Source organism: Eupeodes corollae, chromosome 2 (assembly GCF_945859685.1).
Source record: "Eupeodes corollae chromosome 2, idEupCoro1.1, whole genome shotgun sequence".
In the NCBI taxonomy this organism is placed as follows: Eukaryota; Metazoa; Arthropoda; class Insecta; order Diptera; family Syrphidae; genus Eupeodes; species Eupeodes corollae.
In genome coordinates, this window is record NC_079148.1 from 99,671,064 (window position 1) to 99,741,487 (window position 70,424).

General features: G+C 35.0%; 4 protein-coding genes and 1 long non-coding RNA gene across 10 annotated transcripts; 1 reads left to right on the forward strand and 4 right to left on the reverse strand.

Moving 5' to 3' along the window:
* Nucleotides 1-265: 265 nt before the first annotated feature.
* Nucleotides 266-51,224, reverse strand: LOC129948605 (alpha-tubulin N-acetyltransferase 1). 6 transcript variants are annotated; one of them, XM_056059755.1, is made up of 7 exons: nucleotides 50,670-51,219; nucleotides 18,906-19,059; nucleotides 18,668-18,823; nucleotides 14,306-14,671; nucleotides 13,821-13,974; nucleotides 3,109-3,152; nucleotides 266-433 (listed from the first exon to the last, which is right to left on the reverse strand). In XM_056059755.1, exons 2-7 carry the CDS (start codon nucleotides 19,010-19,012, stop codon nucleotides 394-396), a joined length of 867 nt encoding a protein of 288 aa, XP_055915730.1. In that variant the 5' UTR covers nucleotides 19,013-19,059; nucleotides 50,670-51,219; the 3' UTR covers nucleotides 266-393. The 6 variants fall into 6 exon arrangements, with proteins under 6 accessions (XP_055915730.1, XP_055915726.1, XP_055915727.1 ...); XM_056059751.1 differs by lacking the exon at nucleotides 266-433 and adding an exon at nucleotides 440-1,308 and having other exon boundaries at nucleotides 50,670-51,224; XM_056059752.1 differs by lacking the exons at nucleotides 266-433; nucleotides 50,670-51,219 and adding exons at nucleotides 440-1,308; nucleotides 29,977-30,121.
* LOC129948608 (uncharacterized) lies at nucleotides 1,382-2,079 on the reverse strand. The gene is made up of 2 exons (XR_008781903.1): nucleotides 1,524-2,079; nucleotides 1,382-1,460 (listed from the first exon to the last, which is right to left on the reverse strand). It is a non-coding gene; the product is annotated as an uncharacterized LOC129948608 (long non-coding RNA).
* LOC129948607 (phosphoserine phosphatase) lies at nucleotides 40,929-42,357 on the forward strand. Its single transcript, XM_056059757.1, has one exon. The coding sequence runs from the start codon at nucleotides 41,305-41,307 to the stop codon at nucleotides 42,139-42,141; it is 837 nt and encodes a 278-aa protein (XP_055915732.1). The 5' UTR covers nucleotides 40,929-41,304; the 3' UTR covers nucleotides 42,142-42,357.
* Nucleotides 51,225-61,313: 10,089 nt separating the features above from the next.
* On the reverse strand, nucleotides 61,314-62,491 carry LOC129946751 (uncharacterized). The gene is made up of 4 exons (XM_056057067.1): nucleotides 62,232-62,491; nucleotides 62,108-62,176; nucleotides 61,965-62,027; nucleotides 61,314-61,900 (listed from the first exon to the last, which is right to left on the reverse strand). The coding sequence occupies exons 1-4, from the start codon at nucleotides 62,308-62,310 to the stop codon at nucleotides 61,503-61,505; spliced, it is 609 nt and encodes a 202-aa protein (XP_055913042.1). The 5' UTR covers nucleotides 62,311-62,491; the 3' UTR covers nucleotides 61,314-61,502.
* Nucleotides 62,492-63,832: 1,341 nt separating this feature from the next.
* Nucleotides 63,833-64,659, reverse strand: LOC129945755 (40S ribosomal protein S17). Its single transcript, XM_056055658.1, has 3 exons — nucleotides 64,538-64,659; nucleotides 64,217-64,368; nucleotides 63,833-64,137 (listed from the first exon to the last, which is right to left on the reverse strand). The coding sequence occupies exons 1-3, from the start codon at nucleotides 64,538-64,540 to the stop codon at nucleotides 63,897-63,899; spliced, it is 396 nt and encodes a 131-aa protein (XP_055911633.1). The 5' UTR covers nucleotides 64,541-64,659; the 3' UTR covers nucleotides 63,833-63,896.
* Nucleotides 64,660-70,424: the final 5,765 nt, after the last annotated feature.

A 70,424-nucleotide genomic window follows, 5' to 3' on the forward strand; every position in this document is an offset into this window, starting at 1 on the left:
GTAAGATTGACATTTAAAAAAAAGTGTTTTAAAATTTTAATTTTATTACGTAATTGCTATTAACAGAGGTATGAAAATTCAATGCATGATAATTTTGTCGTTTTAATGATAAAAAAGGATTTATTAAAAATAAATCTTTTTTTTTTTAATTGGAAGTTATTAATTTAAGGGAAGTGAAATGTTACGTCACAAATAAGATATTTCAATTGTGTTTTTTTGGTTTGTTTTGGTCTCAAAAATTATGATTTTTCTTAATAAATATTTGTTTTCCAAAATACATGTAATTTGCATATGAAAGTGTTTTTATACTAAATGAAGCTTCCTTTCCGCTAAGACGTCTTCTTCGTTTTTGTATGATTATGTAAATATAATATTGAATTATGGTTAAATGTTCTATAGCATTAAGTTTTGGTAATATTTATTAACCGAAGAGCTGTAAAATAACAAGTGTAGGTACTTTAGAAATTAGTATTTATAACTATAACTCAAATAACTAAATGAGTGCGTTTGTGCAGTCTGTAACAAATTGCAAATAAAACAATTAAATTATAAACAAACAAATTAATTAATAAAATTTATCTAAATACATACATACATAATACTGTGTATGTACATAGCTATACATACATATGTATTGAATTTTAATAAGTTGCCAGTACATTACTTTAGGGCTAAATGCATTTCTTATAACAGTTAATGACTAAATTGTTTTGAACGGCTGGCACGGAGCGCCGCGCCGGCTCGACCATGGCGATTACAACGACGACGAACGGTGACAGCATTTACCAAAGCTTGTTGTGGTAAAATTTCAAGTCATAATAGCCCTGATCGGTAAAGCCTTCTCCTGATGAAACTGTTGACATGGCATCAGTGTTGTCTGGTGGCGGTGGAGAGACCAATTTACCAGGAGGACGATTGATTTTGACGATACCGAACTCATCGGTTTGTTCCTGATCGAATTCCATTTTTTTTGTGGGTGTTACTGCCATACCAACATTGAATGAAATATTTTTGAGGCCAGTGTGTTGCTTGCTCAACTGAAATGAACTAGGCTTTTGGGGTTGAGACAAATTCTCAGCTACCCCATCCGGTTCAACTCGCTCTTCATCGTTGGATACAGAAATATCATTAATGTGTTCTTCTTTAAGTTCCAATTTCAAGTGTTCAGTTGCTAATCCTGGACTTTTCTCTTGAATTACAACAACACTCTCGGATTCCGATTGAGCAGTTTGTAAGTTTTGAAAATCTTCACAAACTGAATTTATTATATTATTCTCTCTTAGAGTGTCTTCAGCTTCGCGTATTGTGCTGTAAAAATATTTGTGTTGGGATATTTATGTTGTAAAAAAACTGTATTCTATTTATCAATAATTATATTTAATTTTTGTTTTTTTTTTTTTTAGGCGCAATGGTATTAACAAAACAAAATTAAATCATAATGTACTGACAGATGTGGACACCTAAGGGATAAAATAGATTTACAAAATAATACAAATAAAAAACTATTAAAATTGAGACATTACCATGAAAATGAAGAATTGAATGAAATTATATAAGTCACTGTAGGCGATTTGGCAGCTCATTTCAAATCATTCTTCAAAAACGAAGTCTTAACACCTGTTTCTGCATTTTTTCTGCATACAAAAATGCACAAAGCTTAAGTAAGCTCAATATAAAACCTATAAAGTGACCAATTACCTTCATTGATTCTCAGGCCAGTATTTGCATTTTTTGTAATATTCGATGAACGCACATTTAATGAAACCCCATATTATTTAAGGTTGAACATAATTGTACTTTCTTCTTCATTTAGAGGATATTTGATATTCGAGATTCATAGTTCGGGACCAGATTCTATAGAAAACCGAACGGAAACGGCCGCTAGTTGTTTTCCTGCAGAATATCACCGCATGTAATGTTTTACAGACTAAACCGGCCGACTTTTAGTAAGGAAAGAGCAAACGAACTTTTCCGGTCGTTTAAACGATGTAATTAAAAAAACGAAGAAATTCGATTGCTCACTTCATACAACAAAAATGTTTTCCTGTTTTAGAAACCGTTTTTTTTCAATTTTTATAATTAAACAATTTACTTTAATTATTGGTGTTTTGAAAAAAATCTTTCGTTGTAGCCTAAATTTCATACTTAAAGTTGCAAATGTTTACATTCCGACGAAAAAGTTACCTTCGAATCGCCCAAAAATTGAGAAAATTGAATATTTTTATCTTAACTCAAAATTTAGTATCTCAAAATCCGTGCAACCAAACCGTATTTGAAATTAATTCCTTCATAGAGGTACAGGTCAGAAACCTTTAGAATCTATAATACGAAGATGTAAATGGCAATGGATTGGACATACGCTTCGAAAAGGTAACGACTGCATTTTAGGCCAAGCAATGCAGTGGTATCCGCTCACACAAGAAGGAAGAAGAGCTGGACGACTGAGAAGCAAATGGCGCAGGACAGTCGAGACGGAATCAAGCACTAAGCAAGAATTGGAGGGAGCTGGAACACATCTCCGTAAACCGTACACGATGGCGCGTACGCGTAATAGAAGCCATATGCCCCTTAAAGGGTTCCCAACGGACTTAACAGGTCTGAGGACCTAAGTAAGTAATTCTTCCAAAGGATTCAATTTCCGTTTAATGATATGTTCATGCTTTCAAAAAAAAAAAAAATCAAACAAAAATGAAATTAATAAAAAGAACAATAAAAAATGTCTTTAATGTTTCTAAAATATATATAAAAAAAAATATTAAAATGTGGACGTAACAAATAATTTAACTAGACAAACAATTTCGTTTTATGTGAGAATTTAACAATTAGCAGCACAATGTTCATTATATAAACAAGAGAAATTCTTAAATATTCGTAATGTAGTAGTGATGAAAAAATAATAAAGGTACAATATTATGAAACTAATGATCCAACCACAAAATCATGTACATGTTGATTGTTACGATATTCTGAAATAAATAAAATAAAAAATATAAACAAAAAAAAAACATTGAAAAAAAGCAAAAGTAAAAATGGAATAATCAAAAAATAATTATGTGACTCATAATTCATGTGTTTTTTGCCAAATAGTTTTAATTTATTTTATTTTACCTGCCAGCTTCCCCTGTGCTTGGTTTTTTACTGCTATGAATTATCTGTAAAAATTATTAAAAAAATATAATACTTTAAAATAGAATTTGTATTAATTTAAACGATAAACCATAACCAAATTGCTTGTATTGTTATTGGATTGAAGTGGTGAGAAAAAAAATATTAGCAACGACGAAAACTCTTTAATTTTAAGTGGAAGTAAAGAGCCTTGCTCCTATGGCAAATTTGTTGTGAAGAATTATACAGGACAATAGTTGAAACTATTTATGGAATAAGTTTCAATGCCGAGGGAAACACATATTTTCCCGGTCAAAGACATTCATATGAACATTTTTTGTTTATAATTTACAGGCACTCAAGGGGTTATTAGTACCCTTTATATGTTTATATTTAAACACAGTGCGAGCATTAGGAAAATAGGGAAGGATTTAAAAGGAGATGCCGGTGCACATTGGTCTTAAAGTTCTGAACATCAAAATGGGAGGGAAAAACAGAGTTGGCTAAAGCATTCCACATTCTCGATGTGCAATTTAAGAAAGAATCTCTATACTTGACAGTACGCCCGAAATTGAGCTCAAGGGTAAACTGATGAGCATTCCTGGAAGTGCGAGTATTACGGCTGAATCGTTTAAGGGGTGGAATGCAACTGGCTAGTTCAACAGAACATTGTTTGTAAAAATATCGATAAAACAACGAAAGGCATGAAACATTGCGGCGTGTTCTAGCGATGTAAATATTTCGATTATAGTTCTATCGCCTATCATTTTTAAAGCCCTTTTTTTATTCTATCCAAGAGATTTAAACTTGTTTTAGGGGCACCTGCCCAGATATGCGAATTATATTCAAGCTTTGGACGGATGAAGGCTTTGTAAATTACAGCCAGATCAGAAGGGGTGAAAAATTTCTTGAACCGTCGGTCGGAGAAATCCTAAGCACCTGTCAGCATTTTTGGCAATATCAAATATATGATCGTTTCATAAAAGGTGATCTGTGATACATATACCAAGTACTGACAGTTGATTAGTTTCTTGGATGCAAGTGCCACTCATAGCTAGTGGCATCGGGGGTGTGTTACGCTTTAACTACAGAAGACAGCATTGAGTTTTCGAAGCATTAAATTCTACACGGTTTTTGATTCCCCATTGTACAATGCTGTGAAGATCAGAATTTAATGAGCTTATCATACGCTGCCGTTGAAGTTCCACATCCGAAGGACAAGGATGTGAATCTATAAACGAGTATGATCTGAGGGTACTGTCGTCGGCGAAACAGGTTAATGGATTAGAAGTGGCAGGCATAAGATCATTTATGAATATAAGAAAAAGAGTCGGAGACAAAACGGAGCCCTGAAGAACACCAGCATTTATTTTATGAATTTCAGACTTGTAACCATTCAATACAACTTGTATTGAACGGTTAGAAAGGTAATTTCTAATCCAACGAAGAAGAGATTCATCAATACCAAAAGCACGCATTTTCGATAAGAGAGCTTGGTCCTAAACTCTTTCAAATGCTTTTGAAATATCAAATTCAATAATCTTACTTTCACCAAAACGATGTAAAGATTTGTTCCACTGTTCGGTGAGATAAACTATGAGATTACCAGTGGACCTATTGCTACGAAAACCATACTGTCGGTCATTAAGAAGCTTCCGTTCTTCGAGATATTTCTTGAGCTGATAATTAATCAGCGTTTCCATGACCTTGGAAAGAATGGACGTGAGTGCTATTGGACGATAGTTAGGGGGAGAGGAGGATTCGCCTTTTTTAGGGACAGGCTGGACAAATGCTATTTTCCATCCGCTTGGAAAGAGACCTGTAGAGTAGGAAAGATGGAAAAGTTTGCCAGCGATGAAGAACACCTCTTCAAAACAATTGGGGGGATACTATCCGGGCCAGCGGATTTGTGTATGTCAAGGTCTTTCAGTACTCTTGCAACTGCACGAGTGCGAAAGAAGATTAGTCCCATAGAATCATTTACGCTCTCAAGAACAAGAGGACTCATGACACTTTCCGGTAGCTTCGAATTAACAGCAAACTGTGCTGCAAGCAAATTGCCTTTTTCAATCGAGCTTACATACTGCATTTGATTTTAAAAGTCAGTAAATTGTGAAACCCTATTATAAATGTGGAATCCCTTACTAAATAAAAATTGTACACATATGGTATAAGAGGTCGGCCAGCCCCAAGTCCCTAAGTTTCAAAGTGGGGCGTACCATCACTTGATCAAAGTAAATTTGGAAGGAAGTATTATCCTCCAACAAATTGAAGATAAGTTCATTGCATAAATAATGTTGTCCTTAACTTTTTTTTTATAATAAGCGCACACTCAAGGGATATATTACCCTTATTATGTACACACAGTGTGAGCACTAGGAAAGGGAGAGAGGGGTTGAAAGGATATGTCGGTGCACATTGGTTTTGAATTCCTGAATATTGCAATAGCTGGGAAAGACAGAGTGTGGCAAGGCATTCCACATTCGCATAGTACGGCTTAAGAACGAATCTCTGTACTTGACAGTACGACCGAAGATGGGCTCGAGGGTATATTGATGAGCATTCCTAGAAGCGCGAGTATTACGGTTGAACTGTTTAAGGGGAGGAATGCAGCTGGCTATTTCTCTAGAGCATAAACCATTAAAATAACGGTAAAAAAGCGTGAGACAAGAAACATTTAGACGATGTTCAAGTGACGTAAATGATCTTATGATGGTAATATCACCAATCAATCTAAATGCTCTACCTTCAATACTATCCAAGAGGCTTAAGTAAGTTGCAGGAGCACCAGCCCAGATATGGGAGTTATACTCAAGATTTGGACGTATATAAGTCTTGTAAATAACAGCCAGATCAGAGGGGGGGAAAAACTTCTTGCATCGCCTTAGAAAACCCAAACATCTTACGGCATTTTTGGCGACATTGCGTATGTGATCGTTCCACAAAAGGTGGTTGGTGATACACATACCAAGAATATCGAGATGTTCAGTGTCCTCGATGCATGTGCCATTTATGGATAATGGCAGTGGGGGTATATTTCGCTTTAACGATACAAGACAGCATTGCGTTTTCGAAGCATTAAATTCCACGCGGTTTCTTATTCCCCATTGTACAATGCTGTTTAGGTCGGAATTTAATGAGCTTATCATATTTTGTCGTTGCAGTTCCACATCCGAAGAAGAGGGGTGTGAATCTGAAAACGAATATGAAAAGCTAAGAGTACTATCGTCAGCGAAACAATATACTGGATTAGAAGTTGCAGACAGGAGATCATTAATAAAAATGAGAAAGAGTGTTGGAGATAAAAGAGAGCCCTGGGGCACACCAGCATTTATTTTGTGGTTTCCATCCAATACAACTTGAATTGAACGAACCGAGAGGTAATTACTAATCCAATGAAAGAGGGATTCATGAAAACCGAAAGCAGGCATTTTCAATAAGAGATCCTGATGCCAAATCCTATCAAATGCTTTTGAAATATCAAGTACAATAATCTTACTTTCTCCAAAGCGATGTAAGGATTTGCTCCACTGTTCGGTGAGATGAACCATGAGATCACTAGTGGACCTATTGCTTCGAAAGCCCTACTGTCGGTCATTAAGAAGCTTCCGTTCTTCAAGATATTTCTTGAGCTGATAATTAATCAGCGTTTCCATGACCTTGGAAAGAAGGGACGTAAGTGCAATCGGTTCCGCTCGGAACGAGACCTGAGGAGTAGGTCAGATTAAAAAGCTTACGCAGTGGTTTTGCCAGCGATGAAGAACACCTCTTCAGAACAATAGCGGGGATACCATCCGGACCAGCAGATTTGTGTATGTTAAGATCTTTTAGGACTCTCGCTACAGTACGAGTGCGAAAATAGATTTGCCCCATAGAATCATTAGCTCGCTCAAGTACAAGCGGAGTCATAACACTCACTGGCAGATTTGAATTGGCGGCGAAATGCCTAGCAAAGAGATTTGCTTTCTCGAAAGAGCTAACAAATGGAGTGTCATTCACAACGAGCGTAGGAACCGAGGAAGAGGAAGAATTACTCATATTTTTTACAAATGACCAAAAATTTGTACTGCCTTTGGGACATTGCAGTATTTTTTGCCATAATTTTTGGTCATGTAAAAATTTGGTCCGTCGAATATGGGCGTTGCAGGCCTTCCTGGCTTGCTTGAACTTATTCCGGTTTTCCTCAGTAGGATTGGCTTTAAAACAACGGAAACTTACCTTTTTAACCCTAATAACCTCTTTACAGCTCGCATCGAACCATTCGTTTTCCTTAGGTCTGATGCTTTTAACCCTATTCGGGATAAAAGTTCTCATTCCCAGGAGAATCAAACTTGTGATCATATCAGCGCTGGCGTCAACGTCACTATCGAGGAAGCATAGTGATCAGTTAAAGATCCTGAAGTAATTATTGAGACCGTCCCAGTTGGCTTTCTCGTATTGTCAAACGGTTCTCTTAGGAGCTCTTTCTTTAACTGGAGAGTTTTTCCACGAGAAATTTGCTGATATGACACAATGGTCAGATGTGCCTAGAGGAGATAGAACACTAACAGTGTACTTATCAGGGTCAGAGGTAAGAAACAAGTCAAGAGTGTTTTCTGCTCGACTTACGACGTCCGATATTCGAGTGGGCTCGTTGACCAGCTGAGTTAGGTGGTTTAACTCAGCGAAGATCTCAGCAGACACTCCTTCTGGTGTTGACTGGCCCGAATGTTGAAGCCATGAAGAATTGTGTACATTGAAATCGCCCGTAACAACGATTTCAGTGCGAGGATAGGACGAAACAATTCTTTGGATGGAATCAGACAAACCATCAAATTCACGAGAAGTTGATACTCTGTCTAGATTTGGGCTTCGATAAAGGAAGCAATAGTGAATGATTTGCTTGTTCACGGAAAATTTAAACCACATAAAATTGAAAAAAGAATTGGTGCAGAGACCATATTGTGGCAAAAACTGATAAGCAACATCATTCCTAATGTATATGGCGAGACCATGGTGGGAAAAGAATAATGGCACCAAGTTATACACTTGAATAAAGAATTCAGTGGGATCGGAATCCTCACCCACTTGGGTTTCACTTAGTGCCAATACAGCTGGCCTGTTTAAAGCAGTATGGGAGTACACAGAAAGAAAATTCGATCTTAGCCCACGAATATTACAATAATCTACCCTTGGAGACTTATTAATATTCTTGCTTTACTATGGTACAAATATTACTTAGTAAATTATTTTTTTATTTTTTGTTCTAGCTTGGCCGATGATGGCCAATTTAACTCAAACAACATTTATATCAATTTTTGTTAATATTTTAAAAGTTCTTTCTATACACACAGCCGAAATTTTTTTTTAATTTCCTCGAAATTCAAATAGCTCGGCTGAACCATTTTATGATTTAATCGGTGGATTTTCAAAAGCTTGAAATAGACTAATCACTCACCAGTAGTGATTTGGCTCGTCGAGCCATTTTAATTATTTAATTATATAGGGAATGAGGTACTTTAGAAAGTAAATGAAATGCATGATAATGAATCATCAAACATAAATCGATAAATCTTTTTTGTATGCCAGACCCTAAATATGCGTCAATACTTCATAGAGTGATAGTACATAAGACATTATACAAGCAATGGATTAAAAAAAAAAAACTCTTACACTATCAAATATCCTGCAAAGGATATTAAATAACGACTTAACTACCGGAAACGACCTGCTACTGACCCCAAAAAATACAACAACAAAAACACAAATTTATCACCTAAACAATTTCCCGACAATTCTTTGTTTTTGTTTTACTTTGTTCTTGTCTATAGTTTTTAATATTTTTTTTATAACCAATGTACATATTCTAGGAATTTCACTTTCTTCGAAACGAAACACTATTATGCGGAAACGACAGGGAAAGTTTATTGGCACTATGCCAATTTAATGGCAATACACTGCATTGTCATTATAATCGTCGTCCTGGTTTTATTTTTTTTGAAAGCGTAGTTTGTGTTCAAATGGCGTGATAAGAATAAAAACAAAAATGTATGTCGTTGAGGAAGTTTATACTAGTCCTTGTTCTTTGCCAGAAAGAGGCAGTAGGGTCCTTTTTTTGGCGTTTCTTTGGAATAGACAAATAACATTATGTCGTCACATTGAAATTTGTATTCATTTAGATAAGGCGATGCATGCTGCAAGTGGGACACGTAGAATATAAATTGAAGCGATTGCGACAACAAAAATTCTAGCCCTGGCGGACGACGAGTATCAATTTTTCTGCCAAAAAAAAATGATGGAATGCATTTGCCTTGTTCGGTTATAAAAACGTTTTTGGGAACGCTGAACTAGATTATTACTAGCTTTAAGAAAACATTAGTTTTTTAGTGTGTTACTGATTGTCACATCAATAAGTCTAAATCGAGAAAATTTGTATGTAGTAGCCAAAAGAAAAAATGTACGATCAAAGAATCTATAATTCTTTTGACCACTACAACTATTATTCAAAACAAAATAAGAAGGATGCAAACATGACTAATTCTAAAAAGACTAAAGTCATTTTACTTTTTGTCCTTCAGTTTAAGTTAAGAAAATATCTACTATATAAAATACCTCTTTAAATTTGTACTTTTCTTTGACATATTTACAATGTTTACGATGATGGGGAATTTTCTTCGGCTTTATTGCTAGTTTCAGGCATTAAAATAATTCTTGCAGCACAATTGGGACATGTTGTACAAAATCCTTTTTCAGGTTCATTTGATGCCTATCATTAGAATTTGTTTTACTTATATATAACAACAGAACAATAAGAGTTAAGAATTACATTGGTAGCGTTTGAGTTTTCAGTATGAATTGGTTCCGAGGGAGGAAGATTCTATACAAAAAAATGACTTGTATGTTTTAAGAAATTAAATATAAATCATTTAATTTCACCTTAGCATCAATGTTTGCTTGTTGCTTTGAAAAAGCGCCAGCGGCTGGTGTGTTGTTATCTTGTTGGTTACTTGAACCTAAGTTATTATTGGCATTGCTAGAAGGCTGTTCTCCTCTGGCCGAAAAATCCTTTTGAATAAAATTTGTACAGGGAAATTTTAAATATAATATAATTAAAAAAAAAATACCGATTTTCTTTGAAAAAACGTTGAAGATTGCTGTAAGTGTTCTTCAGTGACATTTTGTAAGCCCTTTATTACAGAATACATACATTTTAATTTACTTTTTGAAAAAAAAAAAAATTAGAATAGAAAATTCTTGTAAATTACCGATCTCTTTTCATAAAATTCATTTGTTTTAGGAGCTTTGGTTATTGAATCCAATGGATTTTTCTTTTGCTTATATAAAATTTTTCATTTGAATTTCAATTAAGTATAAAATAGAAAATCTTAAAAATTACCAAATTTGATTTATCACGTCTTAAAACTTGACTTGGGGTAAGGCTTATTTCACTTTCTGTTGCCTATAGAAATATTTTTTTTTTTTTTTTTAAAAAAAGCCTCAAGTACTATTGTTAAAATTCTTACATTTAATTTTTGATATTGTGCAACAAATTGTTTTTTTCCAGATGTACGATGAGTAATATTTGGATCCATGGAGAATAATAATATTTGTTTTTAATATGATGATAAATGATACAAAAATAAACGATTTGAAATTATTTTACAAACAACAATAGCGAAGTGAATGTGATATTTTATTTTGAATCTATAGATTAAAAAGTAGATTTAATTTTTCATTTTGAATCGAATCGACGTAAGTATGAATACAATTTGCATTAGCATAGTTACATTAATTTATCAGCAATGAAACCGCTTCCAATGAAACATTTCTACTTATGGATCGCAAGCTTGGTAGAGATGGTAAATTCACAATTTTTCTCTGGTTCTTTGCAACCGTTTTAGAGACAATATTAAACAACTTAAATAAGGTGGCGCAACAGCCCGTAGAGGCTGGTGAGTTACAAGTCTCAACCATACCTGCGTTCGGTTCATTTTAGGGGTGGAGGGGACCTACAGGATCCGAACGGCAAATTTGAGGAAACACTTTTCATGACAAGAATTACTCCTGCAGGATTTGTCATTTTCCTGCAAGAGGCAGTACCCATGAATAATACTTATTTGCTTATATAATTTTGATTTCAGAAGAGCCAATTTCCAGCAATTGTCTGAAGATTTAACCATTTCTGGAATTGCTGATGCACTAGCATTTTCTTACATTGACGAAGCAGTTTCAACTTTTTATAGGATCCTTAATTATTGTTTTGAAAAAAATGTACCGATAAAGAAATCAAGAAAACAAACTTTAGCCATCCTTGGTACACGAAAGAATTGCGTTTACTGCGTAACAAAAGAAATAAGGCATGGAAAACGTATCTCAAAACTCTGTCTCCAGCCAGCTTCTCTTTTTATGTTGAACTCTTTAAACCAATTTAAATCTCTTTCTAATTTTGATATGCTTGTTATGTTGATGATATGGCCACCTCTTTGAAAGAGAATCCTAAAAAATTTTGGAATTTTGTAAACTCAAGGAAAATATCAGATGGCTTTCCGGTTAACTTCAATTACAAGAACCTTTCGTTAGATAAAACTTATGATATCTGTAACGCTTTCGCAACGAATTTCCGTGAGTCATTTGTTAATAGCCCTCAAGAAGTTGATGAAGTATATTTTCATAATCTTCACACTTTTTCGCAAACTAGCTGTAGTCACATACCTGTGCTACACAGTATGGTCCTTGAGCTTTTATCTGCGTTGAATGAAGATTGCTCAGCCGGTTCTGATGGTATTCCCCCGATAGTACTAAAAAAGTGTAGTAATGCTTTAGTTGAACCCCTTACGTTTTTATTCAAAGTTTCTCTAAAAACAGGCAAATTTCCCAGTATATGGAAGAAGTAATTTCTAACACCAATTTTCAAGAAAGGTAACAAGTCGGATATAAGCAACTACAGGCCCATTGCAAAGCTTTCTTGCATTCCTAAAGTATTTGAACAAGTTGTTTGTGAAAGCGTAGCATATTTTAGTAAAAATATCATTTGCGAACAGCAACATGGTTTTGTGAAAAAAAGATCAACCGTTACTAATCTCCTCACATTCTCAAACATATATTCAAACGCTTTAGAACAAGGTTATGAAGTTGACTGTGTATACACTGACTTTTCTAAAGCTTTTGACCAACTTAGCCACAGAATTATTTTATTTAAACTTAAAACTCTTGGTTTTCCACCATTTTTCTTAGCTTGGATTAAATCATACCTTGAAAACAGATCCTACGAGGTAAAATTTAGAAGTTGTCATTCTGAACCTTTTGTTGCGCAATCTGGTGTTCCCCAGGGAAGCCATCTTGGCCCTTTTCTGTTCATCCTGTCTATTAACAATGTATCGTCATGTCTACGCTCAGGTGAACTTCTCATTTTTGCTGACGATATGAAGATTTTCAAAATAATTCTTTTACAAGCCGACTATAACTTTCACTAAAAAACTAATCAGTAACGTATTTGACTACTGTATATCACAGCAAAAACTCTGTCGTGTCTCCACATTTAAAGATTTAGGTGTACATTTCTGTTCCAACTTAGAGTTTACACATCACATTAATTTTATTGTTAATAAGGCCAGTTCTATGCTTGGTTTTATAAAACGCTGGGCAAAGGAGTTTAATGATCCCTATGTTACCCTTTTTTTGTATAATTGACATGTTCGTCCTAATCTTGAATATGCTTCGCAGGTATGGACTCCCTATTACGAAATTCATAGAAAACGTATTGAATCAATTCAACATAATTTCATTCGCTTTGCCCTAAAAGGTCTTCCTTGGGAAGATCCCTATGATCTGCCTCCCTATGAACATCGCATTCTACTTCTTCAAATGCAATCTCTCCATCAAAGGCGTGTTAATAATGACTTAGTATTTTTTCATCAACTCATTTATGGTGAAATTGATGCACCTTATTTGCTTTCTTGTGTACATTTGAATTACCGGGGCGGAACTCATCACCTGCGCACATTTGATTTTATACATATTGACTTCCATAGAACTAGCTATGGCAAGAATGAAGCTTTAAGTCGAATGAGTCTGTAATAGTTAAATGCTAATTTTGTTTTGTATTTGTGCGTGTGTTGGGCTATATTTGTATTAATTTTTCATGCACTTGTGATGAGCCTCTGATCGTAATTTGACGCTTGCTATAACCTTACTACTTTCTGAAATTCTGAAGTGTAAAAAAAAAACGGGGGTGGAGGGGACCTACAGGATCCGAACGGCAAATTTGAGGAAACACTTTTCATGACAAGAATTACTCTTGCAGGATTTGTCATTTTCCTGCAAGAGGCAGTCCCCATGAATAATACCTAAGGTGACACAGACATGGATAAAACCCAAGAACTCTAGCATGACAGTCCTACACACTAACTACAAGGCCACTAGTACTACCGCCGCAACAAATTCATTTTAATTTCCAGTAAATTACAAACGAAAACTACTTAGACTACAATCCTATTAATCTATGTATCTGAATGATTCATAGAAATTTAAATAATCAATACTTCCAGACTAACATGACGTAATGCAGTCTAAGGACGTTACGATAATCTTGTAAGGCTCTTTCAAATTCTTTGTTAATTCATGCCACATTCTCACATAAACCCCATTCCTTAATTTTACATTATACATTATTATACCATTCAGAACAACCCTCAATTCAACAACACTTTTTATAATGACACTCTTTAATAATGTACCTCAGCCATGCTGCAAGATGGACGAGGTGCCGCATAACGTCCAACTGGTGATATTTGTGTTACTTGTGCGCTGGGCGATGATGCATCTAGTTGCCTTATCCTCTTCTTGTTATCATCACCAATGAAATGTGGTCCAAATAATGCAGTGTTAGGACTGCCCATTACATCACAAATAATTTTTAAATGAAATTATAAGAGTTAAGTAGAAGAAAGTTAGTATATAATGTATGCAAATTATTAAATTAGGTTTATTTATGAATTATGTGTGTATATATGAATGTTTGTTCAAAAAGTGGCTCCGTCACAACATTAAAAAAAAAAAAAAAAACAAAAAAGTAAAAGCAAATATTATGTCGCGTGTTATAAGTGAATTTTATGATTTTATGTCATAACTTGCGTGTTTTTTCCGAATTTCTTAATTTGCTATGCAGATATACATTCATAGTATTACATTATATAAATTTGATTGCTAGTTGTTGACTTACCTGTCGGTAATATGTAATCCGTTTGCATGTTGCTGATTATTATTCTCGGTGGTTGGAGAACCAAAAAATCCTTCATAAAGAACAAAATTATTCGACTGTGGAATAGTTTTTTCTAGTCCATAGTGTTTCTTTAAGAAACCCAAAAGCTTCTCCGATGGTCGATCGATTGAAAGTTTAATTGGAGCCCAATTTTCTTCAGCTAGCATAGCTTCAAATAAATCCTTGCCCAAACCGGCTCTTTGACGCGATTCATGGATGTAAAAATCAAGTATACATGGGGCATCATCGACTTTCTTCGTTTCACCGGATTCGTCAAATAAATAAAGCGATTTTGTACCAACCTTTAGAAGTCCAATAACCGCACCACTAAACAAATGATAAGTGAATAAATAAATAATAATTTTGTTCGTTTTTATGTATTAGAATATAAAGCAAAACAGCAAGTGTGAGTTGCAATTACTAAAATGTGTATATTGGAAACTAAAATAAGAAATTATGAGCTGTTAGGAAATCGTGACTTGTTTAATTTATTGGCTTAAATAAATGAATAACACATAAGAAACAAATAAAAGAAGTTGTTCATTCTTTTACCCATTAATTAATAATGCTCAAGGACATTCTCATTTAAGGTAGTGCGTTTAAAAATAAAACAGCTGTAAACTCAGACACGTAACGGAAATGTTCTTTTCAAAATAACTCAAAGAATTAAATATTTGTTATGGACATGTATGGGAATATCCTATGATATTTAGATGTCTAGAATGAGTTGTGGCGTTTTCTTGGAAAGACTACCAAATTTAAAACCATCACAAAATATTTTATGAAGGAGAAGAAAACAGTAGAATTGAAAATTGAAAAAAAGATCAAGATAGCTTGAAGGGTCTTGGTCAAAACATCACCATCGACAGACGTAACTTTGAGGTAGTCAAGGACTTCGTCTACCTAGACTCCGCTGTAAACGCAGTAAACAACACCAGCGCTGAGATCAAACGCAGAATAACTCTTGCTAACCACTGTTTCTTTGGGATAAGAAAGCAATTAAGTGGTAAAGTCCTCTTTTGAGGGACCAAAGTGTCGCTATTTAAACGGTGCAGAAGCATGGACTAGTAAGTAAGTTACAAATTCATTTTTATTAGAATATAATGTATACAGAGTTAATAATTATTCATATGAATATTAAAGCTATGGCTAAGCCGTCAGCCTGGTTGGTAAATATAGATACTTTTATTATTTATAATATTTAAAACTTTAGATAATAGATACAAAAATCAAACATATTCTGTTATTAAAAGAATTCGGTATTTGTAAATTGCACTCAAAAAGTTGCTTAATATTTTCCAGTCCCATCCGTTTAGAATTTGAAGTGTTTCTTGCATTGTTGATGTTTGTTTACCAAAGAAACGTATCCTTTGTTGTTTAAATATAACATGAAAGCAATCCTCTTTGGATTTAAGATTACAAAGGGTACAAAATTGATTGAAGCTGCCGTTGTAAGGATTACCGTTTAAACTGAGTGTCTCGCTTCTTGCTTTAAAGATTAAAGATATTTTTTTGTAACTCAGTAAATCGTTGAAATAATTTTTATTATTAAGGTTAAAATCAAGTTGAGAGTATAAAAGTCTGCTGTCAGATTCGCAGGCCTTAATAATGAATGCATCTCGTATTGAGTCTTCATTCTTTGGGATAATTTTATAGAGCTGATCTTTTATATTGCACAAGTTGTTTATGTCTATACGGAGCATTTCTCCGCAAGAGCTTCCAATATGTTGCCATTTCGAGAACCACCAATCCTTATTCCTCAATTCATATAAAAGCATCTTTTTGGATACTCTGGAGTTCTGAAAAGCGCATATTTTGATTATAAAATCAGCCTGTGTATCAGTGTATTTGTCATGAGTTGGGGTAAGCCTGTTTCCAAGTAGATTGCGTAACTTGGTGTGTTGAGTGGAAGATTGAAAAGTTTTTTCAAAAAATTTTATGGAATTTCTCAATAACCTCATATTCCTCTGATCCCCTAACCTGAGAGGCATAGCACAAGGTTGATTTCACAACAGCATCAAAAATTTTGTATTTGGCTGATAATTGTATCCTGTCGTTTGAAAAAACTTTTTTCCATGTTGAATTCAACAAACTCTGCGAAGTGTTGACCTTCTCTAATAGGTGTTTGTTAAAATCCAAAGTTGAGTTTAACTTGACTCCTAAGTGCTTTATTTCTTTAGATATTTCCAAGAGATTCCCATTGTAGAACCATATATTCCCAGTTTGAGATTGTACGGATCGTGAGAAAATCATCACTTTGGATTTAGCGGTATTGATGGTCAGCTCCCATTTATTGCAGTAAGACGCCAACCGATTTATCATCAATTGTAAATTTTCAGGTGATTCGGACAAAAGGACGAGATCATCTGCGTATAACAAAACTTTTATTGTAGAACTTGCGATATTTATGCCTCCAGGAAGGTCATCTACTACGTCATTTATAAAAAACGAGAAGAGCAGAGCGCTGAGCAGGCAACCTTTTTTCACTCCCGTACTTGTAACAAACCATTTTGAATAAGCCGAACCATCCCATACTGCTGCTTTTGTTTCAGTGTACATTTCTTTGATTACATTTATGAACTTCGAAGATATGCCCAGTTGCGATAGTTTATAAAAGAGCGCGTTTCTGTTCACTAGATCGAAGGCTGCTTTAAAATCAACAAAAAACGAGTACACTTTTTTATTCCTTGCTTGGAAAGCATTTACAATTGAAGAAAGTGTAAAAATGTGTTCTATTGTAGAGTAATTTTTTCTAAAACCAGCTTGGAGGTTCGAGAGGATGTCTCTTTGTGTCACCCATTTGTCTAGTCTCTCTGCTAATATACCGCAGAAAATTTTAGCTATAACATTCATAAATGAAATGCCTCGATAATTTTCAGCAATATCCAAAGCACCTTTTTTGTGAATTGGAAAAATCACGGACTTCTTAAAGGAGGAAGGGATATCCGCATATGTAAAAACTTGATTGTATAAAGTTTTCAAGTGGTTGAAAAACGTAGGTGTTGCATTAGCGAAAAACTCGTATGTTATACCATCTTCACCTGGTGCCTTCCCATTTTTGGCTTTATTTATAACAGCTTTTATTTCATCATTTGTTATATCAACGTCTAACATTTCATCCGATACTAATGGTTTAGCATATGAAAACGCCAGATTGGAGTAATTGCAAAGGAGACTTTCAAAGTGACAGGAGAGCATTTCTGCAGATAATTCAGGTCCGATTATATGTTTAAAGCCATTAATTTCTCTAGCTATCTTCCAAAATTCTTTCGAACACCTTGTTCTTCCAAGAGTTAGCGCTTGCTCGTTTTCAAATTCTGTTTTTTTTTTAAACATACATTTTTGCATTGAGTGTTAGCTTCGATGTACCAATTTTTCAAATTGTAACTATTTGAATTCCGCATCACTCGCAGTAGTGCAAAAGATTGTGCTGGTGTTGAAGTTTTTGTTTAATGTTGAGTTTCTAATACACTCTGTAAGCTGGATAGATTGTGCATCAGTAGATTCAGCTGTCACATTTGCTGATATTAAGTTGTCCAAACAAATTTTATATGCAGCTGTTTCCTCATTCTTCCATTTCAGCCTCGGTAGCAAATTTAAATTTTGTTGAATGTTAGAGGATTCAGTTGAAAATGTCACTTTTATTGGCATGTGATCTGAGAACGTTTTGCACTCTACTTCAAATTTATTGATTCGTTCTATCCAGTCATTATTAACTGCACAGCATGGACTATGACAAAAACGAATGAAAGCACCTTGGGTCGGTTCGAGAGAAAAGTGCTTCGTGTGATTTACGGTCCCGTATGCATCGAAGGGGAGTGGAATCAGGTGGTGCGCACAAGTGGAAAGTGACCTCACCCAACTTGGAGCGCGAAACTGGACACATCTAGCTAGGGACCGAGCTAGATGGAGAAGTTTGTTGGGTGAGGCCCTAGTTCACACATGACTGTAGCGCCACCTTAAGTAAGTAAGTAAGCAAGTTTGAAGGGGAATGGGGGCCTTAGTGACTCCTGAGAATCTTTGCTTAAAAAAGCTCACTAATTCGAATTTTAAGGAACTTACTGACCGAACAAACAGTTATGTATCAGTACTTGAGATTTAAAAATGAATAAAAGTTAACCGTTTTAGTTGAAAATTTTGCTCTAGTTTTAACTACAAACCTTGAAAAGTAAAATGTTCAACTTATTTAATTCTGTTATTATTTTTTGTATAATATTTAATCTAAATAAGTAACACAGTAAGCAAAACCAATAGGAATTTGATGAAGCATTTAATTCAGGCAATATTATGCAAATATATTTTTTTATTTAAAAAATAACTCACTTGTGACCTGCACCAACATCGGCGAGTAAATATATTTTTTGGTTATCAGACATTCTAAGCCTCTGAGAAGTAGTGACCGCTTTGGATAATTTTTGTGAGGTTGCCGACAGTTCACCAAGTGTATCAATTATCTCTGACATCTTTGAGGTTGTATCCCTGAAAAAAAAATTAAAGAAATTCAATAACAACATTTTTTCTATGTTTTGAAATATTATGTTTTATACAAAAGAAAACTTACAACGCCATGCGTCGGTCACCTCGAAAAGTGTGTGGCAACAGGTTTGAAGTAATTTTCACAATTGGCTGAGGGAATAAGGGTTTTATATCAAATCTGAATTCCACCATAATGTTGATTTAATATTTATATGTAGCACCAAAGTATGGTAAGAGATCTGTAAATAAGTTGTATTAATTAATTTTTGACATGAATAAGTAGAGAAAACGATTTGTTGCTTAAGAAACTAAAATAATTTTTGATTTGCAGAATTATAAGAACAAATGTGTAATGTGTACATTGGATGTACATTTAAAAGTCTGAAAATGTTCTTCTATTTTTATTTTCTGTTGCATGCAACAAAACAAAAATCAAAGAAAGAAATAAATAAGGAAAAGGCATATGTAGGTAAGTTATAATAACAATCATTTTTGTTTATTCACTGTGAAATTACATTATTGTTCTGGTATTATCTTGTAATCATCAGAGCATAGAGATAAACAAAATAAAAAAGAATCAAACACAGAAATATATAAATGACAGTAAAACAACGAAGAAGTTTTAAAAATATTCTTATTTCTTATTGATCTAAATGGAAATCAAAGAAATAAGTAGAAATCTTTCAGCTTTAAATACAAAATTCATGCAAGGTTTAAAGATGAGTTAAAGTGCTATATGAGTTCAAAAATGCAAAGGAACAAAGCAATAACCAGACAAATGCCATATACCTATGTATGTATACTTTGCCACTACATCATTATGTTTAACAAGTAGTTTGAGTTTCAGGCTAAGGGTAAACACGGGCATAGAAGAAGATTCCATTAGCTTCCATATACTTAAACGTGCCTAACCTATGTCTATAAACTGCTTCCCCTACCCATCTCCTCTCCTCGGTGTACATCGTGTTCATGGTACCTTAGCACAAAATGGGCTTAGCAACGCTTTTGACGAATGGCAACAAAATAAGGGGATGAGGACGGTTGTTTTTTCACTAAGGGACTTCTCTTTGGATAGCATATTCTTGAGATAGTGGTTTAAAAAGATTCATATAATGATGTCGCGATCTTAAAAAAAGGTCCCTACAAAGCATAAGAGGCACTTTATCCTGAGAAGAAGTATAGGTATGGGTATCTTCAGAATTTGACATTTAACATTTTAAGTGGAATATGCTCTGGATTTGAGTTTAAATTTTCTTAGCAAAAAAGGCTATATTATCACAGAAGAAACTTAGCAAGTTGTTTTTAAAAATTCGTATTAATAAATTCTATAAAAATTTTATTCTGACGATTCTGAAGTTTGGTGTGATTGTTAAATGTTTTAACAGAAGAAGAGATTTACATTTTATTTTATCATCATTTAAATTAGTTTAAAATTCAATCGATGAAACTATTACAGTAACCTAAGGCATGATTCACATAGAGACAAAGAATGTTCCAACCTGACCAAACCATTTAAAAGATCCTTTGTATCTTAAAGTGTAAGGAAACTCTTTGAGAAGTAAAGTCTGGGAATTTCTTGTAAGATTCGGCACACAGCTAGAAAATGATATATGTACGTTTTTGGTTTCATTACGGTTGCATAAACTACATATCGGGCGAAAGTCAGTTCTTTGAGGTCTATAATTTAAAGAAAACATTTCTTGCTTCAAAGATAACATTCATTTGATTAAAAGTGAGTTTTCGTTAAAATAATTTCGAATAAAAAGTGTGTGGTTTAATTCTTTATATATAAGGCGAGTTGTCGACACACAGAGTGCAATCTAGCGGAACTTTCAATTCAATTTTTTTTATTTTTATAAAATCGATTATATATATAATAATAATAAGTTATTTGCAAAATATTTTGCTAACCTGAGCTTAAAAAAAGTGTAACTTTACATTTAGAACGAATAATAAACTTAGTAAAGTTAGTGCACTCTATTCGTATTAAGTTTTTAAAAGTCATTATTTAAACAATTAAAGTGATTTTTAAAATTTGATTGTTAGGTTAAAGTAGCTGTCCATGATGGGCACACTTAGTAATATGAATGTACAGTTTATTCAATTTTTTTTTTACATTTTAATTTATTGAACCATAAAAAATTATATACATTTGGCTTAATTCTAACATAAATAATATTTAACAATAACTTTAACTAAAACATTTGTTGGCACAAAGGGGGCCTAACTTTATACATTGATGAAATTCAAAATTTAACATGTGTTTAACATGAAGTCGATGGCTAAAAAAAAAGTGTCGTTGGCGAGGTTCATCTCGGGTTGTTCAGTCCCGGTTGTCCTGATGGAGGTTGGTTGGGTGTGGCGGTGTTCAGCCGCGGTAGTATGCTGACTCCAGGCCAGCATAGAAGGAGACGTCGTCGTCAGTGGGGAGTTTGTCCAATATATCCATACCACAAAGGTATCTCGGGTCCGGGTGTCGTTCCTGATTGGCCATCCTTCTCATTAATTGGTTAGGGTGGCTGGCGACTTTGGTGATTATCTTCCTTGCTGCCTGTGCAAGGAATTGGTCAAGTGGCTTGATTTCAGATTCTTCGTAGACTCTACTATTGCTATAGTGCTTCTGTCGTTGACGGTCGAATTGTAGATCGTTGCATATCCTTAGTATCTTGCTCTCGAAGACATTTAGTCTTTCCATTGCAGTTTTTGATATGGTGAACCATATCGGCAGGTTATTCAATCTTTCTTCTTTTTTATTTTATGGACAGCATCTAATGAACAAATTTTATTAATCAGCAATACCTTGTTGAATTTGGTGTTGGGTTTTGCCATACATTTTTTTTAGAGAAATCGTCAACCAACGGAAGTGGAACAAAAGTTACCGAAAAGAGATTTTCGTCACTATATTCTGCATCGTTCATATTCATTTTATATCTGCTTTGAGCAGAACTCCCATCACAGCCCCACTTTGATATAAGTCGCAGAGATAAATTATGCGCATTAAAGGATTTTAAATGCTCAGCAAGAATCACTGTTAAATCCAGTAATGCTTGTAATTGAATTTGAGCAAAAACATCAGTGACAGTGAATGCTTCTTCTTCAGGGTAACACTCTCTTTTTGCTTCTTGCACTAAGTAATAAGGTGGATAAACATTAGAATTAAGCTCTTTTAGTTGCTATCGCATGGCTTTATATTGAAATGTGCTCATTTTTGTGTTCACAATAAGCACAAGTGCTTCTTCAGCTGTAATTATTTTGTTTTTATTTTCTTGACTTAATCTAACCTTTTTGATGTTCGTCGCTCTTTGAGGAGAACTATTTAAAAGTTCTTTTAATAAGTTAGCCGCATCCCTTTTACCAGCTGACTTTATACTGATTTCGGCCGCAAGTGCGATTTCACTTGGAGTTTTTGAGCTAACCAATTCTTGGACCTTACGTTTTTGTACTTTTAAAGTGCATTCTTTGAATGATTTTTCAGGTCTTCCTTTTTTCCAATTGAGCTGGTTGAAGGAACATTTTCAACGAATCTTTCTGGTAGTTTTGCTTCCTCATACCTCATTTGCATTTGTAAATTTTTCAATATTACGCCCACTTCGATCCCACATTTGAAGTATTTTACTACTTAATGAGCTTACATACGTTTGTAGCACTCTAGGGACAATGTCTGTGTCCGCCAGAGCGAATTCTTGCATAATGTACACACAAATTTCTCGAATCATCTATTTTTGCTATACAGCTTATTCTATAAGTCCTTCCAATTGGTATGGTCTGTATTATTAAGGTCGAAGTCTACACTGTGTCTAAAAGCTAGATCATTCCATTCTTTGAAAGCCGAACTTTAGCGTCTAAGTGCATATTTTAATATCTGTTTTTGAAGATTTGAGTTGGGCTTCTTCATAACAATCATCATTTGATTTTAGATTCTTTAAAAATGCTTGTGGCTTACCGGATTCAGTATGGATTGCACATGTAGGTTTATCGAGTTTAAAGATCTGCTTGAAAAATAAGCGTTGAATTACTTCAAACTCTTCTAAGTTTTAATAGCCAAACAGTTGATTTGGATAGCACAGGCATGTTTTAATGGTTGCATCAAACACTCTAAATTTAGCAGTTTTAACCACATTCTTGTTACAAAAGAAAATTACCCCACATAAGATTTATTGCCGTTTTGGGCTGCAGTGCATTTTTCATTTCCATGTGTGCGAAAATCAAGGTTACGAGTTATCAAAAAACCTATTTTTCTTGGGAAGTTGTGCTTCGATGAGTATTTTCAAAAACCATGATTTTCGACTTTGCAATATTTAAACTTAATTCCCAAAAATCACAAAAACGCTTGAGCTTGTTTATTTGTAACTACAAAGCTATGGAATTATCAGTCAATAGTACAATGTCGTCCGCATACAAATTTATTAAAGACAACAAAAAAGGGCACTTGATATGATTTGATAAAATATCACTTATAAACATCACAGAAAACATTTAACGTTTATTTTCAAGTGATTGAATAGCTAAAAGTCGGCATCTAGTTTAGTATGATAGTTTCGATGTTTCACGCAAATTTTTGAATAGTGAACCTTGTAAATTTTTGTCCACCATTTCAATTCTTTTAGATTAAATGTTATAAAAAGTTTTCCAGATTACACAACAGTATTCCAAGATTGGTCTTACATATGAGGTAAAAAGCGATTGGAGAGTAAAAGGGTCTTTAAAGGCTATGCTATTGCGTTTGATATAACCGAGCATGGAATTTGCTTTGGATACACTAAATTCAATGTGCTTAACAAAGTTTAGTTTAGGGTCAAAAACTACACCAAGATCTTTCTTCTCCATTACTCTTTCCAGAACTTGATTCTCAATTTTGAATTCAAAGATAATTTCAGAAAAGTTGCGGCAAAAAGAAACATTGACATTTAGCGACATTTAAATATAATGGATTTTTCGTGCACCATTGGGACAGTTTTGAAATATCGTCTTCTAAGAGATGACAGTCATTAATAGATTTTATGCAACAAAAAACTTTGAGTCACCGGCAAAAAGAAGTTGACTAGAATTGAGGAAAATACTAGGTAAGTCATTTATACAAATTAGGGCTTAATCCACACCAGCACTTGTATTGACGAAATTAGACATTCTACTTCCATTCCATACAGCAGCAGAGGTATCGGTTATAAGAAGCTTATGTTGATAAGCCTAGGGTAGACATTTTATAAATTAAAGTATTGAATACAAATATATGGTCTACTGTTGATAGACCCGATCGAAAACGTGCTTGGAAAATACTAAGTAGTTAATTCTCTTTAACCCATTCCGTCAGCCTATGGTATAGAGGATGGGCGAATAGGCACGGTAAAATCGATATGCACTTGTAGTTTTCTGGGCTTTGGGGATCATCTATTTTAAATATTGCGCAAATCCATGCTTTTTAAAATTATTTCGGAATAGATTCTTCTTCAAGAAACCTGTTAAAGAATAAATTAATATGAACCAACAAATTTTCTAATGCATTTTTGTAAAATTCAACGGGAATACCGTCAATTCCCGCAGACTTATCATTTTTCATTGATTCTATCTTATATCTTGCAACTCTTTCATTGAACTTGGCCCATCAAGTTCCGGGATTTTCACTAAAGGTAGAGCATATTCAAACGTTTGGTGAACCGATAACGGGTTCAGAAGAATTTTAAAGTGATCAGCAAGTTTTTCAACTGCCAACACCGACGATGCCACACTTTTGCAACCACATAACAACCTCATCTTTGACCAAAATGTTTTTGAGTTCTTACATGATGAGAGACCGGTTGCTACACCACTGAAATAAATTTTCCGTTTTGGAACTAAAACTTGTTTATATTGTTTGTTCGCCTCTAAGTAAAGTTTCGAAAAACACGGAATTGTTCTTCTTCAAAATTCATGAAAGTTCACAGAACAAAAATGAACTGAGTGATAATGATTTATTATTATATGCATAACTATATATGTAATTGATTTTCAGAATTTTAAAAATAAAACATAATTTATGTATTGCAACGATAACTCTTGAGACCTTTTAAATTTGATTTTTTTATTAGAACCAGTTTTAGCCAGATTATATAAAATAAAATATTCCATTCATACCCGAGTTCTTATCATCTCCCACATAATGTGTCTGGTAATTTATGACCCCAGTATATAAAGTAATTGCAATAAAAAAGTGCTACTAAAATACTAAAATAAATTAAAAACAATAGAAAAAGATGCTCTCCTCATTGTATGTATCTTGAGATACATAATATTTGAAATAAAATCAGTCACACAAAAACTAACGCAGCAGACAGGAACTTGTAAATATCCGCTTGATTATTTTAATTAGTGAATTTAAAATGTCCACAATAATTGTTTTTATTGGATATAAGTAAATGCATATTATTTTATTTTTGTATAACTGATGAGAACTTAAAAGGAAGAAGAAATAACAATTGCGTTCAAGTGATTTTTACTATCGTATCATAACGACGGTTTAAAAGTTGATATTTGTTGCAATGGCCATTGTGGCTATGAGTCTAGAATTAAAATTAATTTGGAAATAGTATAAACAATGTAAGCATATTTTTTTTAGTTTCGAAAATGACAAACAAAGGGTATTAAGTTCCATAGGGTTCAGAGAAATGTATCTAGAAGGTTCTCAGAGAAAATTTATTTGAAAGTCACTCCTTTATTTCCTTACCAACACATCCCACAGCCAATAATAAAAATTTTGTTTTCTTTTCTTTCTTTCAGAAACTTCTTCGTAGAAATCGACGGTTGCAAGTCAAAGATTAAAGACGTAAAGGCGGGAATCGCCCAAGGATAAAACTTGGACCGTTCCTCTACAGCCTGATGACATCTGATCAGCCAGTGCCAACGGATTGTTAGTACCTGCTGTTTGCGGATGACTCACTCACCTATATGTCCTCCATGTTTCCTTAACGAGTACTACCAGAAGTGGGGAATAAGAATAAATACCTCCAAATCGGAATTGGTATGCTTCCGGAGACCCGTCACCAACAACAGCCGCTGTAGATCGGCGGCAGTGGCCAGAAACCTTGTTCTAACGTTTCCGGATGGATCAAGGATATAAGCCAAGAAGAACGCAAACTACCTGGGAATACATTTCAATGAGCTGCTGTGCTTGAACCCACAGTCTAAGGCTGTGATAACGAAAGCCAACATCGCACTCCACCGAATTCAACCTCTCTTGAAGAAGAAAACAGGATTATGTAAACCAACGAAACTGTTGATATACAAACAGCTACTAAGACCAGTTATCACCTACAGTTTTCCGATATGGTGAACCATATCAAAAACTGCAATGGAAAAACTTACAAGTCTTCGAGAGGAAGATACTAGGGTTATGCACTGATCTACAATTCGACTGTCAACGACAGAAGCAATCGAAGAGTCTACGAAGAAGCTGAAATCAAGGCACTTGACCAGTTCCTTGCAAGTCACCCTAACCAATTAATGAGAAGGATGACCAATCAGGAACGACACCCGGGCCCGAGATACCTTTGTAGTATGGATATCTTGGACAAACTCCCCACTGACGACGACGACAACGTCTCCTTCTACGCTGGCCTGGAGTCAGCATACTACCGCGGCTGAACGCGCCGCCACACCCAACCAACCTCCATAAAGACAACCGGGACTGAACAATCGGAGATGAACCTCGCCAAAGACATTCTTTTTTAGCCATCGATTTCATGTTAAACACATGTTAATTTTCTAATTTACCAATGTATAAAGTTAGGCCCCCTTTGTGCCAACAAATGTTTAATTTAAGTTATTGTTAAATATTATTTATGTTAGAATTAAGTCAAATGTATATAAATTTTGTATGGTTCAATAAATTAAAAAAAAAACTTATTAACACATACACATTCTTCAATCAATCTCTTATTTTTAATCTAGATCCGTCAAACCACAAATTTCCCCGCGGAAATGCAATCCATGAGGTGAAAATTAAATTGATGTACTTTTGATTTAAGATCAAATTTGGTTTTTTTGACAGATTTAAGACTCTAAACTTATACTAATACAATTTTTAAAAAACGATTAACTGAATATTTTATATTATTATATTATTAGTTACACTAAACAATGACAAAAAATCTATTTCTGAAGTAAATCTAAATTTACCCATGGAAAACCCCTTAAGAGTGAAACCCTATTAACCCCACTTTGATTCATTTGCTAATACTGTCATTGTTCTGTCATCTTAAAAAAGAGTTTTTTAAAGAATGTGTTTAGTTGTGGCACCGATATTTTTATGAACTCTCGACTCGGACCACTACCTCGTTGCAGCCAAGGTAGCACTTCGGATTTCCAGACCCAAGGCAAGACAGGGAGGTGCTGGGAGAAGATACAACGTCGAACGGCTACAATCACCAGAGATCGCCAAATCCTTTTCCGACCGAGTTACAAGTAACGTCTCTCGAAGTTCTCTGCCGCTAACACTATGTATCGAAAACCAGTGGTAACATTACCAAGATGCAATCAGAGAAGCCACCTCTGATGTGGTGGGTTTCAAACAGCCCCCAACAAGGAACCCCTGGTTCGATGAGGAATGTCGGCAGGCAAATGCAGCCAAACAACAGGCACGCAAAGCGACGCTGCATAAAAGGACGAGAGATGCTCATGAGCTCTATGAGCAGAAGAGGCAGGAGGAACACCGTTTTATGAACAGGTGAAACACAAGTTTTATGAACAGGTGAAACAAAATTCACAGGTACATAAACCTAGAACCGAAGGCCGCAAAGACGAAAGTAGAAACATCATAGTGGAACCGCAGTCAATGCTGAGGATATGGAAGGACCACTTCTGCAGACTGTATAACGGTGACGGTGAACCGAATTCCACTGTCAAACAGCATGATCTATTCAACATAGACGACGAAAGCCAAAAATCCCGTCCTCCCGACTTAGACGAAGTAAAGATTGCATTGTATAAGTTGAAGTCTTTAAAGCAGCTGGAGATAAGTTGGTTAGGAGCATGCACCAACTTATCTGTAAGATATGGTTGGAAGAAAGCATGCCCGATGAATGGAACCTCAGTATTGTTTGCCCGATCATGAAAAAAGGAGACCCTCTAAACTGCACCAACTATAGAGGAATCAGTCTACTTAACATCGCCTATAAAATCTTCTCTGCCGTAATATGTGAACGTCTAAAACCCATCGTCAACAACCTGATAGGTCCTTGTCAGTGTGGTTTTAAACCAGGAAAGTCCACATTCGATCATATATTCACATTACGGCAGATCCTGGAAAAAACCCAAGAAAACCAAATCGACACCGACCATCTTTTCATCGATTTCAAGGCCGCATATGACAGCATAAACAGGGACGAGCTGTACCAAACTCGTCCGTTTGTGCAGGATGACCATGGAGAATTCACGCTGCTCCATAAAGGTTGGAAACAACTTAAAGAACCTTTCGATGTCAAAAAAGGTTTTAGACAAGGTGATGCGGTGTCATGTGATTTTTTTAACATCGTGCTTGAAAGAATAGTGCAGAGCTCATACGTCAACACTAGAGGCACTATCTTTCAAAAGTCCGTCCAATTACTGCCATATGCTGATGACATTGACATAATCGGAATAACTCAGCGTGATGTCAATGGGACTTTTGTGAGTATTGAGGCAGAGGCGTTTAACGGTTAATGAGGGCAAAACAAAGAACATGCTGTCGTCTAGAAAGGACATACAACACCGACGTCTTGGTCAAAACGTCACAATCGACAGACGTAACTTTGAGGTAGTCAAGGACTTCGTCTACCTAGGCTCCGCTGTAAACGCAGAAAACAACACCAGCGCTGAGATCAAACGCAGAATAACTCTTGCTAACCGCTGTTTCTTTGGACTAAGAAAGCAATTGAGTGTTTAAGTCCTCTCCGAGGGACCAAAGTGTTGCTATAAAAGACCCTTATCATCCCTTTCCTGCTATACGGTGCAGAAGCATGGACCATGACAAAAGTGGATTAAAGCACCTTGGGTCGCTTCGAGAGAAAAGTTCTTCGTGTGATGTACGGTCCCGTATCCATCGAAGCGGAGTGGAGGAGAAGATGGAACGACGAGCTGTACGGGCTGTACAGCGACGTAGACTTAGCCAGAAAGGTAAAAGTCCAACGACTGAGATGGCTGGGTCACGTAGAGCGCATTGCCCGGAAAGTCTTCGAATCCGCACCCACAGGACAGCGCAGTAGAGGAAGGCCGCGGATCAGGTGGCGCGCACAAGTGGCGCGCACAAGTGGAAAATGACCTCACCCAACTTGGAGTGCGAAACTGGAGACATCTAGCTAGGGACCGAGATAGGCGGAGAAGTTTGTTGGGTGAGGCCCTAGTTCACACAGGACTGTAGCGCCACCGTAAGTAAGTAAGTAAGTAAGAAACAAAATTGATTCGTATGCTTATATTCTGAAAATCATTTCATATTTAAACCACAAAATGTAAATATAAACAATATTTTTAAAATCGAACAAAACTAAAGCTTAACAAAACCAGGTTTCGGCTTCATTAATATTATAAATTATTCTCTAAATTAGTTGGAATAGAAAAAAATTAAATTTGGTATTTATTCATATGCACTATTTATAGTATTCGTAATCACTTTTGCTTTCAAGTTTTTTTTTTTAAGTAGAGTATTTTATTTTTTCCTGAATTCTTAATTTAACATGTTAAATGTCAAATGTTTATAGAGTAAGTGAAAGTTTAACAAAAAATGTCATTATTATAAAACATTACATTTAAATTATTTCTGAATTCTTGCAACTTTTCGAACTTTTTCATCATCTTAGAAACATAACGTTAGACCATAACGTTTATAATGACTGGAAAATTTTAGCAACACTTAATTTAAACTTTTCTAAGTGAGAATCACTTTTTTTTTTATCTATAGCTGTCTCTTTGTATGAACATAATAATGCTACTTTTGAAAAATGAATTCCTAATTATTATTTGTATTTCGAAACAGCATGAATTCACCCTACTGAATGAAAGGCAGAGGATCCCCTCAGTCACTTTTATCACTATTATTTTAAATCATTGGCTTACGCAATTCATACCAAGATTTCCGACAGATTGAGATGTCAGGCGTCAACAGAACTGATAGATAGTACAACAAAAAAAATAACAAAAATAAAACATACCCCCCTGGTAGCAAGCTTTAATCAATACCAAATAAAGCTTTGTTTCTTTTTCTGAACTGAATAATAAATAAATATAGGAACGTAGCACGTTTACTAAAAATGACGTTGGTTCGTAGGTTTTAATAAAGCGAAAAATACAATCTGAATAATAAAGATGACAACAAATTTTATATCGCGGCTTGAAAACGTCGATAAGTCTTTTTACAATAATAAAAACATGTTTGTTGTTTTCCATATACATACATATAAATATTTACTCATACATTAATCATATTTAATAAATTGGCAAAAGAATATTTATTCTTTCCAAAACAAACTAAGCGACCCTGAAACCTGAAAGGCAACAGCACCTGCTCGATTAGTTCCCACATACATTTTAAAGGTGTTTATTATTAAAATACCACCCATCACTTTCAAGATTGTACGTAGGTTCTAAGTACGAATATATGTACGTACTTTTATGGTAAAATACCACACCAATTATAAAGAAACAATCATTCGAAGTTTTTACTCCAACAGATTTTGTATAGTGGTCGGTGGCATAGTGAAATGACAATCTTATTATAACGGCAACACCGAGGAAGTTGAAGTCAGCGAGGCCATAAAATTATACTTTTATTAAACTGCTGTGAGACCACAAATGATTGAAGAATCAGAAGATTAGTTAAATTTGTTGTCAACTGAAAGAAAAAATAAATCAATTAATAAATTTAATAACAACATAGGTTTGATAAGTGAGTACCTACCTAAACGAAACCACCAAAATGGTCATTCCTAACAATAAGATGATAGGCATACGCCCTGCGCCGCTATCGCTAATGTGATAGTTTAACTTTTTGTTTGGAACATCTACGATATAATATTAAAACCATAGGTTAGGTTAGGTTATAGTGGCTGTCCAAGATGGAAACGGACACACTTAGACCAGTTTAATGGCCCATTGTGATACCACATGAATCTTGAGGCTTCCTCCTAAGATCAATGGAACCAGCTTGAGTCCCTTACGAAACGTGATTATACATATTAAAACCATATTAAAGTATATTTAACTTTGGAGAGTTCTGGAAAAATAATAATTTGCATGTGCAATGCACAGAACACATTTAAGCATTCGTTGCTTTAAGAGGGTAGCGCTGGCATTTGACTTCAGTCAAACTTAGTTGTCATTTGAAGTGTTACAATGGGCGGGTTCAGACGATATAAGGGACTTGAAAGTAAGGAAAGAGTTTCTAGCATCGAAAAATTGCTTCCCATTAAGGCAACTTTATTGAAAAGTTGACTGGAAAAAGTTAGTCAAGAAAAATCTCCCTAACTATCAAGTCTACTTCTGTCAAAATGACAGTGGACCATGTCTTTTTATTCAATTGAAAGCTGAACTTTATTACACTATGATTTCTTAATTTTTTGCACCACTTCATTTAATGTTTTGTGTAAAAGGGTTCCTTGTCAATTTGGAAAATAAAAAACAAATCGTGACTTGTAAACGGTGATTTTTTAAGAGCTTGAGAACTTTTAAAAAAAAAAACGCATAAAATTTGCAAAATCTCATCGATTCTTTATTTGAAACGTTAATAATTTAATTTAAATGTTGACCGCGGCTGCGTCTTAGGTGGTCCATTCGGAAAGTCCAATTTTGGGTAACTTTTTCGAGCATTTCGGCCGGAATATCCCGAATTTCTTCGGAAATGTTGTCTTCCAAAGCTGGAATAGTTGCTGGCTTATTTGTGTAGATTTAAGACTTGACGTAGCCCCACAAAAAATAGTCTAAAGGTGTCAAATCGCATGATCTTGGTGGCCAACTTACCGGTCCATTCCTTGATATGAATTGTTCTCCGAAGTTTTCCCTCAAAATGGCCATAGAATCGCGAGCTGTGTGGCATGTAGTGCCATCTTGTTGAAACCACATGTCAACCAAGTTCAGTTCTTCCATTTTGGCAACAAAAAGTTTGTTAGCATTGAACGATAGCGATCGCCATTCACCGTAACGTTGCGTCCAACAGCATCTTTGAAAAAATACGATCCAATGATTCCACCAGCGTACAAACCACACCAAATAGTGCATTTTTCGGGATGCATGGGCAGTTCTTGAACGGCTTCTGGTTGCTCTTCACTCCAAATGCGGCAATTTTGCTTATTTACGTAGCCATTCAACCAGAAATGAGCCTCATCGCTGAACAAAATTTTTCGATAAAAAGCGGATTTTCTGCCAACTTTTCTAAGGCCCATTCACTGAAAATTCGACGTTGTGGCAGATCGTTCGGCTTCAGTTCTTGCACGAGCTGTATTTTATACGGTTTTACACCAAGATCTTTGCGTAAAATCTTCCATGTGGTCGAATAACACAAACCCAATTGCTGCGAACGGCGACGAATCGATATTTCACGGTCTTCAGCAACACTCTCAGAAACAGACGCAATATTCTCTTCTGTACGCACTGTACGCATTCGTGTGGTTGGTTTAATGTCCAATAAAGTAAACTGAGTGCGAAACTTGGTCACAATCGCATTAATTGTTTGCTCACTTGGTCGATTATGTAGACTATAAATCGGACGTAAAGCGCGAAACACATTTCGAACCGAACACTGATTTTGGTAATAAAATTCAATGATTTGCAAGCGTTACTCGTTAGTAAGTCTATTCATGATGAAATGTCAAAGCATACTGAGCATCTTTCTCTTTGACACCATGTCTGAAATCCCGCGTGATCTGTCAAATACTAATGCATGAAAATCCTAACCTCAAAAAAATCACCCTTTAGCTTGCCTGAGGAGTATTTTGTAGACAATAATTTTGTTGGTAGTTTTTGTACTATAAATTTAAAGTAGAGCTTTGTGTAACTAGTTGCCTTGGTCAAAATTCACGTTCAAAGAATGAAATTGAATGCAAATGAAATCCCTGCTCAATATTGGACAGGTTCCGAAAACATAAGGGACTTATTTTGCTGTCAACTGCATTCTTTGAAAGCTAAATAATACCAAGACAGCTAGTTAATTTTTCCAGATGTCATAAACTTGACTATGTTTTAGTTACAGAAGGTTAGGTTAGGTCTTCTGATGAGCCCAACCATTACATCGGGGCGAAGCGCATATAAGAACACCTATGCTGGTTTATTTTTATTTTTATTTTCATTTCCTGATTCTAAAAATAAAAATTTTATTTTCATGATTTTAAATCATATTTATTAAAAATAATTGGTGTTCAGGAACAAACAATTCGACTGTTAACAGTCAAACATTTCTCTTCAAGGTTAGGTTAGGTTAAAGTGGCTGCGAATTCATAATCCACACACTTAGTCGAAAACAAAAGGCCCATTGTGATACCACATGAAACTAGAGAGTTACCACTAGTCGAACTATTTTGAGCTTTTTATAAAGCGAAGGGGATATTTGATATCCTTTTTAGCTAGTTCACTGGGATTATGAAAAGAGAAGTCTCCCAGATGAAGTTTGCGTCTAAGTGAAAGAGCAGGGCAAGTGCAGAGAAGGTGGGAGATTGTTTCCTCTTCTTCCACGTCCCTACAGCACCTGCAGAAGTCATTTGAGGCTACACCAAGTCGTATTGCGTGTCTGCCTATAAGACAGTGTCCCGTAAGGACACCTATTAGGGAGGTAATATGAAGTCTGCTTTGAAATAACAATTCTTTAGAGTGGTTTAGGTCCATGGAAGGCCATATGAGTTTTGTGGCTTCGCAAGTTGGTAAATTGTGCCACCTAGAGTTTGCTATCGCAAAAGCTGTTTCTTTTAGCAGAAGTTTACATGTAGCTATCGGTATACCTTTCTTCTCCCTTTCAGGTGAAATAGGTATGACGGTTCCATTTTTAGCGAGTTCATCGGCTCTACAATTTCCTGTGATGTCTCTGTGGCCCGGCACCCAACAGAGGTGAATGTTAAATTGCTGCGTCATCTCCATAAGAGACAATCGACAATCGAGGGCTGTTTGAGATTTGGTTGAGACACCGTCAAGAGTTTTAAAATCAGCCTAACTGTCAGAGAAGATGCGGATATCAGAAGTTGATATCACGTTTTCTCTTAACCAGGAGAGGACCTCTTTGATCGCTAAAATTTCCGCTTGGAAGACGCTACAATGATCAGGGAGGCGGAATGAGATGCTTAGATTAAACTTTTCTGAGTACACACCACTACCAACTCCCTCATTTGTCTTGGAACCATCTGTATAAAAATGAATACTTTTGTTATCCAGGAGTTTTTTCTCTTCCCATTCATCTCTGGATGGAATGGATACCTGGAAATTTTTTTCCAAATTGGGGTTTTGGAATAGTGTAGTCTATATACTTTGGTATAGAACGTAAGAGGTTCCAAATGATGGAGTGCCCCGCATTGTTCTTGGTCCATTGAGATGAGACGTCGAGTCTTATCGCTGTACTCGCTGCCACTTGTTTACTGAAGATGTCGTGGGGTGTAAGATGGAGGAGAGTGTCTAACGCTGCTGAGGGTGTGGTTCTCAATGGCCCGCTTATGAAGAGACATGCAGTGCGTTGGAATCTGCTGAGTTTGTCGTATTATGTGACTTTCTCCAGTGCAGTCCACCATACTGCAACCCCGTACATAAGTATTGGTCGGATGACCGATGTGTATAGCCAATAGGTTATGCGAGGTTGAAAACCCCATTTGCTTCCTTGTAAAGGAAAAGAGCTGCTGTAGCTTTTTAACTCTTTCCTGAATATTAGGTTTCCAACTTAATTTTTTGTCCAATATCAGAACAATATATTTGGCTTCATTGGTAAAAATTAGTGGTACACCTTTTATTGAAGGAGGTATAATTACTGGGGTCTGGTATTTCCGTATAAAGATTAGTACTAAGTCCGCAGTGATCAGCCCATCTAGAGAGCATATTGAGTGCGTTTTGGAGGAGGTCTCTCAGTGTATTAGGATGTTCTCCTGTGACGGCGTTAGCAACATCATCGGCATACGCAACCACTCTGTAGCCTTCCCTCTCAAGGGATATTAGTAGTTCGTTAACCACTATGTTAAACAGGAAAGGGGACAGAACACCACCTTGCGGAGTGCCTCTACCGACAAACCTTTTCGTACAAAAATCCCCCATCTTAGAGTTGATGATCCTGCTTTTTAGCATTAGATTAATCAACTCACAGACTGAGTATTCAACGTTTAGGGTTGTCATAGCAAAAGTGATAGCGGACGTGTCAACGTTGTTGAAAGCGCCTTCAATATCCAGGAAGGCCACCATAGTATATTCCTTTTGCTCTAGGGAGTATTCGATAATTCTTACCAGAGTGGGCAAGGCTGTTTCTACCGATTTCCCTTTGCAGTAGGCATAGGCATGCTGAGACATCGATAGTCTCTTATAAATGCTATTACGTACATGGATATCAATCAATCGTTCGAGAGTTTTGAGAATGAATGATGATAGGCTAATAAGCTACAATTTACCTTCTGTGAAGACTTGTAGCAACCATATAATTCACAGTAGCTCTATGTAGCTCATATTATATGGAATCTCGATTTATTCGAGATAATATGCGTCGAGACAAGGTGTAATGGTCATCTTCTGATGAGCCCAACCATTGCATCGGGGCGAAACGCATATAAGAACACCTATGCTGGTTTATTTTTATTTTTATTTTCATTAAATGATTTTAAAAATAAAAATTTTATTTTCATGATTTTTAATCATATATGTATATTAAAAATATAGGCTAATAGGTCTCAGATCTTTAGGGTTGATATGCGAACATTTGCCCGCTTTAAAAATGAAAACTACCTTTACTTCTCTCCATGGCTGAGGTATATAGACTTAGTTACAGAAAGTACCAACAATATTATTATCTACAAAAGAAAACTCCCCGCACAGGCTACAAGGCCAGCATAAGATTTGTTTTGTATTATAAAGAAAAAGTCCTTATTTATTTTTCAATATGGAAAGGAACCCTCTAACATAAAACGTTAAGTAAATTGTGCACAGAGTTATGAAGTTCAGCCTTCACTTGTATAAAAAACATGATCAGCTGACATTTTGATGTAAATAGACTTGATTTTTCTCGACTAATTTTTCAATAGAGAAACGAATACTGGAAACTTGCCTTACCTTCAAGTTTCATCAAGCCATACTAAAAAATAAGTCCAGTATTTTTCTACCTCTTAGAAAAAATTACAAAATACAGAAATTTTAATAAAATGTATACCTTAAATATGTTACCTTTAAGATTTGAATACTTAAAGAAGATGTCCAACTAAAAGAATCTGCTTTGTTTTTCAATAGTTCTCTTCAGTCTACACAATTAAAAATTTTAATTTTCAACTAGGTTTATTTTGTATTTTTAATTGAACTAATCAAACGTTTCTAAGGTCAAATTGTTTTTTTTTTAGGGTCGCAGGTTGCATGCGACCTATGTACATGTAGATACATATAAAACAAAAAAACAGTTGAAAATAAAGAAGAACAAAAAACAATACAATGTCTTAAAAATTTTCCACTCAACTTCTGTTTTCTACCTACCATGATCACTTTGAAGAGAAGCAAGACAACAAAAATTCCAAACCCTCTTTCAAATTTACGAGGCACCCTATAAATAAATGACGATACTGGAAAATTTTACCTGACAAACAAACAAGTCGACTGTTCCAAAACCTCAAATTTTGAGAATTTATAATTTCACAACAGAGAGAAAATATCTTATCGTTGAAAAGATAATAATCAGAAATACCAAAAATAACTAATCCCGATTTTATTTTAGTACCGTCTTTTTTGAAAACAAGTTTTTCAACACTCAATTATGTTCTTTAGATCCATAGGTACAAACAAGAAGGTACTGCCTAAATATACCAAAACAAAAGTCACATGGTTTTTAAGTAAATAGATACGTAAGGCTCGTCAACAACAAAATTAAATTAAAAAAAAAAAAACATTAAACAACAACAATTTATTTATTTATCCATAAACATTTTGTTTTTTATGTCACTCATAGGAAAGTCCCATTGTATTTTAAATTGTTTGTTTCAATAAAAAAAAAGAGAGGCTATTCATCGAGATTGCGGTTCTTGAATTGTTACAAACTGATTAGAATAGAAGACCGGAGAAGGCATGATCGTATTTTTCCCTTTGTTTTTGCCTTCAGATTGCGAATCGCACGTGAATTCAAAGCTTCACACCAAATAAAAACAATCACTCACACATATACCAAATAAATGTATAAGTTTATCATAAACAGTGCCGGACTTTACATTCATTGGCAGAGCAAGTCGACACAACTTACGCACTTAAGGTGGCGCTACAATCCGGGGCGGACTTGGGCATCAAACAACGTGCGTCTCCAGCAAGCCCGGTCCCTAGCTAGCTGTCTCCAGTTTCGCCCCCTAAGTTGGTTAAGGTTCTCTCCCATATGCATGAGCCACCTAAGTCGCGGTCTTACTCTACCCCACTATCCCTCGGGATTGGATCCAATACCTTCAACACAATTGGACAATAAAATGTCAATGAAGACTAGAACCATTATACATCTAAACAAAAAATAGAATACTAAAATTCATAATTCTTAAAGGAGCTTTTTTTTAATAACACGGGTGCTACGACTCAGCACAACGATATCAAAACAATTGCTCCTTTCCTTTTTGTGGCCAGTTCCATTCCCCTCCAAAACAATTTCGTCGTATTAGGCGTGGGATGGAAACTTTTTGTCGGAAGAATTTGCAACTACGATGGATGTAAAACAAGGCTGCATTTTGGGCACGTTATTATTCATCTTGTTTAATAATGACATAACAGATTATATCGGAGGCGGGGTGGAAATCAATAGGGTATTAATACCGGGCCTTATGTATGCTGACGATATTGTTTTTCTCACCGATACAATAAATAGTATGCAGCTTAAAATCAACAGACTCCAAAAAATACTGCCACACTTGGAATTTATCTGTGAATTTAGAAAAGACGAAAATTCTTGTATTTAGAAACAGATGAGGGCGATTCTAGAAAAACGAAAGATGGACTTATCAAACAGACCCCATTGAAGTTGTTAGAGAGTATAAGTACCTTGGTTTTCTGATAACGTCTAATCTCAATGTGGAAAAACATCTTAAAATTAAATTAGAAGAAGCAAAACGAGCCATTAATTCGGTCTGGAGTACCTGCATCCAAAGTAAATTTTTAACGCATAACTCAAATAAAAAATTTACCGAGCGACTGCCCAGACTATTCTTCTACATGCAGCAGCACAAGTATTTGAATATGTGGAAAAGTTGCAACGTTACTGCATAAAAAGCATCTTTAGGCTACCTAATAACACCCCAAGCTATATGATCCATCTGAAAACAGGTTGTCTTCTATTGGAAACATTAAGGATACATTTTGGTTATATAGTTAAAGTCATGCAAATGGAAGAAGAACGCCTGACCAAAATTGTCCTGAAGCTACTATTCTTAGAAGAAAATTTGAGAACATATTGAAAAAATCAGGAGGATCTCTTGGCAGCTTTGAATGGTGACTGTGGCTGAATAAGTCTATATAGATACACTACAAGTGCTCTAAATTATAGAAAACGAGTCAGAGAAGTTGATTTTTGAAAATATGTACATTTTTTAGAAAGTTACAAAAAAAATTAAGAAAAAAGGCTCAAATATTCCTCCCCTCCGAATGCAGAGTAATGTATTTGTAACTCAGGAGGTAAAAGCAAATATTTTGGCTGAAACTTTTACACAAAATCATCAAATTTCAGCGCAATTAAGTGATCTTCAAACTGAAAATCTTGTAAGGGAAAAATTAGCGGAAATAAATAGTCTTATTATCAACCAAGCAGATATATTAATACACAGCAACAGTTTAGTCAACAATTTAATAAAAGAATTAAAAATAAAGAAATCACCTGGCCTTGACGGCATCAGTAATCAAATGTTGAAAGCGTTACCTAAAAAAGGTATTACCTACATTACGTTCTTGTTCAACTTCTGTATTAAACTCTGTTACTTTACTGAAAAGTGGAAAATAGCCAAAGTGGTCCCAATCAGTAAGCCTGGCACTTTCAGTAAAATTTTCGAAAAAAGTCTTAAAGAATCGCCTCTCAAAGCATGTAGAACAAGCTAATATATACCCTATCGAGCAATCCGGTTTCAGAGCTGGCCACTCCACTAATCATCAAATTTTAAGAATAAATCAGTATGTTCAAAATAGCCTTAACTCAAAACATTCAACTGGTGTAGTATTCCTAGATATCGAAAAAGCCTTCGACACGGTATGACATGAAGGACTCATCTACAAACTAATTATGTTTAATTTTTCTAGCTATCTTATACAAATTATATGGAACTTTTTAAAAAATAGAAAATTTCTTGTGTCCACTGGAATTTCGAAGTCTTCCATGCAAGAAATTTGTTACGGAGTTCCACAAGGCTCTGTACTTGGACCGATTCTTTTCAATATTTTTATGTCTGACCTACCTTATTTTCAAAACATTACTGAAGTTGCTATGTTTGCAGATGACACTGCCCTTTTTGCCTCAAGTATTCTTCCTCAAGAAGCAATAAATAGTTTACAGACTTCCCTTGACACACTTTTAAATTTCTTAAACAACTTTTAATAAAAGTTAATGCTGAAAAGTGTCAAGCTATGTGGTTTACTCGACGTAGAAAGGAAAGTTTTCTCCCACAATCTGTGCTTAAAATAAACTCCGTTGATATTGAACATTGTAAAAACCTTGCTGTCACATTTGATAAGAAACTTACTTTTGAAAAACATATATCTATTACAATCCATAAAATCAATCTGTTAGTTAAAATTCTATACCCATTCATTAATAGAAAATCTAAACTAAGCATGCATAATAAAATCTTAATTTACAAATCTGTTTTTCAACCGGTGTTAACTTATGGTGCCCCAGTATGGTTTGACTGTGCTGAATCACACATAAAAAAGCTTCAAGTAAGCCAAAATAAAATCCTTAAATTAATGCTCAATTTGCCATGGTTTTAGTCGACTATTAGGCTCCACGATAGAGCAAATGTCAGACCAATTAAATTTGTTCTTTATAAGCTACAAGAAAAGTTTTATTAAAGATGTTCTTACTCGGAAAATGAGTAAATTTGGGTTTTTGTGCAATTTTAGTTTTAAAGTATTACATAATGGTTTTTTTCTTGTAATGTTTTCCCTTAAAAATTATATTTTCTTTTGTAATGTTAAAATTTTTTGTCATAAATTTATCAAAGATATTAAAGATGTAAAGAATAAAATTTTAAAACTCTTAAATTATGTAAATATGTAAATAATGTAAGCTTTAAACTGCAAGTAAAACTAAACTTGAACTTGAACTTAATACCATACATTAATAATTAAATATTTTTTTGAATTGAACTTATTTTAAACTATGTTAAACAATACAAAAATGTCAATCTGGTAGACGGCTTATTGCCAAACCAAAAGACTTAATGTTTATAATATATTGTAAAATATTGTATTATTTTATTATTATACATTTGGAATAAAAAGTCATTAAAACTAAACTAACTAACTAGTTGGATTTCCAAGAAAACTCAATAATTTACCCTTGAACTACATTCCGGACTCTCGTCTCGTCTCAAATTCTTTTCTTAATAAAAAAAAATTTTTAACCTAACCTCTATGATTATTACCAGGAACACTTTGTAACAATTTCCATGTACTTCTTTTAAAAAATATATGAAGCAAAATATTTATAAATGTGCAAATGTGCTCAAATGAAAAGTATTTTGATATTTTGTATGATACTTTATAAAACGTTGTAAATTGCCTATAATTGGGGCTCCTGTTCTCCTGATAGATAGATCCGCCACTGGACATAAACACATATCACTCTCGTCAGAGTTATATTGTATGTATTCACAAAATATAAGTTTAACTTTTGCTAGTTGTGTTTCCAAGTGCTCGATTCCGACTCCGAGTAATCTTTTTTATTGCATAATACAATTCTTTGTTTCATAGATAACTAGTGCCTACTATTTGGATAAAGAAAGTGATCAAAGGTCTAAAGAAAACATGTGTACATCTTAGCTACAAATAACAAATAAATAAGAACAACCAACTAACCTAAACCTCATACATAATTTAAAAAACAGGCACCTTATCACACGTCACCAGGCCATTATCGATCACTTAAAATAAAAAAACAACTTTTCTCATAATCGTCCAACCAACGAACGACTCAATCAGTCTCTCAGCAGAACTCGATTCAAGAGGATCGTTATTCGTTAAACAAAAATATACCTAGTGATACATTTTAAAAATAAATCATACATCGTTCAAAAGTATAAACGAGTTTTTCATTATTTTCCTTCAGTGATTTTCTTTTGTCAAGTTGAAAATAAATATATAAAACAAAAAAAATGAATCGTTCACCAGTTGCTTTAGCAAGAAACACCACAAACGGCTGTGCTGCAATGAATGGTGTCGCACTTCTTACTAAGACAAACGATTCATTTGGCGTAGGCAAACATTCCTGTCCTATTATGATTAATCACAACGACGACGGTGACAAAAACAAAGTGAAAAATCCAGAAATGGCTGCAAAAATTATAAAACAATCAAATATAGTGTGCTTCGATGTGGATTCAACGGTGATCCAAGAAGAAGGCATAGACGAGTTGGCTGACTTCTGTGGCAAAGGGACCGAGGTGTCCCGTGTAACCAAAGAGGCAATGGGAGGTTCAATGACATTTCAAGACGCTCTAAAAGTAAGACTCAACATCATACGACCAAGCCAAAGTCAAGTAGCAGATTTCAAAAAACTTCGCCCTAGTAAACTGACAAAAGGTGTAAAACAATTCATTGGCTACCTTAAGGCCGAGGGCAAACAAGTGTTCTTGATCTCTGGTGGATTTGATTCGCTTATTGAACCTGTGGCAACTGAATTAAACATACCCATGTGCAATGTATTTGCCAATAAATTATGTTTCAATGAAAATGGCGACTATGCTGATTTCGATACAACAAAACCAACATCGAGATCCGGTGGCAAAAGCGAAGCTGTAGCGATAGTAAAACGACAAAATGATGCTTCATCTATAATTACTATGATTGGCGACGGAGCGACTGATCTAGAGGCTGTTCCTCCAGCTGATTATTTTATTGGATTCGGAGGCAACGTTGTGCGCACTGAAGTATTCAACAGAGCAAAGTATTTCGTAACTGATTTCGATCAGCTGTGGGCTAAGGATGAGTAATCAATCCATAATCCAACCGATTCCTAGTAGATTTTTGTTTTGTATAAAATAGATTTAATTTAATTGTTGATTTATGAGTGCTACTAACAGTATACAAAATAGTGTAAATATGAATGTATTATGTCTAAGAAAATTTATTACAGAAGAAAATATAGTGTTTTCATTATGAATGAAGTAATCAAAATGAATAAAGCACATTTATTGCATTTAAGAATATTTTACTGTTTTACTTTGTGTTAATTTATTGTTAATTAAAAGAAAAAAGCTCTAAACAACAAAATATTGTTCAGCAGACACAAATTGTTGTTCAAGTATGAATATTTCGGATAGATAAAAAACAAAGGTAAATGAAATAATGTAAATCATATAAGTTTGCAAAGCTTTATCAAGACCCATGTACGAGTACGTAGTTTGAAAAAAAAATACAACTTTAGAAAGCATACATCAATCAAGTTTAATTTAAATTTCAATTAACCCCCGGGAATGAGGTCACATTTTATTTTTTGCAAGAGTAGTGAAAGAAGTGAAAATTGACAGTAGCGATAGAAAAATAATAACAATACAAAAATAACAATTTTTAATTCAAACCCCATTTATTCCGACTTATGGTATAAGCAAACGTGCAGTTTTAAGCTTTGAAATGCTTGTTTTTTTTTTAAATGTATGAATAAACACGCTTAATTAAGATAGCACGGTACTTTGGTGGTGGCAGTGATATTTTACGTTATATATTTTATTGCCAGGAAGCTAACTCAAGATTGATATGAAGAGATTATTTAGATATGATTTCAGCAAGAAGTCTCTTCTTATTTCTTTTTCTCATTTTTCTTAAAAGCAATTTTCTATAATTTTGGTAGAAATAAAACCTTCTAAAGTGGCTGCAAACATAACAAAAATTATGTTTTCTTTTTTATTTCTAGTTGTCCCATTAGCGTTGACTTTCTTTCAAACAACAAACTATGAGTTCTCTCAAGCTTAACAACTTAAATGAGACCATAAATTATGTTTTTTGGTTTTTATATGTAGTAGCTTCGTATTTTTTGTTTTTATTTTATATCTGCAATAGAATCTATGAACTTAGACAAAGAAAAGTTGTTAAGTTTTTGACCTTATTATTTAATTAGTTATGCTTGAATAAAATTAGAAGCCTAGATATATATCAAGATGAAAGTTATAGTAATGATCAGTTTAGTTTTCTTGAATTGTGAAAATGATTGTTGTAAGGCAAACTTATACTGAATTTGTATGTACTTATTTAGTTTATTTTTCAAAACGCCCTCAAACATCCATTGGGCAGATTCAGATGACATAAGGGACTTGAAAGTAAGGCAAGTTTCTAGGTTCTGATTGAGGCAACTTTAATGGAAAGTAGACTGGAAAATTAGTCAAGCAAAAACTTCCTAACTATCAAGTAAGGTCTGATTATATCAAAATGACAGTTGATCTTATTTTTTTCAATCTCTCTAACTACGAGTATCAAGTAAAGACTGATTCTATCAAAATGACAGTTGATCTTATTTTTTCATTCAACTGAAAGCTGACTTTTATTACTCTACGATTTATTTATTTTCTGTACAACTTTATTTAATGCTTTCTGTAAAAGGGTTCCTTGTCAATTTCGAAAAGAAATACGTAAGTAATATTTCCTTACAATACAAAATAAATACAAATCGTGATGGACTTGTAGCTCGTCTAAGAAGTGTTTTGTACACAATAATGTTTTTGGTAGTTTTTGTACCACGAACTTAAAGTAGAGGTTTGTGAAGTAAAGTTCTAAATTTGAGATTTATGACACTTGTAAAAAAAACTAGTTGTTTTCGGTAAAATGTACGTTCAATAAACTAAATTGACTACGAATAAAGCCCTTACGTTGTCTGAATCTCTCCATTATGTTTGGCAATTCACACTTTTTGTAAGTAAAAAAATTTGCCTTTCAGCAAGAGACAATATCGGTTATCAATCGCACCCGTAGCTCTGCCGAATTTCGGAAGGCTGTGAAAACCTTAAATGGAACCACTAATATCATGAATCTAGGATTACAAGCGCAAAATCTAAGCGATCACTTCAAAAATCTTCTGGACACAACGATAAGATCACCATTGGTACTATTCGGAGTCCTTTAATCACAGATGACTTTCTAGATGCACCGTTTTCAATAAATGAATTAAAAGAAGTTGTTGAGAAAGCTAAATTGAATAAGGCGCCAGGAGATGATCGTATTCCTTTTGAGCACTGTAAGCTCGCAACTGATGAATTTTTATTGCTGCTTAGTAAAGAATTTACCCGACTTTTCGAAAATGCTATAGTTTACGAAAGTTTAAGAAAATCAATAATTTGTTCGCATTTCAAAAAAGGAAACTATGATGAAGCATCAAATTATAGAGGTATTTCTTTCTTAAATACAAATGCAAAGCTCTTCGCTGGGCTTATTGAGAATAAAATGTCCGAATGGGTGAGGAGTAAAAAGTATACTCTCTGAATATCAGCCAGGTTTCAGGAAGAATTATTCCATAACGGATCACATATTCTCACTGTACAACATTGCCGATTCATATATCAGGAGAAAAAGAAAACTATATGTATTCTTTGTTGACTTTCGAGCAGCATTCGACTCTATCGTTTGTGAAGCGCTTTTCTATAAGCTGTATGCCATTGGACGGACTGTCGAGTAAAACAATAAACATTCTGAAAGCCTTGTGCACAATGAATACAGCAAATGGATGGAGCGTCTGTCTCGGTAGAGTTTGGCACGGAAATCGGTCAAGCAAGGGTGTATACTGAGTGCTTTGCTCTTTATATTGTTTATAAACCACATGACAGATGTGGTCACAGGCGGAATTGTGTTTAGAGCGGGTGGCGGCAGGACTACAAGAAACGAAAAGTGGACATTCAATAACGAGGCAGTCGAAATTGCTCGAGAGTATAAATATCTGGGAATTCTATTTACTTTGAATCTAAATATGAAAAAACATCTAGAACTGAAACAAACGGAGGCAAAACGTGCAATTTCAAGTGTGTGGGAACGCTGCTTCAAAAGTGACTGCATTGACCATAGTACAAAACACAAACTTTTCCGCTCCACCGCTGCATCGATTTAATTGTATGGAGCTCAGGTTTGGGGTTACTGTTCTTTTGAAGCAATCGAAAAGTTTCTCCGATACTTTATTAAAAGAATCTTCCGGCTTTCGAGAAATACTCCCAACTACATGCTGTATCTGGAAACAGGGCTGCCTTCCATGATATTGGAAACTCTTAGCATGCATTTCAATGTCAGTCTTACACATGAATGATGCAAGAATACCCGTAATCATACTGAAGTGTTCAATTATGGCGGCAGGACATATGCCGACGGAATGGGAAAGTTTGGCGGATACCCGCAGTATGAATCTGATGGTAACTCAAAATGAATGAATGAAAAATATGGCCAAAAATTGTACGACAGAAACGCATCTGAGGCCCGTTTGTCACTTTTTAGATGTTATTATAAACGTTTAAGCTTCTGCCTTGGTAATAATACATACCTTCTTAACACCATGCCATTAAATAAAATTAGCACTATTCTTAAACTTAACTTCATGCCTCATCGCCCAGATTTACCTTAGCTTTGCAGTCTTTGCAATCTAAACGAGAAGACATTCATCATTTTATTGCGATCTGTCGGATCATGAAAGAGTTCAGGGTGAGATATTTTGGAAAAAAAAACCTAAATGAAGCCGAGCTTATTGCCATACTAAACGGAAATGTCGGATGGAATGCCCTATACAATTATACTGTCGAAGCTCTTCGTTATAGGAATTGTATAATGAACAAGATTTTTAAGATACAAATATATAAATTTAGATATTTTTTTTTGCTATTATATTGTATTTAAAATCAAAAATGTCAGTCTGGTAGACGGCCATAGGCCAAACCATATAGGTTTAAGTAAGTTTTTTTATTATACATATATCTAAATTGAATATGTAAAAAATGTTATTAATTATCTAATGAAATAAGGAGTCATCTAAAACTAGATTAAACTAACTTAACATTCACACTTTTTGAAAAGGTCAGTTTGATCACTTTTTTCTTAAATGTCTATAGTTTAGCAGCCTTATATATTGTATACATAGTATATTCTCTGTAAAGGGTTTTTCTCAGAATTAAACGGTTTTTTAAAAATGTCCGGAACAAAATTTGATTTAAATTTATGGAAATTCAATGCTTAGACTTACATTTTATTTAATCATCATTTAAATAAGTTTAAAATTCAAACGATGAAACTGTTACGGTAACCTGAGGCATGATTCACATAGAGGAAAAGAATGTTCCAACCTGACCAAACCATTTAAAAGATCCTTTGTATCTTCAAGGGTAAGGAAACTCTTTGAGAAGCAAAGTCTGCGGACTTCTTGTAAGATTGGACACACAGCTAGAAAATGATATACGTTTTCGGTTTCATTACGGTTGCCCTCTACTCAGGCATTGCAAATACAGGGAAACATCTATTTTTGCTATACAGCTGTAGAATAAGTCCTGCCAATTGGTATGGTCTGTATTATTAAGGTCGAAATCAGAATCAGAATTTGATTTCAGATTCTTTTAAAATACTTGTTTCAGTATGGATTGCATATGTAGGTGTTGATTTGAGTCGAGTTTAAAGACCCGCTTGAAAAATAAGCATTGAATTACTTGAAACTCTTCTAAGTTTTAATAGCCAAACACCACTGGATTTGCATAGCACAGGCATGTTTTAATGGTTGCATCAAACAATCTAAATTTAGCATATATGTACTTGTTACAGAAGAAATTACTCCACATAAGATATATTGCCGTTTTGGCTGCAGTGCATTTTTCTTTTACATGTGTGCGAAAATCAAGGTTACGAGTTATCAAAATACCTATGTGTTTGAAGTGATTTACTATTTCTATTGGTTCTCGCCATTTCTCTTGGGAAGTTGTTCTTCGATGAGTATTTTCAAAAACCATGATTTTCGAATACTTAAATCCCATAAACACTTGAGCCAGTTAAATTACGTGAATATGATTTTTGGCATAACCTATGATGGAAAAGTGAACTCAACTCAATTGCTTGAAATATTTTGAATTGAAATGTTGGCATATTAGGGAGTTTCTGTGGTTATTGTCTTAAATCAAATGTTCGAATTGCATAAAAATTCCCTTGTATGTATGGTGTATACTTTTCCATTGCAGGAATTCTTAAGTTAATATGGAAAGAATTGAGAATGAACTTTTGTACATTACGTTTTCAACATTTTTTTATGAAAACATAGTAACTGGAAAGATTTCATTAATAATTTTTAAGCCTTTTGCTTTTTGTTGTTTTAATATTACATTAAATGGCAAATGCAACCAAACAATAGGCTGCATAAAAGGTAGAGAGCTACTCATGAGCTCTATGAGCAGAAGAGGCGAGAAGAACACCGACTTCTCAGAAGGAAAAAGAGAGGTTTTAAAGCAGGAATGAAATTCGATAGTTTTATGAACAGGTGAAACGAAATTCACAGGTACATAAACCTAGAACCGAAGGCTGCAAAGACGAAAGTGAAAACATCAACCGAATTCCGGTTCGACGAAATTGAATGCCGAGCTCTTTAAAACAGCTGGAAATAAGTTGGTTAGGAGCATGCACCAACTTATCTGTAAGATATGGTCGGAAGAAACCATGCCCGATGAATGGAACCTCAGTATTGTTTGCCCGATCCTGAAAAAAGGAGACCCTCTTAACTGTGCGATAGATATGGACGGGAAACTGAGTATCAAGTATCGAAGCAGGTTGAATGTATTCTTAATTGTTTGACGGCAATTAGTTAAGTGGTCGCTGGTGCGATCTTTTCACACACCAGCAATGGAGGAATTGGTCTACTTAACATCGCCTATAAAATCATCTCTGCTTTAATATGTGAACGTCTAAAGCCCATAGTCAACAACCTGATAGGTCCTTGTCAGTGTGGTTTTAAACCAGGAAAGTCCACATTCGATCATATATTCACATTACGGCAGATCCTGGAAAAAACAAACAAGAACACCAAATCGACACCGACCATCTTTTCATCGATTTCAAGGCCGCATATGACAGCATCTACAGGGAACAGAACCATTCAATGTCAAAAAAGGTTTTAGACAAGGTTATGCGCTGTCATGCGATTTTTTAACATCGTGCTTGAAAGAATAGTGCAGAGCTCACACGTCAACACTAAAGGCACTATCTTTCAAAAGTCTGTAAAATTACAAGCATATGCTGATGACATTGACATAATCGGAAGAACTCAGCGTGATGTCAATAGGGATTTTGTGAGTATTGAGGCAGAGGCGGCAAAAATGGGTTTAACGGTTAATTAGGGGAAAACATAGTATATGCTGTCTTCAAGAAAGGACCTATAACACCGAAGTCTTCGTCAAAACGTCACCATCGACAGACGTTACTTTGAGGTAGTCAAGGACTTCGTCTACCTAGGCTCCGCTGTAAACGCAGAAAATAACACTAGCGCTGAGATCAAACGCAGAATAACTCTTGCTAACCGCTGTTTCTTTGGCCTAAGAAAGCAATTGAGGGATAAAGTCCGCTCTTGAGGGACCAAAGTGTCAGTATATAAGACCCTTATCATTCCCGTCCTGCTATACGGCGCAGAAGCATGGACTCTGACAAAAGCGGATGAAAGCACCTTGGGTTAGTTCGAGAGAAAAATTCTTCGGGTGATCTACGGTTACGTATGTATCGAAGGGGAGTGGAGAAGAAAATGGAATGACGAGCTGTACGGGCTGTACAGCGACGTAGACTTAGCCAGAAGGGTAAAAGTCCAACGACTTAGATGGCTGGGACACGTAGTTTTCGAATCCACACCCACAGGACAGCGCAGTAGAGGAAGACCGCGAATCAGGTGGCGCGCACAAGTGGAAAGTGACCTCACTTAACTTCGAGCGCGAAACTGGAGATCTTGCTAGGGACCGAGCTAGATGGAGAAGTTTCCTCGATGAGGCACTAGTTTACACAGGACTTTAGCGCCACCTTAAGTAAGTAAGTAAGTAATATTACATTAAAGATTCTTTTATATTAAATTAATAAAGAAAATTTCAATATGAAAAGATTATGAAACACAAAACAAGGTGGAAGGATATTTATGTGGTATGAATAAAATAATAAAAGTACGTATACGCCCAGTATGTCGTTAATAGAAGAGAAGTTTTTACATAGAATAATATCACAGTAAAGTCTCGGATTCCTTCCAAAGGCAAAACTCAATTTAAGTTCAAAGAATATAATTTCAAAATATTAGTTTCAATTCAAAGTAAATCGTTTTGAATGATAATTGTATGCGTTATTTTCTATAAAAATATTTAAATCTAATCTGCTTTAAAATTGTAATTCTATATTTTGGTAGTGATTGTGTTTCACTTTTGAACAGACGATTTGGTGGTACAAAAAAAATCTACCGGCAACTTTTTTTCAATTATTTCCTGTACTTTCCGTGATTTATGCTAGGGAAGAATTGCTACAAATTGTAGAAAATAGCGAGGTACTTAACCCGATTTATTTTTAAATGAATTTTCTATATTTTTTTTGTACGATGCTTTAGAATAAATATAAATATATAAATATAAAATGTGTAATTATTTTATTATTCTAGCGGAGAAGAAACTTATAAAAAAGATATTATACCCTTCGTGAATTATGAGCAGTGTAACGAACCCTACATCCTTTTATTTCAATTTTGTTTATGTGCATAGGTATAAGACTTCTTGACATGATTACCTAATACCGGGTAGATACAAACCGGAAAAAAGGACCCAAGTATAAAGATTTAGCCCATTCCTATGATAATTCATACATAGGTACAAACTTTTATCGTTTGCTTATGCGTGTACCTACATAGTTATGTATATACACATGTATGTACTTTTGGATGAAAACAAGATGCAGGCAGGCCCAGAACCTTCAAACATTTCACATTCATGTTACGTCCTATGCAGCAAAATAGGTATCTATATTGGCATCTGATTTTATTTGGCATAAGTATACAAAAAAAACGCCTTGAATGACTCAGTTTGAACTGAATGTATCAAAAAACTTATTAGCCAACTTTTCATGAGAAGCAATATTTCAGATATCTTAAATTTCTTAAGGGATTTCCTTAAAAATCTGTTGAATATTTTCTATAGGTTTTTGCAATTCTAATACGAACACATAATAAATAAGAATTCCAATAGAAGTGAACTGATTGGGAATCGCTAAATTTGGTAATATTGAAATGCACTAAGGAGCGGTTGTCATAATAACATTATTAACTTTGCAATACTTCATAGTTTGGGAGTAACTACACCCACTACTTGCCTTATTGCTATCATCTACACAAAATCTCAACTTATTTCACTTTTTATGATATCATAAATCGATGAGATCACCAGGGAGCTCTGAAATTGTGTTTTTGGCACCTTCTGGTTTTAATTGTTTAAACTGTTGTAATTGGTTTGTTAGTTTAACCCTTAATTTTTCGAATTAAAAAATGCACATATTATGAAAAACTTACCTATTTCTTCAAGTTGACTTAGATATTGAATTTGTTGTTTATTAATATTATTAAGCACCAATCAATTTCAGTGAAGGTTATATTTTTGTTTAAAAACTCTCTTGAATTCGTACTTAGTCAAAAGCAAAAACACGATAATTTTTGTTTCTTATATTTTCTGAAAATATCGATTTTAAGAAAAAGTACAAATGATTTATGATGTATAGTTATTTTCAGATAAGTTCTATGCACTATGCGGGGGAATTTGGAGAACAAAATTCAAAATCGAATCAATGTTTGTTTACACACAGCGAGATCAGAGAGGAAATGCATGCACTTTATAACAAATTGTCTTGTAAATGATTAGTCACCACTTCACCATTTGGTAAGCCCGGAATAAAATAAATGTGAATTATATCTAACCACCAGGTTCAGGTTCGATTCGGCTGAAGACGAAGAGTCGGAAAATTGTCAAGAAGAACTAACCAATTTTTGTATCTACAAATCTTTGCTTGGTCGGTCGGTCGGTCGCTTTTTGAGAAACAAGAACCTGAAGTAGGGAGAAAGAAAATGAAAAATATTTGACGTCTGCGCTGTAGCATAGCAAGAGCAAAGTTGTTGCCAACTGCAAGACGAAAAAATCTGAGCTGTCAATTATTGTATTAAGCTTGATACACACAGTAGTGAAGCGTAATATGCAAGCATGTAAAGGGTGTGTTTTAGAGCTTTGTATTATAATTTTTAAACGGAATAACACAAAAATGATTTTTTTAAATCGAAATGGAATCTACCCAATTCGAAAAATAATATTTTGGTTCTAAATTTTAAATACGATGTTTGGCCTATGAACTATACTGCTGGCTGGGACGTAGTCTAATTTGGAGCATAGAGAACCTATATTGTAGTATTATTATTAATATACTAGCTGACCCGACAAACCTAGTTTTGCAATATAAATAATTTCTAGAGAATATTTTGCTAGAAATAAATAACTTATTGTGAGTGTATAAGGATGTAGTATATAAGTGGGAGAGATAAAGAGAACTGTAAATGGTGAAAAATATTGATATAAAAAATCACCAAACAGACAGACATCGTTTGGACTTGAGAGTTATTGACAGTCATTGGAAATGCCAATCTAATTGGAAATTGAAGGCGTTTGAATTGAATTGGCACATCTGTGGGTATAATATTGATTTACAGCAAAAATATATTTTTACCTCGGAATTTGTCATTTAGAATTATGGCTTCAATAACATTTTTCATTACTTTTAATTACTAATCGCGTGCCGATGCACAACTGTAGTTAGTTCAAATTACAAAACAAAATAACCAGTGATCTAACCTACAGTTGTAAATTATGCGGTGGCATGCCTGCTAAATCTGAATTACACCAAGTCTCCTGGTAACAAATGCTGTATCTTGAGATTTAATTCGTTGACATCCACACATTTTTGCTGCTAAAATTGATCTTTCTGACAGCCGCTCATGAAAGGGAACATCTTGAGAATCAATAATCATGCAGAAATCGACCGGTAATTTTATGCGTTCAGTTTCATCTGCAGTAACTTTTCCGACGCCTATATCTAACAATTGTTTTAAGAATGTTTCAGCGGATGGATCTTGAAGCAATTGAACACGCATATTTACTTTCAGTTGTATTTTTTTAACATGACGACGCCACAGTGGCGATGATTTTAAGCACGCGTTGATCTCAACAAGCGTACGTTGAACGTAGAATAACTGGAAGTGTTTGTCTGGAATTACCTGAAAAGAGTAACAGAGTGCCGCCAAATAGTCTGTCGTTTTTTTGTATACCTTTCAATGTCCTGTTCAATGCCTCAAGCGTTTGTATGCCAAGTGCATTCATCCCAGATGATAATTTTAGACTGTTTGAGCATTGTGGTCATGGATGATTGTTTTTTTATATTGCACACCGCGCCTGGGTTATTTTGAATATTTATAGTGGCAGTTGAAATACTGAATGAGCTGTTCTTCCTCCATCCAATAAAGTTGCCGCAATCTCAGAAGATGCAACAGCCAATGCGATACCAATATTTGATCGTATTTTGTCAAGATTTAGCGAAATAACGAATTTTTGCCAGTTCCACCTAGTGCAGCCAAAATAAGAATCCACCTTGTCCTGCCGAAACTGTGGGCATGAAATGGTCATAAATGGTTCTTTGTTCTTCATTCATCAGTGGGACATTGCGAACAACAATCGCTTCCACATCTACAATATTGTATTGTTATTCACAATTTAACTCAGAGTCTATTAAATCAGATGCATTTCGATTTGGTGAATGCATACCGGAATGACTGGGTGGTAAGTTGGGAATGAGAATGCAAAGATCCTCAATAGCAATCAATCCTTCATTGTACATAGTACTGAATACTATCGTAAGATCGTTGCACCGTGTACGATGTTGATGCAATTAAACCATTTCACTTAGGAATATATAAAATAGATAAAAACCTATTCTCAAACCTACCGAATGTATATGCAAAATTTCATTGAAATTGGTTAAGCCGTTTCGGAGGAATATGGCAACTAACACTGTGACAGGAGAATTTTATATATTAGATTTATTATAATATATTCTCTATGTTCTGGTGGTCCTATTTTCGATGACTATCGATTTCGCATCAAGATCTTGAAGGCTCATGGGTCGGTAACGTGAAAGTATGTGGTAACAAAACTTTCACTTTAATAAATCAATTGTCACACAAGCTGTTTGACATGCTTCATGTCTTGTTGAAACCACAGCTTCTACACATCAGGGTTTGTAACCGAATGGGCTGTGTTTTCACAATTAAAATACAAAAAAAATGAATTACATATGTATAAAGAAAAGAAATTCAAATTAAAAGTAAACAAACCAAACAAAAAAATACCACCAACTAGGACAAGACCGACGACGACGACTCAACTGCTACTGCAGTTGTTTATATTATGAAATGTTACAGCAATTCTATCTCGCTGCCCCTCTACAGGGTTAAGCTGAATGATAACCGATTCTCCTTCTGGCAAGAAGGCTGACATCCGAATCACAAATTGATGTCAGCCACAACTCAGCAAGTTCCCATAATTTGAAAATGGGTAGAGGGAATGTTGCGAAGGTGGAGAAACTCACCTCAGTTGCGTGAAACAATTAGGATGCGATCGGTGTCAAGACATTTATGAATCCGGTTCGCATCCGAAGACGTTTGCAACAAGTGCGTAAATCACACCCACATAAAAAGATTAATTTCGTGATTATAACATTAATGTAATAATGCGTAATCTAGTGGGTGTGAAACGAGACAAAGGCTGGAAAATCTTGGTTAGGTAGTATTATTGAGATTGGTAGAGCTAGGGTTCTTGAGTAAAAGCCGTCGGCAAGTACATTCTTTTCAAAATTATCCACCCTTGAATTAGGAAGCCCAGAAGGAATTGAAGAAGGTACCACCAACCGACCGCTCAAGGAACCTAGTTCGAGAATCTCAAAACGTAAGTAGGTTTTGAATAAGACGAAGATGTTATAAATCAGTTTTTTTTAATAGTTTTTTTTTTTGTTAAGAAAAATTCATCAGCGCTAATTTTGTCTTATCGAGATAGGATATACATATATGAACCTTAAAAGAAAGATCGTTTGAGATCAAATTTTATATGTATATACATATATATATACGTCTACAAGTTGGTTATTAAGGTAAGCTTCAATTAAAACAATTTCAAGGGAAAATAGATAATAAAAAGCAATTTTTTTTTTGTGCATTTTTTTATAATTAGCAAACACTAAAAGGGTTTTTTATACCTTTTAATATGCCAAAGACACAGTGTGAGCATTAGGAAAAGAGGGAAGGGTTGGATAGGAGGTGTCGGTGTTCATTGGTTTTAAATTTCTGAACATTGCAATGACAGGGAAAGATAGAGCGTGGCAAGGCGTTCCACATTCGCGTAGTACGGCTAAAAAAAGAATCTCTGTACTTCATAGTACGTACGAAGTTGGGCTCAAGGGTAAACTGATGGGCATTCCTAGAAGCGCGGGTATTACGGTTAAATTGTTTAAGGGGAGGAATGCAACTGGCTATTTCACTAGAGCATAGTCCGTTAAAATAACGGTAAAAAAGGGTGAGGCAAGAAAGCTTGCGTCGATGTTCGAGTGATGTAAACGAGTTGATGATGTTAATGTCACCAATCATTTTAAAAGCTCTTTTTTGAATACTGTCCAAGAGGCTTAAATAAGTTACTGGAGCACCAGCCCAGAGATGAGAGTTATATTCAAGTTTCGGACGTATATAGGTTTTGTAGATTGTAGCCAGATCAGACGGAGAAAAAAATTTCTTGCAACGTCTCAAAAAACCTAGACATCTTGCGGCATTTTTGGCAACATCGCGTATGTGATCGCTCCACAATAGGTGGTTGCTGATGCACATTCCGAGGATGTCAAGATTTTCTGTTTCGTTGATGCAAGTGCCACTCATAGATAGTGGCAAAGACGGTTTATCTCGCTTTAACGATGCAAGACTGCATTGCGTTTTCGAAGCATTAAATTCCATACGATTTTTTATTCCCCATTGTACAATGCTGTGTAGGTCGGAATTTAATGAGGTAATCAAATTTTGCCGTTGCAGTTCCACATCCGAAGAGGAGGTTTGTGAGTCTGGAAACGAATATGAAAAGCTAAGAGTGCTATCGTCAGCGAAACAATGTATTGGATTAGAAGTAGCAGACAGGAGATCATTTATAAAAATGAGGAAGAGGGTCGGAGACAAAACGGAGCCCTGGGGCACATCAGCGTTTATTTTATGAGTTTCAGACTTGAATCCGTCCAAAACAACTTGTATTGAACGGTTAGAAAGAAAAATTTCTAATCCAACGAAGAAGAGATTCGTCGATACCGAAAGCACGCATTTTCGATAAGAGAGCAAGATGCCAAACTTTATCAAATGCCTTTGAAATATCAAGTGCAATAATCTTACTTTCTCCAAAATGATGTAAAGATCTGTTCCGCTGTTCGGTGAGATGAACCATGAGATCACCAGTGGACATATTGCTACGAAAGCCGTATTGCCGGTCATTAAGAAGCTTCCGTTCCTCAAGATATTTCTTGAGCTGATAATTAATCAGCGTTTCCATGACCTTAGAAAGAAGGGACGTTAGTGCTATCGGTCGGTAATTTGTGGGAGAAGAAGATTCGCCTTTTTTTGGAATTGGCTGAACAAATGCAGTTTTCCAACTACTCGGAACGAGCCCAGAAGAATAGGATAGATGGAAAAGCTTACGCAGTGGTTTTGCTAGCGTGGAAGAACACCTCTTCAGAATAATAGCGGGGATACCATCTGGGCCAGCGGATTTATGAATGTTGAGATCTTTAAGAACTCTCGCCACAGTTCGAGTACGAAAAAAGATTGGTCCCATAGAATCATTTACGCGTTCAAGAACTGGGGGAGTCATGACACTATCTATTAAGGTGGAATTTTCGGCGAACTGCCTTGCAAATAAGTTGGCTTTATCAATAGAGCTAACTAAAGGAGTGTCATTGACAACAAGCGTAGGAACCGAGGAAGAGGAAGAATTCCTCATGTTTTTTACAAATGACCAAAAATTCTTACTGCCTTTGGGACATTGCAGTATTTTTTGCCGTAATTTTTGGTCATGTAAAAATTTGGTCCTTCGAATATAGGCGTTGCAGGCCTTCCTGGCTTGCTTAAACTTTTTCCGGTTTTCCTCAGTATTGTTGGCTTTAAAACACCGGAAGCTCACCTCTTTCTCCTTGATAACCTCTTTGCAGCTCGAATCGAACCATGATTTAACCTTGGGTTTAATACTTTTAACCCTATTCGAAATGAATCATACTAGAAATCATATCTGCACTGGAGTCTACGTCGCTACCGAGGAAGCATAGCGACCAGTTAAAGATCCTGAAAAAATTATTGAGACCGTCCCAGTTGGCTTTCTCGTACTGCCAAACGGTTCTCTTTGGAGCTCTTTCTTTAACTGGATTTGTTTGACACGAGAAATCAGCAGATATAACACTATGGTCCGATGTGCCTTGAGGCGTCAATACACTGATTGTGTAGAAGAATTGTGAACATTGAAATCGCCCGTAATAACGATTTCAGTGTGAGGATACAGGGAGACAATTCTTTTTATGGAGTCAGACAGAGCATCAAATTCCTGAGAAGTTGAAACTCTGTCCAGGTTTGGGCTCCGATAAAGAAAACAATAGTGAATGATGTGCTTATTCACGGAAAGTTTTTACCACATCAAATTAAAAAGGGAGTTGGTACAATGACCGTATTGTGGTAAAAGTTGATATGCAACATCATTCCTAATATATATGACCATGGTGTGAGAAGAATAATGGCACTAAGCAATACCCATGAATAAAAAATTCAGCAGGATCGCCTACTTGGGTTTCACTCAATGCCAAAACAGCTGGTCTGTTAGAATTAATGTGGATGTATACAGACAGAAAATTCGAGCTTGGCCCACGAACATTACTATAATCTACTCTAAAATAACCAGACATTGCAATATAAAAAAAAATCTTAAAATCAAAACAAACGAACTTCTAAGCATCAAAAAGAAAACAGAGAACAGGACATTAACGGGCGGGGAAATCCCAAAAAACCTTAAATCATCTCGCCAATCAACTGCAACACAAAGGAAAACCAAGCAATCAAACAATTATATACATACAGTAGTGGACACGAATTTAGCACATTGAAAAGAGTATAAAAGTATTTTCTACTTTCAATTCTTTATTACTTGCAAGTAACGGTTCATTTTTATGTTGTTACTATAACTACCTTATATGGTATTAAAAATGTGTAAATGATTGAAAAGTAAAATACCGTTTTGCGTTGATTTTATCTGGACATGAATTTAGCCCGTTTTCCAATCAAAGAGTTTATTTTTAATTTTTTTGTTTTTTTTTTTTAAAGAAAATAATAAATTTTGAGGTAATTAAATATTCCTTTAATTATCTATGTATATTAAAAAAATTAATTAGTCATGGCAAAAGGAAAATAGTGCTCAAAGGAAAAAAGAAGTCTGATCTTGAAAATGAAGTCAAAAAGGCAAACGGTAACAGACATTTCTTGGTTGTTAGAATTCTACAGGAAGCTGGTTTATAATTTCCTTCGTCATGTCAAAAAATTTGTAGTGAATGAAAACTTTAAACAAAGCCCCCGAGCCAGAAAGAAAACTACTAATGAAGATAGAATTATTTATAGGTTATCGACCAATGTTCCGTTTAAGACTTCCAGTGCCATTTGAAGCGAACTTTCAACTAACTGTGTAGTAAATGATTCCTCAAGGACCATAAGACGCCTATTACGTGGGTGCGTTGCTGAGAGAAAACAGCTTGTATCAAAACAAAATCTGAAATCAAGGTTACAATTTGCCAAAGCTCACCTAGACAAACCAATTAGTTTTTGGAAAAACGTATTCTGGAGCGATGAATCTAAATTCTGCCGGTTCGGATCGGAGGGTAAAAATATGTATGGCGTTCAAAAAACAGAGAATATGATCCTAGGTACACTATTAAGACGGTGAAACACGGTGGAGGCAACGTTATGGTCTGGCTGCTTTTTCATGGCATGACATTTTGAAGTAGCCAGCACAACCACCCGATCTTAACCCGATGGAGAATTTGTGGAATGATGTTGAGCAAAAAAATCAACCTATTTAACACAATTTTGGCAGGAGATTCAAAATGCTTGGTATGCAATTCTAAAGTCACGATGTGAGGCTTTGGTTGAAAGTTTGCCAAGAAGAATTGCTTCTGTACTGCAAATTAAAGGGTTCCCTACCAAATACTAAGAAAAACTTAAAACTGATAACGTAAAATTTTATCAAGAAACTGTTGAATGTGCTAAATTCGTGTCCAGTCGAAAAATTGATGTTTCTACATTCCATACTTTTTTCTTCTTAAAAATGTTAAACATATTTGATGAAGTACTATGAAAACATAGTATATGTATATGTATATGTAATGTATATGTAATGTAAATAAAATATAATTAATTTCATAATAAGAAAACAAATTGAAAATTAAACGGTTTTTATTTTCGTTAACATGTGTGCTAAATTCTTATCCACCACTGTATATACAACTATAAAATTGCTTTTCTTACTTTTTTTTAAATTCAAAATTTAAACAAAAATTAATCTTTTTTATTGGTTCAATTTTTTTATTCATTGTTTTTTTTTGTTTAACATTCAAAACAAAGGGAGAAGTAATTTTAAATTTGCAATCTAAATTTTAAGAAAATAAGAATGTGGTGTATATACCTACCTTAAATATATCCATATATACATATTCATATAGATATATGTGTATATAAGTGTAGATTTACCATAGCAAATTCTACCAATGAGACATCTCTATGTTTTTAAAGTACTCAAAGAATTTTTTAAACAAAGTGGCAACATCCCCAGTAGAAACTCAGAAATTTATGATCTACGCACAAACAGCTTGCACCTTATGAATGAACCTTTCACTCGTAGAACACATTTTTCACTTTTTTACATTGCTACAGCACCTAAATTTTTCAATAAACTGCCTGTTTTTATCAGAAACACTACCCGGTTGAGTTCTTTTTTGAAAAAAGTCAAGGACTGGCTATTCACTGTTGAAACTGAGCATATTGAATATATTTTAAGAATCCCAAATTAATTATCAGCACAAAATAACAATAATTAATTTACCTTTTGAAATTGTTAAGCTAATTTTTTTCTATTTCTTCCTACGTTTTTTTGATTTTTTCTTCATTTTTATCTTTCTTCTTCATTTTTATCTTTTAATTCTACTTTTGTATATTAAATTAAATAATTGTATAATGATTAAAATATTGTGTTCATTTATTATAATTATAATAACGAATTTACTTTGTACTGATTGTCACCCCACATCAGACCTTTATTGAAATTATTTATTGATACGTGTCATTCAACACTAACTTAATAAGTTAAAGAATGATTACTATTTTTTACTTCATTCAATTTAATTTAATTTGTATAATTGTATCTAGCTTTAAGTAATTTATATGAATGAATAAAAAACAAAATGAAAAAAAAAAAAAAAAAAAAAAAAAAAGCAGTAGGGCAAATTATATTTCTTTTGGTGAAGTGGTAATATTTATATATTCTATTAAATAAAAATAAAAATAAGGCGTACTAAGGATCGCCACATCGATATTTTGGAGTGAGTGATATGCTTTGTTAACTAGTCGTATTAAGCTTTCAAATTGTACTTACCTTTGTTCACTTCCATATTTTAATTACTATATAAAGTTAATTTAAATGTGATATTTTTAATTATAAACATGGAATTGGCAATAAAATTTGGCATTTACTAGATATACAAAATATGAATCTCTAGATTTTTAATTAGAAAGGGAGAGATGAGGTGATGAGGAAACCGAGGTAGAAGGCCGGAGGAAGAGGAACGTTGTTTTAAAGGGGTTGTTTAGCGAGAAAACAACCACGTAGGGTGGGTGAAGATTATCTCGCGCATCATTACCATCTAGATGTAGAGCCTGGTATATTTTTTTTGCTAACGAGGAGAGGAGGTCAAAGAATCTACTCCTGAGCTAGCGAGGGATATTTTTTGTGCCAGCAATGACCTCAACAGAGAACAAACTCGTTACAGGTTGTTCCATTGACGAACGAAAAAAATCAGTAATCATGGCTCTATAGTGGTCACAATTGATTGTAACGTTCTGGCCCGCATCGCTTATACAGAAATATGGACCAATTATTCCAGCAACCCATAAAGCATACCATACAGTTAGTTCTTGTTTATGTAACGATTTTTCAACATACCCTTTAGGGATGATTATCACTCCAAATACGGCAGTCTTATAAAGTGAGCTTGATCGCAAAACAAAAACCATGCGATACGCATTACAAACAAAATGATGGTTTTCAAAGTAAATTGGACAGTTTGAAAGCGTTGTTTAGGCGTCAATCAATTCAAACTAGAAATGCCAAACCAAACTGGGCATCAATAAAGTAACACCTGTCAAAAAAAGCGGCTCCAGAAAAAATATTGCCAGATTGAAAACCACATGCCCAAAAAACAATGTTTCCTTTGAAACGATCTCACGAGGAAATGTTAAAATAAGAGTAAAATTATGCAATTTCAAAAAAAATGTCCAGAACTTGTGCAACTTTAGACAGTCATCCAACTACACATAAACTGCTTAAACAATCTAGCCATCACTTTTTTATAACATATTTGTTCACATCTGACAGCATATGGAGAGAATTATAAAGCCTTTGAAAACCTATTCGAAATCGCGATTTACCCATTAATGAACCTTTTTATTTACAATTGAACGTCCATTTCTTCTTAGATTTGCAAATGGTGTGGTGTGAAATCAGTCGAATTTAATTTTATGTTTTTTTTTTCGAGTCACTTATTTCCTGCATCCTATTTCCTTTATCCTTAAACCAAAATTGTTTATCCGATTTAGTATTAGTGAAGGCTTAACAGATACTCAGAGATTTTTTAAGGGAACCTTTCTTCTATACATTAATATGTATTATGTTATTCAGCGATATAATTTTTTTTGAAAATGGAAGCAAAGCCGTCATTGACTGTAACGGCCACTCCTTGCTCATTTTCGAAGAAAAATGGCCCAATCCACCAATATCCGCACCAAACAGTGGTCGCATTCGAAAAGCTAGTGGCTACGTAGTCGAAATTCAACTAGATTTGTGAATGCAAAACTTCACTACAAAGCTAGTCAATCCTGAGCTGTCATATTAATGACAGATGCAAAAGTAAACAAACGCAAAATCGGAAACATTTGAGAAAGTTTTAAGAATTTTAAACAAATAACAACAATATTTTTAAATTAAATAAAAACAAATACAAAGGGAGTGCAATCCGAGGGAGTGCAATCCGAGGGAGCACACAGCGATGAAGGGTTCAGAGAGCTCACTGTAGGCGCATCCCTGACATTAACTTCGTCTTCATATATTAGGCACATTTGTTCGAAGTAGGGCCAGGACATGCGCCCTCGACCTGTGGAAGTTTTTTTGTTGTTATCCAGGATGCGGTTATACCTTATCTTTAAATTGCCCAGCTTCTTTTCCAGCGAGCTCTCTTTAAAATTGTAGCCTTTACCCTCCATCGCCTCCTTAATTTTAAGGAACACCGTCCTGCGCCTGATTTTTGGGTTTCTTAGCTCATGTTTATGCCTGCTACATTCTTCTAAAAACAGAAGAACGGTGCGGTGCTCCCAAGAAGATTCTAAAAAATTAAATCTTTATGAATAGGGTATTCTTTTTTTAAATAAGAGACAATTTAATTTTACCTTTCTCTATATTGCCTGTGTTTTCTTGTGCATAATCAAGATTTGTTGGAGTAGACACTGAATCTGTAATAATATTGTTAGATATATTTTTTAGCTTACTACATTGAAATAATTTAAGATTTTTCAAAATAACTCAAATTTACCTTCCTCCGTATGTTCTGCATTTTGTGCACTCAAATTTTGTTCCATGAATGCTGCGGCATACACTGGATCTGAAACAAAATTGTTAAGTGAATTGTTTTGTTTATTGCACTTAAAAAACATTACCTGTTAAGATTTTATTGCAAATTTCTTCATCTGCCTCTATTTCGTAATTTATTTCTAAATACTGCACAATAAGTTTCATTTTGAAATGTTTGTATCTTTTTTAAATTTTTTCAACAGCTGATTGTGAAACGTCAAAATCAGTGCCAACTAACTTTTTAGCCGAAATTTTTACACTACGTCGGAGGGGAAATTTCAACTACTTTTGTAGCTAGATTTAGCCAATCAGAACCCCTTGACTACGTAGCCACTAGCTTTTCGAATGCGACCAGTGACTCGTTTCGTGTATCGGTTTTTTCAATGTATGCGTGCGGGTCAGCATATGATTTAGAAACGCCTGAACATTTTGAGTAGAGCTTGACTTGAGTAAAACGTGAAGTACCAAAGGTATGGATGTAAACCATTACGTTTAACCCTGCAATTTTTTGATAGTCGTTGAAAAAGCAACTGCGCTCTTTCAAAACTAAATGGGAAGTTATTAAATTGTGATTTGGATGCGTTGTATTAGAACATTAGCTTTCTTGTCAATAAACCAGACGGCACGGCCAAGGCCATAATCCACCGTTTTGTTTTTGAAAACCGTGTGGAAAATATGGAAAAAAATGCTGTACCTCAATATCCTTAAAAAATAAAATTGATTCAAAGTGCAGAGCAATTGGGCATAAGACGCTCGTTTCTCAAAACTGCATTGACTGAAGAATGGGCGACTAAAGGCAGTATTAGAAGGGTGGACATACAAAATATTGAAATTTACATTAATTTGCTGACACTGAATATTTTAATCGTAGTAAAATAAATGAATAGATTACTATTCCCTAATAAACTTTTTAATTAATGATAGGTCAAATAAGCTGTGAGCCACCATAGTAAAAAATGCATTCTACCAGTATTTGTTATCCTACGAATTGTTAGCCATATCCTCATAAAAATTGAATGCCAACAGAGAGTAGTGCTTGTTGTGAAGCTAGCACAGGTAATAATGTGTACAAAATCAAAGTTTGTTAAAGCGAATAAGGTTACAATCCAAAATCTCTTAACTTCCTTGGCTAACTTAATTTAATGTGTTTCTTATGTACTCCAATAAATAGAACTAACTACATTTATACAGACATGTTTCAGTTCAAGTCAAAACTTCTCGGAGATACCTTTTCCAACCTTGGATAAACTAAGTTTCATATTCTATTTTGAAGGATTGAAAACGTTTTAAACAACTACCAGGTTCTTGTGCACAGAAGAACTCACAGAAAATATGCCACTGATTTGAAAGGTTTCTGCGTTTGTTTCAAATTGTAACTGAAGGTCCACAAATTGAAAGAAACTGGATTAAAATTCAGAGAATTACAGAATCAAGTTTAGTTTAGAACTCATGTCAAATCAGAAATAGGTTATGTTCGATTGTAACAAGTTATGTATGTACTTAAACTCACAAGCAACTTACTTGTAGCATTATGAATCAATAAACTATTAAAACAGCCAAGATCCAGTAGCATTTTAAAGTGCCCTCCTAATTTTACTCGAATAAAACTCTCGAGACTACTTTGTGGGTCTTTTCACTTTTACACAATGTTTCATATGAACTAAATCAATGAGAATTTCCATATCCATTATTTTTTTAAAAACTTGTATTTAGTCCATATTTTTTCAATACACAAAAATCAAAGGAATTTCTTAGTTCCTTCGGTTAAAGTTGTTTGTAGCGGGCTGGGTTAGTTGCAATCCACGAATGTTGTGGAAGTCCAACAACTTCAACATCTCCTTGGTGTCAGGATCCACTTCAATGATATCCTGTTCCAAAGCAGATACGGCGGGAACGTAGTTATCACGACGTTCACGCTCTTCTTCTTGCAACTTGATGGAAATACCACGGACCTGTGAGTGACGGAGACGTCCCATCAAATGTGTAACATAACTAAAGGAGAGAAGATAAATTGTGTTGTTGTATAAATAAACAAGTTGCGACTTTTTTTCAATTCCAAATGGAAACTTACCCAGCAATCTTGTTCCTCAAGGGTTTAGTGGGAATGATGGCTACTTCCTCGCATATCCTTTTGTTGGTATGGAAATCCAAGGTAAGGCGGGTGTAGTATTTCTCAATAATGACCTTAGCGGCCTTCTTGATGGTTTTTGTTCTGACACGACCCTAAATTTGAACATAAAAGTACCACAAATTAATGATTTGGAGAAATAGATAAATCATTTTAAAGAGATCACATTATTCACTTGATATTTTAATTGAAAGTTTAATTAAATAGAAAGATGCCATAAGATTTTAAAGATTTTTTTAATAAATTTTGACAAATGACACCTACCATGGCGGACGAGTATACCGGAAAAGAAAATCGAAATGTTTTCTTGTATGGACGTCGAATTGGAAGGTTTTCTTATCGCTGAGCTTCCAGTTTCAATAGATACTTTTCGACATCCGGGGTGCGTTTAAAGAGTAATGTATGAATATAGTACGCTTTTTCGACCAGATTCTATGTTTTTTATTCGTTGAAGTTGAATGCATGATTGTCTCAATTATAGAAATGTCACTGGGTGTAAAGCTTTTTTATCCAGTTTTTCGCAATTTTTTATATTCCACCTACAAATGTGTATCCTATAAAAATCTCAGACGAAACGCAGTTGGTGCGTTAAATAACACTGTGGTAAACGTTAAGAGTATTTATTTAATAATTTTTTTTAAATAATCAGTGATTAGTTTTGCAGTTTGATATTAATCGAAAGCATATACAGAAAAGTAATAAAGCAGCCCTTAACAGCAATTAATATAAACAGCAATTTCAGTGGATTGACTGAAGTTCAGCAGAGGTTTGAATAAGGTACATTTACATATGTAATACGATTCTGCGATGTTTCATTAGTATGACGTTCCGCCACCAGAAATACAATTAAAAGGAAAACTTCAAAAAATTACACATTCTGTCTGTTTTTCTATCTCACAAATCAAATAGGAGGAAGGGAAACACAAATCTCACTATTTATTTAAGCTGCCTGATAAAATAATCAGAAATCTGAAAAGTATAAACATGCCCATATGATTTAAATATTTATTCGTATTGAAAAAAAAAGGATTTTTTTCGGCTAGAATCGTGTTCGGGTGAAACTCACAATAGGGCTGAATGTTTTTTGAAATTTAATTCACTGATATTGCAGGCTCAATTTATTCTTTAAAATAATATCAATCGAAGCCAAATTTGAATGAAATTTTAATAGAAACAACTATTACTGATTCATTGTCGAAAAAAACTCAATGACAGCAAAATTTACTCGTTTTCCACCCACCAAGGAAAAAAAATCAGCTTTGTTACTATCTAAACACGTCGAAAAACAGACTCCTTATGTGTTTTGGTTTTTTGTCATTTTAAGAAATTATTGAAGTTTTGTAAAATTGTCGATAAAAGTGTGTGTTTTCTACATTTAATATTACCTAGTTAAAAAGTTTACATTATTATTCAATTTAATTCAGTAAATTCAGATTTCTTTTAAAAATTGATTTTTTCGGACACATGGAAAACGGGTAGAATTGTTTTATTTTCTGTCATTGTATTAGGCGCCAGTTATATCTATCATAAGTTTTCATTATTGAAAACAAGCATTGGAATGTTTTAGATAAGTCGTTTACTTACTTAAGGTGGCGCTACAGTCTTGTGTGAACTAGGGCTTCACCCAACAAACTTCTCCATCTAGCTCGGTCCCTAGCTAAATGTCTCCAGTTTCGCGCTCCAAGTTGGGTGAGGTCACTTTCCACTTGTGCGCACCACCTGATCCGCGGTCTTCCACTACTGCGCTGTCCTGTGGGTGTGGTTTCGAAGACTTTCCGGGCCGGATTAATGGTTTCCATGCGCTCTACGTGACCCAGCCATCTTATTTGTTGAACTTTTACTATTCTGGCTAAGTCTACGTCGCTGTACAGCTCGTCGTTCCATCTTCTCCTTCACTCATCTTCGATGCATGCTGGACCGTAGATCACACTTTTCTCTCAAAGCGACCCATCCGCTTTTGTCAAGAGTTATTCTGCTTTTGATCTCAGCGTTGGTGTTGTTTTCTGCGTTTACAGCGGAGCCTAGGTAGACGAAGTCCTTCACTACCTCAAAGTTATGTCTGTCGATGGTGACGTTTTGACGAAGACGTCGGTGTTGTGTGTCCTTTCTTGATGATAGCATGTACTTTGTTTTCCCCTAATTAACCGTTAAACCCATTTTTGCCGCCTCTGCCTCAATATTCACAAAGGCCACATTGACATCACGCTGAGTTCTTCCGATTATGTCAATGTCATCAGCATATGCCAGTAATTGGACAGACTTTTGAAAGATAGTGAATCTTGTGTTGACGTGTTAGCTCTGCACTATTCTTTCAAGAACGATGTTAAAAAAATCACATGACAGCGCATCACCTTGTCTAAAACCTTTTTTGACATCGAAAGGTTCTGTTAAAATGTTTCCAACCTTTATGGAGCAGCGTGAATTCTCCATGGTCATCCTGCACAAACGGACGAGTTTGGCAGGGATGCCAAAATTAGACATGGCTCTATACAGCTCGTCCCTGTAGATGCTCTGATATGCGGCCTTCAAATCGATGTGAAATAATGTGAATATTTGATCGACTGTGGACTTTCCTGGTCTAAAACTGACAAGGACCTATCAGGTTGTTGATGATGGGCTTTAGACGTTCAGATATAGGCGATGTTAAGTATACTGATTCCTCTATAGTTGGTGCAGTTTAGAGGGTCTCCTTTTTTCAGGATCGGGCAAACAATACTGAGGTTCCATTTATCAGACATGATTCCTTCCAACTATTTCTTACAGATAAGTTGGTGCATCCTCCTAATCAACTTATCTTCAGCTGCTTTAAAGAGCTCGGCATTCAAGCCATCAGCTAAAGCGGCTTTATTAGACTTCAGCTTAGATATGGCAATCTTTACTTCGTTTAAGTCAAGAGGACGTGGTTGTTGGCTTTCGTCGTCTATGTTGAATGGATCATCCTGCCTGACAGTGGAATTCAGTTCGTCGTTGCCGTTAGACAGTCTACAGAAGTTGTCCTTCCATATCCTCAGCATTGACTGCGGTTCCACTATGATGTTTCCACTTTCTTCTTTGCAGCCTTCGGTTCCAGGTTTATGTACCTGTGAATTTTGTTTTACCTGTTCATAAAACTTTCGAACTTCATTCCTGCTTTTAAACCTCTCAACATGTTCGACCGCACGCTTCTCATGCTCTCTCTTTTTAATTCTAAGAAATCGGTGTTCCTATCTCCTCTTCTGCTCTTATAACTCGTGAACAACTCTCATCCTTCTATGCAGCGCCACTTTGTGAGTCTGTTATTTGGCTGCATTTGCCTGCCGACATTCCTTACCAAACCAGAGGTTCTTTTTTGATGGCTGCTTGAAACCGAGCACATCAGAGGCGGCTTCTCTGATTGTATCTTGGTAATGTTGCCACTGGTTTTCGATACATTGTGTTGGCGGCAGAGGACCTCGAGAGAGGTTACTTGTAACTCGATCGGAAAATAAATTGGCGATCTCTTGCGATTGTAGCCGTTCGACGTTGTACCTTCTCCCAGCACCTCCCTGTTTTGCCTTGGGTCTGGAAACCCGAACTGCTACCTTGGCTAAAACGAGGTAGTGGTCCGCGTCGATGTTAGCTTCTCGGAAAGTTCGGACATCCATGATGCTGAAAGCGTGTCTGGCGTCGATCGCAATATGGTCAATCTGGTTGACGGTAGATTGATCTGGAGAACTCCAAGTTCCTTCGTGGATGTTGAGGTGTGGAAAACACGTACTGGCTACCATAACTTTTCACCCCGCACCAAAATCTTTTGTCATGAAATAAATTTACGAAATATGAGGGTAATTCTTGCGTTCTTGTAGGGCATGTAGAGAGGAGATTAAGAACGGTTTTTCCTCTTCCTCATCCATACAGCTTCTACAAAAGCCAATTGAGAATACGCCTAGCAGCGTGGAGTTGCTTTTCTATAAACAGTGACCGGTTAGAGATAGCAAGCAACTTGATCGCTTTAAATCTAGAGGAGGGCGGATTTTTTTGTGACCTTACACGTGGTGATGTTATTCCATGTGATGTTTGTCTTCTTTATAGCGTCTTGCATTGCCAATAGCTTACATTGACGATTGGTATGCCAGCATTACTCGAGTCGAAATGTTGGCCCTATTTTTATCCTTAAAGAATCTTTTCTTCTCATTTGCTCCTACATACAGAAAAATGAACCTCATATCATCTCAAAGAATTTTCATCGTCCTCATTTCATACTACATGAATCTTTCTGTTGCTACAAATTCGGTGGCAATCAAAGACCTTTTTGATAACTAGCACGAATCAAACAAATTAGTTCAAAATATGCTGGTTTCAAAACCTTTATTAAATAAATGAATTATTCAAGTTAATTAAATATATTATTATGCATTTAAGTATATGCATTTTCAAACTTACTTAGTGTTTTTTTTTATATACATATATACAATAGGCAATTAAGTTAAATTATGTACATAATGTAAATTATGCTCGTTATGCTTAAATACTTTCACCTCGTGGCGAGTAGGGTTCAGGTTAAAAGCAAACGAAAAGGAAATTCGAGGATGGAAATTTTGACGTTTATGTTGGTGTGGCATGTAGCTCCCCTCAACAATCAATTTGCGAAACTACATTTAGGTTGCATCAGCATTAAAGCGGCAAATACACGCATCAAAATCTCATCAAGCATTTAATAGTGTGTTTTGTGAAATGGGAACACGTATAGAGCGTGTGTATGCTTGAAGCGAAATCAAAATGTTTTGATTTTTCTTCAATCAGGGGTCTATGCTTGACAAGTGGTTAAAAAGTGTGTATTCATGATTGATTGATTGATCAAGCATCATTCTTGTTTTTGCGTTGCTAGTGTGAAGACATCATTCGGAAGGATTTTTTTTTAATGTGCATGATGGAGGATACAAATTTTTTGTTAGAATTAATTGAAGTTTACCGTTCCCGGTCAGCGTTGTGGAACATTAAGTCGAAGGAGTACAACAACCGATATTTGAAAAATGAGCAGTACGAAATGCTCCTTCTAAAATACAAAGAAAAGTATCCCGAAGCGACCAAATAAAATGTGATGCAAAAAATTAATGTTCTGCGGACGAACTATAGAAGGGAGCTGAAAAGAATATTGGCCCTGGAAAAAAGCGGAGCAGGAAACAGTGAAGAAAATGATCCAACTCTTTTCTATTTTGAGGCAATGAATTTCATACGCGACAACGAGAAATCCTGCGCATTATCGAAGTATGAGAATCAACGTCAGAGCTGGCAGAGTAGGCAGTGCAGTTTTCTCCCCAAAATACTGAAGTTTCTCGGTATTTTTCGTCATTTAAATAGTTATATTTCTAATTTTGATTTAAAATACAGAGAAAATAATACAAATACAAAATATTTACATTGGAAAAATAAAGTTTTATTTACTTTGATATGATCGTTTAGGGCTTCAATAATAGCTTCGCACGTTTCCATGACAATACGACCAATAGACTGTTCAGAAATAGCACTGATGAATTTTAAGTCTGCAAATGTATTGCCTGTAGCCAGAAACCGAAGAGTTATTGACAGACGTTGACTAACAGGTATAGCTTCTCGAATTTCGGTATCTTTTCTGATAATTTCCAGAAGTTGGTTGTATGTGTCCTCGTTCATCCGAACGAAATTTTTAAAGTCACTCTTTCATCCAGATCCGTCTTTTCCGCAAATTTGTCTTCTTCATTTTTAAAGCCAGCGCTAGTCCCAGAGCTATGCAACAATCGTCCTTGTCACTCATATTTTTCTAACAAAGAATCCGCACATCCATTCACATCAAAAATCTACGAAGAAATGTGCTTAATGCCTCATGCTTGATGTGTGTATATTCATGGCGAAAAAGAATTTACAAACACACTCTCACATGCTTGATGAGATTTTGATGCGTATATATGCTACTTAACACTTTCCGTTTTCCTACGCATATTTTGTGAAAAAAAAATATTGCCCTCTTTTCATACTTAATAAGCCTACCTAGCTGTGTACCTGCTTTTTTTTGTTGTCACTGTTGTTGTCACAACAGATGATGACAATGACAACAATGATGGTGAAAATGACAAGGATGATGCTAATGATAGTGAAAATGGTAACGATGCAGCTAGTAAAGTCGACGACACCAACGACGAGAACAGCAACGACG

Bases quoted from the DNA above. Each gene is read 5' to 3' on its own strand.
- LOC129945755 (XM_056055658.1), bottom strand. The intron at 64,138-64,216 runs GTAAGTTTCCAT...TCTCTCCTTTAG, and splicing joins TTGAGGAACAAGATTGCTGG to TTATGTTACACATTTGATGG.
- LOC129948607 (XM_056059757.1), top strand. From the start codon at position 41,305: ATGAATCGTTCACCAGTTGCTTTAGCAAGAAACACCACAAACGGCTGT.
- LOC129948605 (XM_056059751.1), bottom strand. From the start codon at position 19,012: ATGGTGGAATTCAGATTTGATATAAAACCCTTATTCCCTCAGCCAATT. The intron at 18,824-18,905 runs GTAAGTTTTCTT...TTTTTTTTTCAG, and splicing joins GGTGACCGACGCATGGCGTT to GGATACAACCTCAAAGATGT. The intron at 3,153-13,820 runs GTACATTATTAA...TAATTTTTACAG, and splicing joins CATCTTGCAGCATGGCTGAG to ATAATTCATAGCAGTAAAAA.
- LOC129946751 (XM_056057067.1), bottom strand. From the start codon at position 62,310: ATGAAACTTATTGTGCAGTATTTAGAAATAAATTACGAAATAGAGGCA. The intron at 62,028-62,107 runs GTAAATTTGAGT...ATATTATTACAG, and splicing joins TGCAGAACATACGGAGGAAG to ATTCAGTGTCTACTCCAACA. The intron at 61,901-61,964 runs GTAAAATTAAAT...TTAATTTTTTAG, and splicing joins CACAGGCAATATAGAGAAAG to AATCTTCTTGGGAGCACCGC.